Source organism: Dipodomys merriami, unplaced genomic scaffold (genome assembly GCF_024711535.1).
Source record: "Dipodomys merriami isolate MVZ:Mamm:240054 unplaced genomic scaffold, mDipMer1.0.p SCAF_84, whole genome shotgun sequence".
Classification (NCBI taxonomy): domain Eukaryota; kingdom Metazoa; phylum Chordata; class Mammalia; order Rodentia; family Heteromyidae; genus Dipodomys; species Dipodomys merriami.
Window position 1 is genome coordinate 1549782 of NW_027206446.1, and position 69091 is coordinate 1618872.

Here is a 69091-nt window from a genome sequence, read left to right on the forward strand (position 1 = left end):
ACCATGTCACCTCTATTCAAAAATGGCTCCTACGCCATGCCCGACGCCCCTCTTCTCTCCGCCCAGATCCTCCGTAGTTTAGGAGAAAACAGAAAGAACCTTCTAGAAGAACCATCCAAACAGAAGCCAGGAAGGAAGAGGCTGCCTGTTTTCCTGAGGTGCTGGGGGGTTCTTCTGGGGAGGTTTCTTCAGAAGAATAACCAGGAAGGATAACTGTGGAAGTATCTAGAAACAGAGCCAACCAAGCATGTAAGTTGAAAAGCCCTGGGGGGTGTTTGAGGAGTTTTTTGGGGGGTTTAGTTTTCTTTCCCCAAACAAGACATTTTACCTGGGGAGAAAGAGGAATCAGAGAAATGACCTGAAAACAAACTTTTATGCACAATCCTGGAATCGGCGATCCGTGTACTGTGTCCTTTCATTGAATAGGAAAGCCTGAAGGAGAAGTAGAAAAATGACTCAAATACATTTTTTAAGAAGCCATTGCTTTTGTTTGGTTTTAGTGTTAGTGCTGGTCCTAGGGCTTGAACTCAGGGCCTGGGCCCTGTTTCTGAGCCCGCCTTCCTTCCTTCCTTCCTTCCTTCCTTCCTTCCATCCTTCCTTCCTTCCTTCCTTCCTTCCTTCCTTCCTCCCTTCCTTCCTTCTTTTCTTTCTTTGCTTGAGGCTAGCTCTCTACCATTTGAGCCCTATCTCCACTTCTGGCTTTTTTAATGTTTAATTAGAGTTTTAGAGTCTCACAGACTTTCCTACTCTGGCTGTCAGGGTGAGCTTCAAACCATGATCCTCAGATCTCAGACTCCTGAGGAGCTAGGTTATAGATGTGAGCCACCGGCCATTATTAAGGCTCCAAATAAGAGAGTATGGTTGAGACAAAGGGCGGGGAACTTTCCAGAAAGAGATCTACACATATCTGAACACTTTGGGGGACGCCTTGAGGCTTTCCTTAGACCAGGGTTTCCAAAGTGGGGGAGGAAATCTAGAAAGCTTTTCAACTCCTTCAAGAGCCCCCTACCATTAGATTGTTTTTCTTTAGCATCCTGGCAATTTATACACCAAATGATTTCCTCCCGACCGAGAGTCTAACTTGCTGCCCATTCAGAATAATGTTTAACTGCACAACGAATGTATTTATTTTAGCAGCTGGGGGAAACTATCTTTTAGAACCCAGGTGATTGGGGGTTGAGTTGGTCTGTTTCCACCAGCTCCCCTCTTTCTGGAAATCAGAAGCAACACTTCTGTTTGGGTAAATATTTGTCCAAAGTCATCAGGGCCAGGGTGACCGTGAAACATGAGCCTTTCGGGAAATCACTTCCTGCTGACTCTTGCTCTGGTCCCAACAACGTGTCCCATGTCTCTTGGCTTGCAGTCCTCTGAACCCCAAAGTGAGGCCAGGCACTCATTTGCAATCTGCTGGTGGATCACATAAACCAGGGCCAACTGATGGATGTATGGAGTAAATAAGGGCCAGCCATTAATGAATGGCATAAACAAGGACAGATAGAATAAACAAGAGCCAATCATTGGATGAATGGCATTAACAAGGACCAATCACTGGATGGAATTGTAAACAAGAGCCAACCATTGGATGAAGGGCATTAACAAGGACCAATCACTGGATGGAATTGTAAACAAGAGCCAACTATTGGATGAAGGGCATTAACAAGGACCAATCACGGGATGGAACGTGTGAACAAGGGCCAGCTATTGGATGAAGGGGCACAAACAAGGACCAATCACTGGATGGAGAGCAAGCAAGGGCCTGTCATTGGATGAGGAAGGTCTAGCCCTTGGGTGGATAACATAAACAGTGGCCAGTCATTAGATGGAGAGAGTAAACAGAGGCCAGTAAACAATGATTGTCTTGTGAGTCAAATCTTAACCTGTCACTTGGTCGTGTAGTTTAAATGTTCCTGGAACATGGTGTCAACTAACCTATAATTAATTTTTCCAGTCCTGGGGCCTGAACTCAGGGCCTGGGCTACTGTCCCTGAGCTTCTTTTGCTCAAGGCTGGTGCTCTACCACTTGAGCCATAGCGCCACTTCCAGCTTTTTCTATGTCTGTGGTGCTGAGGAATCGAACCTAGGGCTTCGTGCATGCTAGGCAAGCGCTCTACCACTGAGCCACCTGCCCAGCCCTCTCACAGACTTTTCTACCTGGGCTGGCTTCGAATCACGATCCTCAGATCACAGCCTCCAGTGTTACTAGGAAACAGGTGTGAGCCACAAGCGCCTGGTTAATTTTTTTTTAATCTATAGCTACTTTTATAAATACAATGCTGAGTTGAATAGTTAGAACAGCAGCATTCTAGTTTATACGGCCTAAAGTATTTAGGTATCTATCTCTTTCACAAAGAACATTTGCTGGCCCCTGATAATAGAATAATGCTGGTATCTGAAGTGGCCAGTTTGTGGTATGGCCTAATTTATTCCCTGTATATTTTTCCATGGCCAGTAAGCTGAGTCTTCTTCATATTTTAAGTGACTGGGGAAAATAGGAATAATATTCAATAGCACAAAGAGATTCTATAGAACTCAACAGGTTCTGGCTGGAAGATAAGTAGGCATGCTTTTGTATATGTTCTGTAGGTGCTACTAACAACCTGAGGTGTTATTCCCTCAGCAGAGAAATAGAGATTCTGAAAAATAGAGGAAACATAGAGGAATCAAACAAGCTGGGGTCCTAGAAGTACCATTAGCATGGTAGCTAATTTCCTGATTTTCTTCATTTTTTCTCATCTGAGACTTTGCATTTGAGAAGCCAGTGAACCAGAAACACCAATGGGCACAAAGAATAACAAAAAGTACCTTTGTTCTCTCTAACCAAAGGAGCAAGGAAAGGGCAGTCTAGCCAGACAGGGAAGTTTTCGGCAATAAGCTCTTTCCTCCAGCCAAACCACAACCATTGCCAACAGAGGTAGAAGGAAGGGCCTACATCTTCCTTCTGGACCAGGGCCTTCCAAGATGGCTCGTGCCTGTCATCCTAGCTGCTCAGGAGGCTGAGATCTGAGGATCATGGTTCAAAGCCAGTCTGGACAGGAAAGTCTGTGAGACTCTGATCTCCAATGAACCACCAGAAAACCAGAAGTGGAGCTGTGGCTCAAAGTGGTAGAGCACTAGTAGTATCCAGGGCCCGAGTTCAAGCCCCACAACACACACACACACACACACACACACATTTGCCAGCCAGAATGAATCTCCCTTCTTGGTCTCAGCCACCATTACAAGATCTGTAGAGATGTCATGGAGAATTAACTAATCCACCCAGCCGAGCAATAATGAGGCTCAGCCAGGCGCCGGTGGCTCACGCCTGTCATCCCAGCTACTCAGGAGGCTGAGATCTGAGGATCACAGTTCAAAGCCAGCCCCAGGCAGGAAAGGTTGTGAGACCCTTATCTCCAATGAACCACCCAGAAAACCGGAAGTCGAGCTCAAGCAGTAGAGCACTAGTCTTGAGCTGAAGAGCTCAGGGACAATGCCCAAGCCCAGAGTTCAAGCCCTAGGACTGACAAATGATGATGGTGATGATGATGGTGATGATGATGATGATGATGATGGTGATGATGATGATGATGATGGTGATGATGATGGTGATGATGATGATGATGATGGTGATGATGATGATGGTGATGATGATGATGTTGATGGTGATGATGATGATGGTGATGATGGTGGTGATGATGATGATGATGATGATGATGATGATGATGGTGATGATGATGATGATGATGGTGATGATGATGGTGATGATGATGATGGTGATGATGATGATGTTGATGGTGATGATGATGATGGTGATGATGGTGGTGATGATGATGATGATGATGATGATGACGCACCCCTTCTGGCCCCTAGGGAATGTTGTCAGGGGAAATCACTTTAGTCCTCTCCCTCACCTCCTACCCCAGCTATCAATGGAAGACGCAGGCTGTAGCCTGGCCCTCTACTTAGCAGCTAGAAGAGGGTGGACTGTCTCATTCATGCTCCTCTCCCCGCCGAGTGACGTCAGAGAAAGTCACCCCAACGATGGAGACCGGCGTGAACCTAGATGAATTTCCCAAATGATCATGCCTGCAGGGAAAATGGACAAGGAGAGGTCTGGGCTCATGGGCCTGGAGGAGATGGACCTGGAAGCAACTGGAAGCATCTTTGTGGCAAGGGAGATGGTGAGGCGCCCGTGAGTGTCCGTGGGGTGTTCGGACTTTGCGTGTGACATTTTGTGTGCGGTAAGGTTCTCCGGGGGTTTCCACAGGGAGGAACCGGATGAAGGGTCTCTTTATCCAGGCTGCATAGTATTCCGTACAGCTTCCCGTGTATCTCCGTGGATGGCCATACGGATGGCTGGATTTGTAAGCGGTGTGAAGGCCTCACCAAAAATTCAACGTGGGGCATCCGTAAATAAGGTTGACATGGGAACACGGACAGGCTGGCTTGTTTCCTTATCATCTGTGGCTGTCCTGTTGCGTAGCTGCTGACAGTTGCGTAAGGACAGGAGAGATCACACGGTCTTCCATGCCAAACGTCCAAATGACCTGGACCATTCGAAGCCAAGTGGATTTGGGGGTGGATTTCTGTCAACTCTGTAACACTGAGGTGGAGGTGGAGGATTAATGGCGATCCCAGGCCAGCAGGGGCAAAAGAAAAGAAAATCTAGTTAGCAAGACCCTATCTCAAATGCAAGAAAGGTGTTGTGGGGAAGATTTGCAATCCCAACTCCTCAGGAGGTGGAGATAGGAGGTAGGGAAAAGCCCAAGACTCTAGCTGGAAAAATGAACAACACAAAATGACTGGGATGTGGTTTGGGTGCGGTGAGGCCAGGACCAGGAGGAGGAGGAGGAGAGGAGGAGGAGGAGGAGAAGGGGGAGGAGGGGGAGGAGGGAGAGGAGGAGGAGGAGGAGAGGTGGAGGAGGAGGAGGAGGAAGGAGGAGGAGGAGGAGGGGGAGGAGGGGGAGGAGCAGGAGGAGCGAGAGGAGAAGGAGAGGAGGAGGAGGAGGAAGAGGAGGAGGAGGAGGGAGAGGAGGAGGAGGAGGAGAGGTGGAGGAGGAGGAGAGGTGGAGGAGGAGGAGGAGGGAGAGGAGAGGTGGAGGAGGAGGAGGAGGAGATCATTCATCTCTCTGGTAGTTCAAAAAGATTGGACACAATACGTCCCCTCTCTCCCATCCAGCAATGTAGAAGGACTTACAAAACAAGTCCGTCTTTGTGATTGTTGGCACCAAAGCCTGAATGGAATGGATTCAAGGAAGAAAAACAAAACTTGCTCTGCGAAGGGGAAACACGATCTACCCAAAGTCACTCACGAATACCACAGCTTTCTCTCCGCCGTTTGTCTAGGACTGGTCGGTCATCTTTCCCATCTTGGCATAATACTGAAGAGGGTACATTCACCAGTTTAGAATGATCAGGTACAAGCCAGCACCAATGGCTCATCCCACAGCTGTCATCCCAGCTACACAGAAGGCTGAGATCTAGAGGATCAGGGTTCAAAACCAGCCCGGGCAGGAAAGTCCATGAGACTCTTTATCTCCAAGGAACCTCCAGAAAACCAAAAGTGGAGCTGTGGCTCAAAGTGGTAGAGTGCTAGCCTTGAACAAAAGAGCTCAGGGACAGCGCCCAAGCCCCATGACTACCAAAAAACAAGCAAACCACAACAACAAAAAAAAGGAATTCCAAGGGGGAAGGGAAAAAAAGGAATTACCAGGTACAGATTTAAATATATAAAAATATATTGGGCTGGGAAGGTGGCTCAGTGGTAGAGCGCTTGCCTTGCATGCCTGAGGCCCTGGGTTCGATTCCTCAGCACCACATAAGCAAAAAGAAAAAAGCTGGAAGTGGCACTGTGGTTCAAGTGGTAGAGCGCTAGCCTTGAGCTGAAGAGCTGAGGGACAGCACCCAGGCCCAGAGTTCAGGCCCCATGACCGGACCCAAAAAAATAAAAAATAAAAATAAATAAAAAAAAGATAGCATACATTTATATATAGTGTATTATATATTATATATCTTTATGTATATATATGAACATATACATATAAACATATATAAATATATAAATATATTATAACATAGTTATATTTATATAAACATTATAACATTATTCATATTATGTATATTATGTTATATATATTATATGTATTAATGGTTATATAATATACATATAAATATAATATATAAATATATAAGTTTACATATATTTATACATAATGTACAATAAATACAATATGTTATGTGTTTATAGTATACAGTTATAATTATGTCTATTATACAAGTACACTCATATTTATTATACATTTATTATTTATTATAGACCATGTATATGATGTATTTGTTATTTATTATATTCATATATACATATAAGAAAGAACCAATCCTTACAGGGTTGGGAGTTGGACTCAAATGGCAGAGCACCAGTGAGCCACAAGTATCAAGTACCAAGTTGGGAAACCCCAGTCTGAGACCAAATTTTTTTTTTTTAAAAAAAGAAGAACATTCTACTCTCAGCCTCTGTGAATCCTGCAGCCCCTTCCTTCCACGCGCACTCGCAATCTGACCCCCCTCTTCTCTCCTGCTAGGTTTTGGGGGCTTCACCTTTGCCCCTGCCTGGGGTGCCAGAGGCCTCCTGTGACCCCCTGGGAGCCACTGCCACAGGCCAAGGTTCTTGCATGGCATTTAGCACATTGCTTTTTTATGCCAGTCCTGGGGCTCGAACTCAGGACCTGAGCTTTTTTTTTTTTTTCCTGAGGCTGGAGCTCTACCCCTTGAGCCACAGGCACCACTTCTGACTTTGGGGGTGCTGCACTGGAGATTTAAAAAAAAAAAAAAAGGAGTCTCCGTGCATTTCCTACCCAGGCTGGCTTTGGCCTTCGCTCCTCGGGCCGCAGCTTTCCTGGGTGTGTTATTTAGGGATCGGGAGCTTTGGGTCTCCTCCCGTCCCCATTGGACTTTCGGGCCTGGCCGGGACGCTGAGACCCGGCTTCGCCTCGGATCCTAATGGCAGACGACGACCAACTCCAGAACCTGCTGGGGAAAAAAAAAAAAAGACTCAAGTGGCGCTGCGCCACCCTGACAGCTGGGGAAACTGATCCCACAGGCAGAGCCTCATCCCTTGGGGGGGGGGGGGGGAGACAGTGTGGCCACCAAGAGGCTTCCAGAAGCTTCGATCTCCTCCTGGGCTTCCAGAAGCTTCGATCTCCTCCTGGGCTTCCAGAAGCTTCGATCTCCTCCTGTGCAGCAGCAGGAGTGGAGAGCTCTGGCGGGCACGTGGCGACCACGCTGTTCCCGTCCATCTTCTCTTTCCTGTCTTCTTCTCCTTTCTTTCGGCTGCCTTGTCTTCTCTGATCGCCGCTGCTGTCGGGTTCCCGGTTCAAAGCCAGCCTGGGCGGGCAGGCCTCCGAACGCCGATGCAGAGCGCATGCGCGACTCGGGACGTGTGACCCCTGCGGGCGCCCGTCGCGCCCAGGCGAAGGCAGGGGGCGTGGCCGGAAGTGACGCGCCGCCGCCGCCGCCGCCGGGGGAGCCGCACAGCCGCCGCTTCCGCCCCGCGTTAGCGCGCGCTCTCCGGGGACCCGCAGCCGCCATGGAGGCCGCGCAGCTGCCCGCGGCGCCGGCGCCGGCGCCGGCGAGGCTGGTGGTGGTGGGCGGCGGCATCGCGGGCGTCACGTGCGCGGAGCAGGTACGGCGGGCGGTGGGCGGGGTCGACTCCGCGCGCGCGCGCGGCTGCCCTCGGGAGTCCGGGCGCAGGAAGTCTCCGCGCCGCCCCCCCCAGCACTTCCGGCGCTGGCCACGCCCCCCCGTCCCCGAGAGGGACCACGCCCCGTCCCTGAGAGGACCACGCCCCTCCCTGAAATGACCGCGCCCTCTCCCCGAGATGGCCACGCCCCCCTCCCTGCGAGGACCACGCCCCCTCCCCGAGATGGCCACGCCCCCCTCCCTGCGAGGACCACGCCTCCTCCCTGAGATGGCCACGCCCCCTCCCTGCGATGGCCATGCCTCCTCCCCGCGATGACCACGCCTCCTCCCTGAGATGGCCACGCCCCCTCCCTGAAATGAGCAGCCCTCTCCCTGAGATGACCACGCCCCTCCCTGCGATGACCACGCCTCCTCCCTGAGATGGCCACGCCCCGTCCCTGAAATAAGCGCGCCCTCTCCCTGTGATGGCCACGCCCCTCCCTGCCGTGACGGTGCCCCGTCCCTGGGATGACCACGCCCCGTTCCTGGGATGGCCACGCCCCGTCCCTGCGATGACCACGCCCCGTCCCTGCGATGGCCACGCCCCCTCCCTGAAATAAGCACGCCCTCTCCCTGAGATGGCCACGCCCCCTCCCTGCGAGGACCACGCCTCCTCCCTGAGATGGCCACGCCCCGTCCCTGAGATGGCCACGCCCCCTCCCTGCGAGGACCACGCCTCCTCCCTGAGATGGCCACGCCCCCTCCCTGCGATGGCCATGCCTCCTCCCTGAGATGACGACGCCCCGTCCCTGCGATGACCACGCCCCGTCCCTGCGATGGCCACGCCTCCTCCCTGAGATGGCCACGCCTCCTCCCTGCGATGGCCACGCCCCGTCCCTGCGATGGCCACGCCCCCTCCCTGAGCCTCTGGCCTGGCCTGGCGCAGGCCGCGCTGAGCTGGGTCCTGCCTGGGTCAGCTTGGCCTTGGCCTGGCGGGGCCTGGAAGGTTCCACGTCCCGGTGTTTGAGGATCGGGAGGAAGAGAGCAAAGCAGGCTGCGTCCAAGCTGTGATGCTAAAGTTTTGTGTGTTTGTTTGCTTTTTAATTGGGACAGAGAAACCTCAGCCCCACTTGGTAGTTTGCCTCCGTTGGCTGAACTTAACGTTCCAAATGAGCAATCAGGCCTGCTCACACCCTCACTAATTCACAAGGAGCCAGCCAGAGCTGTGAACCTGCAGTGCATCTAGTGTGTGCGAGCATGCATGTGTGTGTGTGTGTGTGTGTGTGTGCGCGCGTACCAGTCCTGGAAGCTTGAACCCAGGGCCTGGGCGCTGCCCCTGAGCTCTTGTGCTCAAGGCTGGTGCTCTACCCCTTGAACCACAGCACCACCTCTGGCTTCTTGGTGGTTCGTCGGAGATAAGAGTCTCATGGACTTTCCTGCCCAAGCTGGCCTTGAACCCCTGTCCTCAGATCTCACCCTCCTGAGTGGCGAGAGGCACCAGCGCCCTGCTGAGTGTTTTGTTTATTCCTGAAGCAGGCATGTATCGTGCCAGGGTTGTACTTGCCAGCAAGTAATCAAATGTCAGCCGCATGTTTCTGCCCTGCCGTGGATTTAGTATCACAGAAGATGTAACTTAACCGCTTTACCAGCGGGTGAACTGTTTGAAAATGCCTGCTGAGTTGGTAGGGAGCGGCTTAAAGAAGTGATGTGTTTTCCCCAAGTATCAAAGAATACGGAAAAATGAACCAGGTACAGAAGAAAAGACCTTCTGAAGCCAGCTTGTGTGAGAAATCGAAATCCACATATAGAATAGTTGAAAGAATGCTCTTTTGTACAACATTTCTTGTTCAGAAGGCCTTGGTTAAAGGTTTAAACATACTGCTCATTTATTGCGTTAATGTAGGAGTTCAGCATTGTTGAGGCAGACGCCGGTGGCTCCCGCCTGTCATCCCTGCTACTCAGGAGGCTGAGGTCTGAGAATCTCTGTTCAAAGTCAGCCTGAGCAGGAAAGTCCATGAGACTCTTACCTCCAATGAACCACCAGAAAAGCAGAAGTGGCGCTGTGGCTCAAGTGGTAGAGCACCAGCCTTGAGCAAAAGAGCTCAGGGACAGCGCCCAGGCCCTGAATAGTGTTGATCAGTGAAGAAAGTGGACTTTTCAATTTTCTACATTGATAACATTATTAAAATTGAATGGTCGCCACCACCCTGCCCCAACCTCATTCTTGGAGCAAAACCTAACGTTATTTATCACCTCTTTTCTCTCTCTTGTTCTTTTCTTTTTTTAAAGCTGGCTGTTAACTTTCCATCAGAAGAGATTCTCCTGATCACAGCTTCTCCTGTTATTAAAGCAGTTACAAATTTCAAGCAGGTATGAAATATTGTTGTCACTGCACTCCTTGAGTATTCATTTGAATACGAATATATTATTCTACAAGTATAAACTTGAAGAATATTTGGAATATTTGTGTTTCTATTGTAGCCAACAAGTAAGAATTATATATAGTTATAGAATTATATGTTATATATGCATATAACATGTTATATATTATATGGCATGTATTATACAATATACCATATACTATATGTATTACAGATAGGTGTTATATAAAAATATATTGTACATAATATATAGTAGATATGTATAGCGTATATACACATATATAATTTGGATATGTTATATATATGCATATATGTATATAAAATATATATACTCTATATAACATATTTTACATAACATTGTGTATAGTCTATAATTGTATATTTACGTAGACATATATATATGTGTATATATTTGAGAGAGAGAGAGAGTAGTTGTGTTTTAATATGTGTGTAAATGTGGACACCTAAAGTAAGTTATACTTCACACTCATACCAAGGACTCTGACTGCACATTTAAACTTATTCTTCAGCAGTTTCTTGACACACCGCGTGCTGTTATTAATGACAGTCATTGTGACGTACGGCAGGTGTCTCTTAATCCGTCCCTCCTGCCCACGCGAACGCTGGTGTCCTGACACCAGCACCTCCTCAATGTCTCTGCGCCTTAGTGTCTTGTTCCTGTGTTTGAGGGTTTTCCATCCCACACAGAAATGAGATCGTGTGCCATCTGTCCACCTGGCCTATTGTCTGTCTCCCCACCTGCTCCCTGTCATCTGTGCCCGACCCATTTCATTAGCCATTCACAGGACAGGATTGCCTCCTCTTTCAAGGCAGAGTCACAGTCTGGTTTGTATGTGCAGTCTTGTCACCCCCTAGAGGACACTGAGGTTGAGTCCAGACCTCGGCTGTTGAAAACAACGCCTCCCGGAACAGAAGAATGTCCACACGGCGCTCATTTCATTTCTCCTCGGTATCTACCCACTGGTGGGGTTGCCAAAACTGAACAGCCAGAAGGGGTTTGCTGAGATCTCATTTCCTGTTGATTTTTTCCTTTTCTTGATGGTTAGCGATTCTCAGAATCTTATCCACCTCCTGGCCACCTTCTTTGGAGATAGGTTGACTCGGGTCCTTCACCCATTGTTTTTAAGTAGACTATTTGTTTCCTTCCCATTGGGTTGACTGGGTTTCAGATGCGTTTTGGATATTAATACCTCGTCCAGTGTGGGGTGTGTCACGTCTTTGCCCCTGTGTGTGCTGTCCCTTCACCCTGGACCTTCCATCCCTCTGCAGTAGCATTTTAGTTTGCTATAATTCCATTTATGCATCTCTCCTCTCATTCCCTGTGGCTGCAAGGTCATATGGCCTCCAACGATCTTCGCGGAGACCAATGTCATGGCGCGTTTTCCCTGTGATTTCTTCTATACCAGAGTTCCGAGCATTAGCTCTACCTGTGAGGCTGTAATCCATGTGAGTGGATTTTTTTTGTCAAGTGTGAAATGAGGGTGTCACCTCATCCTTCTGTGTACAGTTGTCCAAGTGGGCACATTTGTTGAGAATCAACAGCCCATAAACGCACAGGTTCTGGGCTCTGCGCCGTTGGCTGCTCTATCGTTTTCACGTCAGACCCTTCTTTGTGGATTGCTATACTTTCCTCATTTGTGTGATACCCGGTGGTCCTATTCTTTTGACTCAAGACGACTGGCTATTTTGAGTCTTTTGTGGTTCACTATGAATTTTAGGATTTTTTTTTTCTCTTTCTGTGACAAAAGGGTCACTGGAATTGTTTTAGCACTTAAATCTACATTGGTTTAAGCAGTATGGCTAGCTTGGCAGTATTCTAATCCATGAACATAGAGCGTTTATTCATGTCTTCAGTGGTTTTACTTTTCAGTGTGTATATCATTTACTCCTTCGTCAATCTGATCACTAAGCTTTGTTGTTGTTGTTGTTTGGGAGTTAATTGTACATAGGATTGCTCTGTGTGTGTGTGTGTGTGTGTGTGTGTGTGTGTGTGTGTGTGTGTGTGTGGTGGGTGCATGTACTGGTTCTTGGACTTGAACTCAAGCCCTGGGTGCTTGCTGTCTCTTTGCTTAAGTCTAGTACTACTCTACCACGTGAGCCACAGCCCCACTTCTGGCTTTTTTGGTAATTGAGTGGAGATAGCAGTCTCACAGACTTTCTTGGCTGGGCTGGCTTCAAACTGCAATCCTCAGCTCTCAGCCTCCCGAGGAGCTGAGATGTCAGGCGTGAGCCGCCAGTGCCCGGGCAGGATTGCATTTTTAAGTTTCTCTCTTAGTTTGTTCATGTAAAGAAACACTGTGTTTGCCCGTCGCCGGGGCCTGCAGTTTCATGAGGTCTCTGTATAGTCACTTGGCAGGGACTTCAACCACAGCCACAAGGAGAAGAAACGGCTAGAATTCCTGCCAGGCAGAATACTGGCTGTCATCTTCCATTCAGTCAGACACTGAACGGCTTTGCCAAGATGCCATGCTTCAGCCATCAGAAAGGGCCCGTTGATGCCACTTGCAGGGAAATGGATGGAACTAGAACAAATCATGTTAGGTGAGGTGAGCCAAGATCAGAGACACACACCAGCAGGTTCTCGCTGATACGTGCAAGTTAGGTCTAAAACGCACGGGGTTATGGCCAATTACACAGGATTCTAGATACCCACTGAAACCGTGAGCCCAGAAGAGAATGGTCTTAGGAAAGAATCACGAAGGTAGACACCCAAGCACCTGTTCATACGTGTATAAAATAGTACGTGCACCGAAATGAACTCAGATACGGAAACGAAAGCCTTGCTGTACCTTGTTTTCTCTCTGGCTGATGGTTCTGTGTTGTTTATCTGCGGTGCGTTTGTACGGACAGCTCTGGGAGGTGAGGCTCAGAACTGGAGAAAAAGTGAAGCAGTGGAGAGACGCCGGACACTGCTGGAACTGAACTATGGAAGGCGGGCGGCGATGGGAGGGAAGGACTGGGAGAGAGCGCGGGACGGACGACACCGCGCAAGGAGATGCCCTCCCTACCCCCTACCCCACGCACGACATGGCGCCCACAGCACCCCTGTAACAACAGTACAGGAAATGTTAAGAAGCCACCGCACGCCCTGTTCTTGGCCCTAAGTCTCTCCGGGAAAACGTCCTCGTTCCTCATTCCCCTGTGTCCATTTGATCCTCATTACTTTCAAGTGAATGAATTGCTAGTTCACGTCTGCCCAGCTTTGGTTTCGAAGGTGTCATTCCCACGAGCAAGTGCAGAAGCTAAGCTTTGGGAGCTGTGTGTGTGTGGGGGGGGGGGGGGGGTCCCTAACACCAGGGGTCTGATGCTGATCTGAATACTCGGTAGGGGGCCCTCTGCTGGCCAGTGTGGGAACAGTTGGATGGTTAAGAGGGAAGAAAAGAAGGCATTGCATGGGACAGGAGATGGAACAGAAACCCCGTCCAAGGTGGAATCGCTGCTTTCAAGGACGAAGAAGGGAGCCCAGGAGCGTGCTGCTGATGGGTCCAGACCCAGAAACAGTGGCTCATACCTGGTCTTCCCAGCTGCTCAGGAGGCTCGGGCCTGAGGATGGCGGTTCGAGGCCAGCCCTGGCAGGAACGTGCATGAGACGCGCATCTCCAGTGAATCACCAAAAAGCCAGAAGTGGGGCTGTGGCTCCCGGGGGAGAGGAGGTAGAGCGCTAGCGTTGAGTGACCATCGGTGGTGAATGGCCCATCGGCATTCTCATTCATGGTGAAGCAGAGCACCCGGGCACACCGTGGGGGGGGGGGGGCGTGAGAATGGGGGGGGGGCCCGGGTCTCCTCAGTTGCATGTGCTCAGAGACCTCATTTCGCTTCCTCCACCGCGCCGCCTGGGGTAGCCTTTAGTTCCTGACCACAGCCACGCAGGTGGCTGGCTTCCTGGGGCTGTGAACCTGAAACGGAATCAGAACGAATGAGAAGCGTTTCCTGGCCATTGCTCACAGTCACAGGCGCTTCAAACCTGCGTCTACAACTCTCGGGTCTCGCCGTCCAGGTCTCCAAACTCCTGGAAGAGTTCGACGTGGAAGAGCAGCCCGGCGCCGTGCTGGAGAAGCGCTTTCCCAACATCACCGTGGTGGAATCGGCCGTGAGGCAGCTGAAGAGCCAGGAGCGGGTGAGTCATTTGTTCTCCGCATTCATTCATTCACTCCTTCATTCATTCATTCACTCTCCTCGCCACTCTCTGCACACCAGAGGGAGACGCGCTCTGATCGTGGCCGCTGAGCCTGACAGGACTCGGCCCGGGCTCAGAGATCTCTGTCTCAAGCCCCGGCGGCTCGATGGGGCGCCACCCACAAAGCCCGGGATGAAGGACTGTTTGCTTTGTCCCACTGGCGTTCTCAGTCGGCAGCCACATTGTGCCCTTGAGTCACATTTCCCTCCCCGCGGGGTGCAGTGCATCGTCACGGAAGATGGCGGCCAGCACGCGTACAGAAAACTCTGCCTGTGCACGGGAGCCAAGCCCAAGCTGATCTGCGAGGGAAACCCCTACGTGCTGGGAATCCGGGACACAGACAGCGCCCAGGTAATGCCGGGAGGCCGGGACTAAGGAAGGGGTCTGGAAGACTGGGTCTCACGGCCGCATTGGGGTCATCAGGTTCCTCCCACCACTTTGCGGATGGGGACGGGAGGGAGGGGAAAAACTGAGAGAGAACAAGATCTGACTTCCATAACTGACGCTGCAAAAAATTGATACCGTAAAATAAAAGGGGGAGGCTTCAGTCAGGGTGGGAATGAGATGCGTCTTGTGGTGGATTCGTTCCATCCAGAACTTCCAGTGTGGGGATGTTGCCACGGAAGCTTCTCGCTCAGAGCAGCGTGTCCTGCTCCAAACACCCACCTCATCGTTTCTTTCTTCCTGATGTAGGAATTCCAGAAGCTGCTCACGAAAGCTAAGAGAATCGTGGTGGTCGGGAACGGCGGGATTGCACTGGAGTTAGTGTGAGTACGCGGTTTTCCCTACGATCAGTCGCTCTGTGGGTCGTAATAAGGTAGCCCAACCAGCGCAGCACCCCAGTATCGGGCCCGTGAACAAAAGAGCGAGACTGACACAAAGCGAAAATGAAGCTTTATTTGTGCGCCGAGCATCAGGAAAGAGACGGGCCGCCCAGAGACCCCCTCGGCAGCCTCCGACCCCCGGGCTGTTGTCTGACCCCATTTTTATAACAGACCGACCACGAGGGACAAGCCGGACTCATGCAAGCGACCAGTAGCGTTGTAGCTCAGTTCTGATCAGCTGTGTGGGCTGGCCTGTACCCCCTGGCTGCGTTTGGCACTCAGTTTGGGTGGGCAAAAAGCGGGGTTAGTAAGTGTTTGATGGGAAGGGGCTGCCCAGGTGCTCGGTACTGATTGGACGCGGACACCTGCTCCTGGCCTCAGGATTCACAGCCCACGGTGTGCTGAATTTCCACGTTTCCCAGCTGATCTCACGGGGGGCGGGGTTCATTTCAGTCTAGACAACAGGGATGTGCAACAGGTCACAGACCCAGTGTGAGGATGGGAGATGCTCACAAGGAGGAGAGTTCGTCCCCTCTCAGAACTGTCGTTAGAACAGGGTCCTGGCAGTTCGCGCCATCACGAGGCAGGCCACAGTGCCTGGAGCTGCTAGCTGAGGGCCGGGGGCCTCCCGGAGCCTGCAGCGGGGACACAGAGCCTGGGGCCGCGGGAATGCAGGCAGGGCCGCAGGCTGCCATCTTGGCTCGCAGCTGGCTTTTGGAAGCGCTGTGCTTTCTTCTAAGCACAAGCAGGCTCTGCGCGCTGCTGGGTTACGGAGAAGCCGCAGCCCCGATGTTCCTGACGTCCATCGAAAGTTCTCCAGTCTAAACGAAATACGTCGTTAACTCGTGGTTTTATACAGACAAATATGGAAATGAGGAAGTGGCGCTGTGGCTCAAGTGGTAGAGCGCTCGCCTTGAGCTGAAGAGCTGAGGGACAGCGCCCAGGCCCAGAGTTCAAGCCCCAGGACCAACCAAAAAAAAAGTTAATTAAACTATAAAACATGTAATATATAGTATATTATATTACAATAGATCATCATTATTATGAGATATAAGGTTAATTATATAATGTAGCATATATTATCTTACATATAGCATAAAATATATAATAGCGCACATACAAACTACAGTATATAAAGTATTTTTATACATTTAGCTATATAGTTCATATAGTTATATATAGGTTATTACAGTTACAATTGTACATAGAGTTGCTATAACTTTATATATAGTTACTTGTGTAGAAGTATAGTCATAGCTTTCTGTAGTTATATATAATTGTATATATTGTTTATATATATAAAACTATATAGGTAGGTTAAAAGCATTTGTTTTATGCATTGTTACCCTCCATCCACCATTGTTTATGTTAGCCCAGTGTACCCCGATTCTATATTGGATAAACACGCAGTAACCCATTGACAATAAGACATTCTGCAGACAGTAGTTGTAGTTTGACCTAATCAGATTTGGCCACTATCTTCAGATCTTATTTTCATTCAGACTTGACTTTTCCTTTGTTGCTTCATTGTGTGTGTGTGTGTGTGTGTGCGTGCGTGCGTGCGTGCGTGCGTGCGTGCGTGCGTGCGTGTGTGTGTGTGTGTGTGTGCGCGCTTGCCTGACCTGCTCGCTCAGCTGGTACTGTGCCACTCGAACCTGCTTTTTGTTGGTTCTTCGGGAGATGGACTCTTGTGGATTTTTCTGCCCAGGCTGGCTTTGAACTACCTGCCCTCCTGATCCCACATTGCTAAGTAGCCAAGATTACAGGCAGAAACCACTGGCATCTGTCCAAAGCCTCTTCCCCTTTCTTGTCTGTTTATGGGAAAGGCGTATAACCCACTGCATTCAGCCTATGAAATAAAGTCGGCAATGCTCGGCACCCCTAAAAACACTATTAATAGCATTGTGCCATTAATAGTAAAACAGCACTTTAATTGTACCATTGAAACACTAGTCCATTCACATGCAGTGCTCTTATTTATTGTTGCTACAAGCTTTGAAAATTCCTATTTTAGTTGGGCTGGCCCTCTATTCTCTTGGGTAAGATTTTCCCCAATGATACCATCATTCTACCCAAAAGGTAGACGCAGGAGGCTCGCAGAGTCGCGTGATGAAATGTGCGGTCACCTTGCTGGAAGGGAGGGGGATCGGGTGCGGCGTGCAAACCTGACAGGTCAGGCGCAGGCCCAGGGCCTGTGGTGAGCACTGAGCAGGAACGCAGAGCACCTTCTGGTAATAGGATTAGTTTTTTTCCTTTAAGAATCTTGATCTCCCAGTAAACTCAATCTTTCTTTGTCTTGATGGCTTTGGAACTTCTGAAAGGAAAAAAAAAAAAAAAGGAAACTTGAATTAGTGAAGATTTTTAGCTTGTAAATATAGCTGTTACTGTCCTAGTACCTAGTGTGATGTCACTATGTGTAAATCAATGACAGCGTCACCAGCCAGGTACCCGTGGCTCAGGCCTGTCATCCTAGCCACGCAGGAGGCTGAGATCTAAGGATCGGGGCTCAAAGCCAGCCCGGGCAGAAATCTCAGGAAACTCTTTATCGCCCACACACCACCAAAAAGCTGAACGTGGAAGTGTGGCTCAAGTAGTAGAACTTCGGCGTTATGGGCAAAAGCTAAGCTAGAGCCCCCAGGCCCAGAGTTCAAGGCCTAGTACCGGCATGAAAGAAACTCACAAGGAAAGCAAGACGAAGGAGGGGAAGGAAGGAAGGATAAAGAGAGGGAGGGAGGGAAAGAGGGAGATAGAAAAAGAAAGTCTAGGAGAATCCATCTCCAAAATGGTATCAGCAAAATGCAAGTGTAGCGGTGTGATTCACATGGTAAAGCGCCAAGTGAGTAAACAAATGTCCGGCCCTGTGCTTAAGTTTTGGTATCATGGAGAGAGAGAAAGGGGTGAGGGAGAGAGGGAAAGAGGGAGATTGGGGAGGGAGATTAGTCCCTCCTCCCTGTATCTGTCATTCCTAATTTGCCTTAGGAGATGCTCCTCACTTTGGCTCAAGTGGAACGGGCGTTGTGGTTATTCGAAGATCCAGAGATTTCTCCCTGGCCCTTGGAAATGACTCATGGGAACTGGACCATTCCTTTCAGGTACGAAGTGGAAGGCTGTGAGGTCATCTGGGCCATTAAAGACAAAGCCATCGGCAATACGTTCTTCGATGCTGGGGCCGCAGAATTCTTGATTTCCAAGCTCAATTCTGGAAAGGCCGAGGCGCAACTGGTGCAGAAAAGAACTAGATACACAACGGAAGGTAAGGAGGGCGTGCTCACGCATTGCCACATGAAACGCCTGCCTCTCAGCCATACACAGAGAAGACATCTCAGGAGATGAGGAGGAGGATGCTGAGCTTTTCCCTTTCTTGTCCACGCTCACGGTTAAAATGGGAAGATGCAATAAATGCGGTAAACCAGCCTCAAATATTGTTGCACACCCACGCTTTAGTTGCTCCAGAAAGCCTGTTGAGCACAAGCTTCACCTATTTTTATTTTTATTTTTATTTTATTTATTTTTTTTTATGGATGGGAAAGTGTCTTTATTTTTTATTTTTTTTTTATTGTAAAGATACTATACAGAGGGTTACAGTTACATGAGTGAGGCAATGAGTACACTTCCTCTTGAACATTGTTACCCCCTTTATTGTTTTCCCCCTACCATCCCCTCCCTCCCTCCCTTCCCCAAGGTTCTTTTTTTTTTTTTTTTTGATTGTGATTAAGTGATTACTTAATTTCCGGAAATTCACAGTATTGTGGAATAATGATGCTCATTTAAAGTCACAAGTTCATTCTAACTTTCCTGGAGCAAATTGTCTATCACAGTCTGTAATATATAACGGTGCTCATATGTTATATACCATATATGTGATCAGCAGCATGGGGATATTTGGTAGTGGTTCAACCAGATGAGTGGGAGTTCCTTGTTTCTTAAGTCCTGTTAGTTTTGTCATATCACCTAACATTTTGGATTCATCATCCACTTATCAGGGAGACCATGTACTGTTTGTCTCTTCGTTCTTGGCTTACCTCGCTCAACATGATTCCTTCTAGCTCCATCCATTTCCCTGCAAATGCCATTATTTTGTCATTTCTAATGGCTGCATAATATTCCATTGTGTATAGATACCACAATTTTTGGATCCATTCATCTGTGGTGGGGCATCTAGGTTGTTTCCATATCCTAGCTATTGCTAACAGTGCTGCAATAAACATGGAGGTGCACGTGTCCTTGTATATTGGTTCCTGTTGTTCAGGGTAGATGCCTAGAAGTGGTATGACTGGGTCGTAAGGGAGGTCAATCTTTAGCTTTCTAAGGACCCTCCAGACTGCTTTCCAAAGTGGTTGTATGAGTGTACATTCCCACCAGCAGTGTAATAGCGTTCCTCGTTCTCCACATCCCCTCCAGCATTTGTCGTTGGCTGATTTGTGGATGTGGGACATTCTGACTGGGGTAAGGTGGTATCTCAGGGTTGTCTTTATTTGCATTTCCTTCACCACCAGGGATGATGAACATTTCCTCATGTGTTTCTTTGCCATTTTTATTTCTTCATTTGAGAAGTCCCTCTTTAGTTCCCTTGCCCATTTAGTAATTGGTTTGTTGGGTTTGGGAGGGATTAGTTTCTTGAGTTCCCTGTATATACAGGATGTTAACCCCTTGTCTGATATATTGCTGGTAAATATTTTTTCCCAATTAGTTGGTTGTCTTTCTAGCTTGGTTGCGATAGCTTTATCTGTGCAGAAGCTTTTTATTTTAAGGTAGTCCCATTTGTCGAGTCTCTCTCCAATTTGTTGTGACCCTGGGACTCTGTTCAGGAAGTTCCTTCCTGTGCCTATTAGTTCAAGTGTCTCTCCTACTCTGTCCTGCAGTAGTTTCAGAGATTCAGGTTTAATGTTAAGGTCTTTAATCCATTTTGAGTTGATGTTGGTGCATGGTGATAGGCTGGGGTCCACTTTTAGTTTTCTGCATGTGGCTGCCCAGTTTTCCCAGCACCAGCGGTTGAAGAGGCTGTGTTTCTTCCATTGTATGTCTTTGGCTCCTTTGTCGAATATCAGCTGGCTGTAGGCCTGTGGGTTTATTTCTGGATCTTCTATTCTGTTCCATTGGTCTTCGGGTCTGTTTTTGTGCCAGTACCATGCTGTCTTTGTTATTATAGCTCTGTAGTAGAGTTTGAAGTTCGGCATGGATAGCCCTCCCATATTGTCTTTATCCCCTAGAATTGTTTTGGCTATTCTAGGTCTTTTGTTGTTCCATATGAATTTTTGGACTGTTTTCTGTATTTCAGTGATGTACGTCATTGGGATTTTAATAGGAATTGCGTTGAATTTGTATATTAGTTTTGGAAGTATTACCATCTTTACTATATTAAGTCGGCCTATCCAGGAGCATGGGAGGTCTTTCCATTTCCTAGTGTCTTCTGCAATTTCTTTCTTTAACTTTTTATAGTTCTCATTAAATAGTTCTTTTACATCTTTGGTTAGGTTAATTCCTAAATATTTTATTTTTCGGGAGGTTATTGTGAATGGGGTTGCTCCCTTTATTTCCCTCTCTTCCTGTACATTATCAGTGTATAGGAAGGCAACTGATTTTTGTGGGTTTATTTTGTATCCTGCTATTTTGCCGAAGTGATTTATGATTTCTAAGAGTTTAGGGATGGAGTTTTTGGGATCGTGGAGGTATAGTATCATGTCATCTGCAAAAAGGGATAGTTTAACTTCTTCTTTCCCTATGCGGATCCCTTTAATGTCTTTTTCTTGCCTTATTGCCCTGGCTAAGGGTTCTAGGACTATATTGAAGAGGAGTGGAGACAGTGGGCATCCTTGCCTTGTTCCTGATTTTAGGAGAATTGGTTGCAGCTTTTCCCCATTAAGTATAATATTGGCTATTGGTCTGTCATAAATGGCTTTTATTGTTTTTAGAAATGTTCCTTCTATTCCTATTTTCTCCAGAGCTTTTAGCATGAATGAATGTTGAATTTTGTCAAAGGCCTTTTCTGCATCTGTAGCGATAATCATGTGATTCTTGACCTTGGCTCTGTTGATATGTTGGATTACATTTATTGACTTACGTATGTTAAACCATCCCTGTGTCTCTGGGATGAAGCCTACCTGGTCATAATGAATTATTTTTTTTATGTGTTTCTGGATTCTGTTAGCTAGAATCTTGTTAAGGATCTTTGCATCTGTGTTCATCAAGGAGATTGGCCTGTAATTCTCCTTTTTGGTTGGGTCTTTGCCTGGTTTGGGGATGAGTCTGATATTGGCTTCGTAGAATGAGTTTGGGATAGCTCCTTCCTTCTCTGTTTCTCTGAAGAGCTTGAGGAGTATGGGTATTAGTTCTTGTTTAAAGGTCTTATAGAATTCTGCTGTGAATCCATCTGGTCCTGGGCTTTTTTTTGTTGGAAGACTTTTGATAGCTTCCTGTATCTCATTATAGGATATTGGCTTATTTAATTGGTTAACTTCTTCTTTGCTCAGTTTGGGCAACTTGTATTTCTCTAAAAATGCATCCATTTCTGCCCGATTTTCTTCCTTTAGAGAGTATAGCTTTTGAAAGTAGTCTGTTAGAATTGTTTGGATATCTTGGGTACGTGTGGTGATGTTTCCCGTGGCATCCCTAATCCTATTAATATGCCTCACCTATTTTTAAAACAATGAATAGCTTTTTGCCTTAGAAAATTCCAAATGAGGGGCTGGGCAGGTGGCTCAGGGGTACAGTGCTTGCCTTGCATGCATAAGGCCCTGGGTTCGATTCCTCAGCACCCCATGAGCAGAAAAAGCTGGAAGTGGCGCTGTGGCTCAAGTGGTAGAGCGCTCGCCTTGAGCTGAAGAGCTGAGGGACAGCGTCCAGGCCCAGAGTTCAGGCCCCACGACCACCAAAAAAAAAAAAAAAAAAAAAAAAAAATTCCAAATGAGTTGTAACTTTGGGCACTAAGCATGGACAGTTAGGAGGAGGTGATGTGGCTAAAGTGGTAGGTTGTTAGCCTTGAGCAAGAAAGGCGAGCCAAGAACGCAAGGCCCTGAGATTGAGCACGTGAATCTGTGCGTGCACGCACACACACACACACACACACACGCTGACAAAATTGGAAAAGGTACTAATACTCTTACTCATCAAATGAGCCTGTGTGTATGATATCCAAGATTTGCTGCTTGTGAAACACATAACCAAAAGATGGCGTCTCGTGTGGCTGCGTCCAAAATATTGACACAGGTGACGTTGGACGTTGGTCACCTGTGGGCTCAGGAAGCGACGTGGTGAAAACCCTTCGTACAACCACTTAAAAGTTGTTTCCGTTGAAATTTTTTAAATTAAAATCAATGCCAGATGCCAGTGGCTCCACCTGTCTGTCCCCCCCCCCCCCCCGAAAGATGACAGTTTTCGAAGCCAGCCAAAGGAAAGCCTGTGAGATGCTTACCTCCAGTGAGCTCACAAAAAGCAGGAAGTGGTGCTGTGGCTCAAGTGGTAGAGCTCAGGGACAGCGCCCAGGCCCTGAGTTCAAGCCCCAGTGTCAGCATACACACACACACACACACACACACACACACGTCACGTATTTATGTCACTGAAGCTCATTTCTGCAGGCAGGCAGAAGGCAGCCCGCAGCAGAGCGAGCGCCAGTGAGCTGGGCAGTGCCCTAGGACCGGATTGGCACGAAGGTCTGTCTCTCAAAGGAACAAGGGAGGTGAGTGTTTCTCGAGAACACCATTTCCCAAACCACTCATCAGACGCGCGGAGAATGGCCCCCAGCCCAGGCCGCAGCGCATACTCGAGAGCCATAGCTCTTTACGTAATACACACAAACAACATCAAAGCCATGCGACAAAACCCGTCCTCCAGGTGACCCACGGGGCTCACCACGGACAGCCAACTCCTCAGGGACTGAGCGTCCACGCCAGCCCACGGCGAAGCCACGGCTCATTCATGGTCACCTTCGTCAAGGCCACAACACACGCTGCAGATAGCACGTTCCAGTATGACACACGCCACACCGTTACAGCACACGCAACGGCATTATGACATGCGCAGTAAGATGACACGTATAACATGATCACATACTGCTGTCACTGTGACGTGCAGTGTGATGTGTAAATACCATAACGTGCTCAGTACGACTCACATGTCATATTACGTATGTCATATCATCATGACAAGTAATAGCAGGACACGCAACGTTAGGACACGCATGGGACACATTCCATCACGAGTAACACACGTGTGTAAGATACTTATGACATCATGACCTGTAACATGACATACTTGACAAACCATAACTCATTTTGTTTAGATATTTTAATTTCCTTAACAGTTACTAAAAGACACCTACCACAGTGAAGGATTATGCTACGACGTGTTGCTTTTTTACTGTGATTTTTCTTTCTTTTTTTTTTTTTTCTTCTTTCTTTCCTTATTCGTTTGTATTTTTGTGCCAGTCCTGGGGCCGGAACTCAGGGCCTGGGCGCCGTCCCTGAGCTCTTCAGCTCAAGGCTGGTGCTCTTATCACTTGAGCCACAGCTCCACTTCTGGTTTTCTGGTGGTTCATGGGAGATCAGAGGACTTTCCTGCGTGGGCTGGCCTTGAACCGTGATCCTCAGGTCTCAGCCTCCCGAGTCGCTGGGGTGGCAGGCGGGAGAGGGGAAAAGTGTGGAGGTAGTGAGGAGCGCGGCTTTCCGCAGGCCTGGGGGGGGGGCGCGGGGCAGGCGGCTGGGGGCTCCCCGTGGGTCCCCACCATGGCGTGTTTTGGGAAAGATGGCCGTGGCTCTGGTGTGCACTGGTGTTCGCGCAGGGAGGGGGTATCTGCCCACGCCCTCCATTCCCTGGAGCTGAAGGCCCACTGGGGGTCGGTCGGGAGCGCCCCACTCTTCTCGTGCTCTGGGTGGACTCGGGTGCTCTCTCGGGGTCTTCTTTCCGGAAGCCCTGGGGTAGCCAGTGTGTGGCCGCTTCCTGTTTGCTTTCTCTCGGCCTGCTAGTGTTCCCGGCACGTTCACATTGAGCCGCTGTGCGAAGTGAAGGCAATCTACCTGCAGGAGGAGTTTCGAGGTCTGGGGAGAAAGTCCCTGAGTTTCCCCAGAGATCTTCACGGGCCGACATCCCCCACGGCAGATCAAGGTGAGGAATGACAGAGGGAAAGGAGACCAGCCATCACGCCCGTAATCCCCGCTGCTTTAGAGACCAGCCATCATGCCGCCTGTAATCCCCGCTGCCCATGGATGAGACCAGCCATCACGCCTGTAATCCCTGCTGCCCTAGAGGCCGTGAGCTGGGGATTCCAGGTTCAGAGACAGCCTGGGCAGAAACATCGGTGGGACTTTTATCTCCACTGAACAACAACAACAAAAACCCTGCAGTTAGAGCTGAGGCTTGGGTGGTAAAACAGCAGCAGCCTTGAGTGTAAAAGCTAAAGGACAAGCACCCAGCCCCGACTTCAAGCCCCAGTAGCCAGCACACACACACACACACACACACACACACACACACACACAGACACACACACACACATACACACACACACACACACATGTGCACACACATAGAATGTGGCACATGATTAGCAGTTTCATTTTTCTGTTAAAATTTGGCTGTCCAAATCGGATGAATGTTTAGAATGGCGGCATTCTACCCAAAATGAAATAATGCCCATTACATTAAACTTCTCCTACCCAAAGCATCTTCCACATTATTGATTGATTAATTGATTGATTGATCGATCCTAGGGCTTGAACTCAGGGCCGGAGTGCTGTCCCAAAGCTCTTTTGCTCAAGGCTGGCGCTCTACCATTTGAGCCACAGCACCACTTCTGATTTTCTGGTGGTTCATGGGAGATGAGAGTCTCACGGACTTTCCTGCCCAGGCTGGCTTTGAACCGGGATCCTCAGATCTCAGCTCTTCTACATGATTAAGAGGAATTCTGACGTCATCTGCCTGCCTCTCCTCTTTCTCTGTTCTGAGCTCTTCTTCCTCAGTGTCCACGTAACACTGTGGATATTCAGGACGTCCTCTGAGAACAACATGCGTGTTTCTCCTTTCCCTCCAAAGACCTGTGGCCGGTGTATGTGGAGCTGACCAATGAGAAGCTCTACGGCTGTGACCTCATCATCAGTGCGACCGGCGTCGTTCCGAACACACAGCCCTTCCTCCACGGGAACGAGGTGAGCCGTGGGCCGGCCCACGGTGGGCTTCGCGGCTTCAAATCCTCAAACAGGCTGGGCAGGTGGCTCAGGGGTAGAGCGCTCGCCTCGCACGCACAAAGCCCTGGGTTCCATTCCTCAGCACCACAGACACAGAAAAAGCCAGAAGTGGCACTGTGGCTCAAATGGTAGAGCGCCAGCCTTGGGTAATAAAGCTCAGGGACAGCGCCCAGGCCCTGAGTTCAAGCCCCAGACTGATGTGAATGAATGAATGAATGAATGAATGAATGGAATGTCCTTGTAATTACTCATGAGATCACATAGTTTTCAGCGTTTCTGCCCCTATTGGAGATTGAGCTCAGGACCTCATGCTCTGTCCCCTGAACCACACCTCCACACCCGTGTTTTGCTTATTATTTTGGAGATGGCGTCTCAAGCTGTCTGTTCAGCCTGGCTCTGAACCTTGATCGTCTCTCTCTCAGCCTTCTGAGTAGCTCATAGCTGAGCCACGAACCACCAGTGCTTGGCTGATCATTATTGAGTATTTTTCAGTGCTGTGAGTGTGTTTTAATAGGAGTTGATTCCTGGAAATTCACAGAACTTGGGTTTATAATGTTGGTGCTATTTGTCATTGTCATTAAAGATTAGCATGATAACTTTTTTTTTTGTCAGTCCTGGGACTTGAACTCAGGGCCTGGGCGCTGTCCCTGAGCTTCTTTGGCTCAAGGGTAGCCATTCTACCACTTGAACCACAGTGCCACTTCTGGCTTTTTTCTGTGTCTGTGGTCCTGAGGAATCGAACCCAAGGCGAGCACTCTACCACTAAGCCATATTCCCAGCCCCCCAGTCAGTCCTTTTTGCGTGTGTGCTGGTCCTGGGGCTCGAACTCAGGGCCTGGGTGCTGTCCCTTGGAGTTTTTTTCACTCAAAGCTGATGCTCTCCCACTTGAGCCACACCTCCACTTCCGGCTTTTTGCTGGTTCATTGGTGATAAGAGTCTCACGGACTTTCCTGCCTGGGCTGGCTTTGAACCACGATCCTCAGATCTCAGCCTCCTGAGTGGCTGGGATGACAGGCGGGCGCCACCCACTCGCCTGGCAAACTCAGGAGGAACCCTGTCCAGTTTGACGTAGGAGAAGACGGGGGCCTGCGAGTGGATGAGCACATGCGCACATCCCTCCCTGACGTCTACGCGGCCGGCGACCTCTGCTCAGCGTCCTGGAAGCCCAGCCCCGTGTGGCAGCAGGTGAGCCCACGCAGGCCCAGGGGACAGTAGTCACAGGCATTCCCCGTCCGCAGGACCCCCTTCCCAGTTTCTCGGCTTTTCTGCAGCTATCACGGGGCTGCTGTCTGACATTTTCGGGCAAGTCCTATAGAAGTAGAAATGTCTCTATATCCTACCGCCTGTCATCCCCGCTACTCAGGAGGCTGAGATCTGGAGGATCAGGGTTGGAAACCAGCCCGGGCAGGAAATGTCCCAGAGACCCTCCTCTCCAGTGAAAATCCAAAGTGGAGCTGTGGTTCAAGCGGTAGAGCCCTGGCCTTAAGCAAAAGCAGCTCAGGGACAGCGCCCAGGCCCTGAGTTCAATAATGATGATGATGGTGATGATGATACTAATCCTGTGTTTGCTCAGATGAGGCTGTGGACCCAGGCCAGGCAGATGGGCTGGTACGCGGCCAAGTGCATGGCTGCGGACCTTCTGGGAGACCCAATCGACATGGATTTCAGCTTTGAGCTCTTTGCACACGTAACAAAATTCTTCAACTATAAGGTAAGGTAGTGAACAAATCAGCAGCTTTTCTGCTCACCAGTCCACCGTGATGGATCCCATAATCCCTGCCCCCCCAATACCACATCCCTCATCACTTCATTCAAAGCGAATGCCCAGCCAGCCGCTGCTGGCTCCCGCCTGTCATCCGGGCTACGCAGGAGGCTGAGATCTGAGGATCACAATTTGAACCCAGTCCGGGCAGACCAACCAGAGGGACTCATGTCTCATGAACCAGTAAAAGGCTGCCACCCTGGGCAGCACCCAGGCCCTGAGTTCGAGCCCCAGCACTGATACAGAGAAGGGTTAATGTTCTCAGTGCTTGCAACTCAGTACCTCCTAATGCTGGTTGAAATTGCTATGTGTCATCGTCACCCTGGCACTGTGTCAGAGGGGAGAAGCATCTCAGGGGAGAAGCATTTCAGTGGCGGCTTCCTTCCTCCTTGTGTCACTACAAGGCAGAATTGCACATCTCGGGGAAATGAAATAGTTGGCCCATGAAAGATCTAAGTCCCTCATTAAACCTTGACTGTCCAGTCATGGAGGTAATTCAATCCATTCTCTACATTTCCCTGCTGCTCCCTTAGCTTTCGCATTCTCCTGGCACGTGTCACGGTGGAACTAGCCATCCTGAGCACGCACACACGCACTGATACTTCAGGATTCACGTGGGCCGCGGGGCAAGCCGTCTGCTGGCTGGTCACGTGACCACACAGGACTGTGACTTCACAATCCTCTCCTTCTTCCCCCTCCCTCCCTCCCCTTCCAGGTCGTATTGTTGGGAAAGTACAACGCGCAGGGCCTGGGCGCAGACCACGAGTTAATGCTGCGGTGCACGCAGGGGCTGGAGTACGTCAAGGCGGTGCTGCGGGACGGGCGCATGGTGGGCGCCGTGCTCATCGGGGAAACGGACCTGGAGGAGACATTCGAAAACCTCATCTTAAACCAAATGGACCTGTCCCCCTACGGAGAAGACCTCCTGGACCCCAACGTTGACATAGAAGATTATTTTGACTAGCATAGCATGGGAGTTTCTCAAAGAACCACAGGAAGGAGTCTCCGATTTAATGAGTCACTTTGGAGTCCTAAATGCAGAAGCGACCATGGTTTTGCTGGAAAACCTGAAGAGAAAGACAACTGCTTACGATAAGATCCGAGTACATAATTTATTGAAAGATGCCTCGTTCTGATCGGAAAACACGCACCACCTACGTGAAGAAATCCCCAGTCGCCCGGTGTTTGTGTTTTAAACTCACCCCATTTGCTCAGGTGAATTCAGCTTCGCCACCAAGCGCTCAGCGCGCCTCCACTCCCCGGAAAGCCGCAAAACCAAGCTGGGATTGTGAAAGCTCTTGAGTTTTATTTAAATAAAATGGTGGGAGCGCCTTGCTTGTTAAGATTGGTAATAACGCCTTCTTTGTATTTGAATTACAGCTGTTTTTTTTTTATCACCTGGCATCTACATTATTCAGCTGAATAGATGTCACTCACTGGGCATGATGAGCCTACATCAGAGTCATATTGCTGTTCAAAGTTAGCTCTGTGGTTCACGCCTGTAATCCCAGCTACCCAGGAAGCTGAGATCTAAGGATCGCAGTTCAAAGCCAGCCTGGCCAGAAAAGTCAGTAGGACTCTTCAGTAAACCAGCAAGAAGTCCAAGTTGGCACTGTGGCTCCAGTGGTAGAGCACTGGCCCTTGAGCAGAAAAGCTCAGGTTGCAGCACACTAGGCTCTGAGTTCAAATCCCACCACAAGCACCAAAAAAAAGGCACAGCCAGGTACCAGTGCTCATGCCTGTAATTCCAGCAACTCAGGAGGCTGACAGTTTGACACCACAGGGAGGACCATTCGAATCCTTGAGGCTCTCACCTCTGAAGACCAGCGAAAAGCTAGAACGGGGGCATGGCTCACCAGCCGTGGGCCAAGCGAAAACAGGGGAGGAGATCGGGAGGCTGTGGGTTCGAGAGCAGGAGCAGCAGTCACACACGGAGGAAGGTAACCGCAAGTTACAGCGGAAGTAAACACAGTCAGGTAGGTGGAGGTCTGCAGAGCCCCCCACGGTTCCAGGAAGTTCTCTATCAGCTATGTGATCGAGCCGGGATTTCTTTTCCCTTGTTTCATGCTGGAAAATGACGTCCTTTGCCGTGTTGGGCGTCCCAGGGGCTCCTAGTCCTCAAATCTGCAGCGAGGCCTTGAGAGAGGGCCATGTGCAGACGCGGGGCCGACGCCCGCCCGCCCTGCGCGCATGCTCCTGCCAGGATGCGCAGCGTCTCATCCATCATCCTCCGCTTTCCTCTTCTTGGCCCCAGAGTGCTGCGGCGTGCGTGCCGACTTCTGGAAGTTTCCCGAAGCGTCCCTTTCCCCCACTTCACCAGCTCGATCCGACCGAGAAGTGTTGGATGACTCCACCTACAAGAAAATCCCAAGATCAGCCGGGACCACTTCCAAGCCCCGCTCCTCATTAAGCTCACAACACCCTTCCTGTGTCCGCGCGCTCTTGAGGCCTGCTGGGAATGGGGGTGCGGAGTTCTGTGCCAGAACGAGACTGCCAGGAACCCCAAAACCCACTGGTGGTGCCCAGCACACACACAGACCAAAGCTCCCGGCCCCACCCACGCGTGGGAGAGTTCATTCTCCACCTGGTGTCCAGTGAGGACAACGGCTGCCTTGGTTTCCCCCTCTGTCCCCCCATTTCTGTGCCCCCCTCACCCTCCCAGAGACAGACAAACCCACATACAAGACTAAAGGAAAACAAAAAACAGCAATAAATAAAAAACCTCCTTTCCATTTCCTGGCGTCCATCTCGATAAATATGATTTTTTGTATGCTTTCGAGGTCCAAAGGACTTGCGCCTTTTGTCTTCTTCCCCTAGGAGCATCTGAGAGTGGGGTTTGCAATGGGATCTCTGCTGGGCGCCCGTGGCTCCCGCCTGTCATCCCAGCTGCTCAGGAGGCTGAGATCTGAGGATCACGGTTCAAGGCCAGCCCGGGCAGGAAAATCTGTGAGACTCTGCTCTCCATAGAACCACCAGAAAACCAGGGGTGGAGCTGTGGCTCAGAAGTGCTGGAGCGCCAGCCCTGAGCACAAGGGCCCTGAGTTCAAGCCCCACAGCTGCAACATAAATACCTTTGAAAGAAAAGGAATGCTCGCATCTACCAGGTGGGCCACGCTTGGCCTCCCTTAGTCTAGTCGAAATTCATATTTTCAAACTGAGCATCCACATAGGAAGAAAATCCCCTGGCCTGTGTCTCGGGTTCTGTGACTCTCGGGCGGGGGCACAGACACGGGCGCTGTGTGGACACACGCGCGTGCAAATGGAGCCAAGGCTCTCCGTTACCCTGAGGCTGCCGGTGGCGGCGGCGGCGGCCTTCTTCACCTGCATGGCGATGACGTGTGTCTTGCTGCTCAGAAGATTCGCTTTCGGTCCCACCTTCAAATACGAGATGGTGGCGTACGCCGTGAAGCTGTAATCTTCCCTTCACAGGCAGAAAACAGGCAGAAAACCACGGGTCACAGAAACGGAACGCAACCAACCCGTTCACAGAGGAGAACCCACGCCCGGGGCTAGCCGGGCGCCGGCGCTCACGCCTGTCATCCCAGCTACTCAGGAGGCTGAGATCGGAGGATCAGGGTTCAAGGCCAGCCCTGGCAGGAAAGTCTGTGGGACTCTGATCTCCAATGAACCACCAAAAAGGCCGAAGTGGCACTGTGGCTCAAGTGGTGGAGCACCAGCCTTGAGCACAAAAGTCAATCAAAGCAGAAGCCCTGAGTTCAAGACTCAGTAACAGTACCACAACACACACACACACATTTTCTTGGGGGTCCAGTCCTGGGGCCTGAACTCTGGCCTGGGCGCTGTCCCTCAGCTCTTCAGCTCAAGGCTAGCGCTCTACCACTTGAGCCACAGCGCCACTTCCGGCTTTTTTCTTTTTGCTTATGTGGTGCTGAGGAATCGAACCCAGGGCCTCAGGCATGCAAGGCAAGCGCTCTACCTCTGAGCCACCTTCCCAACACCAAGCAGTGTGCTTTTTTTTTTTTTTGGTCGTGGGGCTTGAACTCTGGGCTTGGGCGCTGTCCCTCAGCTCTTCAGCTCAAGGCATGCGCTCTACCACTTGAGCTACAGCGCCACTTCCAAGCAGTATGCTTTTAATAACCAAAGAGCTTGCATCCAGTGTCTCAAGGGATAGAGACTTTAGAGAAATGTCTCATTTTCCTGTTCTCTCAGAGGTTAAAAAAAAAAAAACAAAAACATTTCCATAGTAAGATCATTTCCAGAAACAAAGATTCTATCTACCTATCTCTACCTGTCCATCCATCCATCCTTTACCTATCTTTTTTTTTTTTCTTTTGTCGGTCATGGAGCCTGAACTCGGGGTCTGGGCTCTGTCCCTCAGCTCTTCAGCTCAAGGCTAGCGCTCTACCACTTGAGCCACAGCGCCACTTCCAGCTTTTTTTCTTTTTGCTTATGTGGTGCTGAGGAATGGAACCCAGGGCGTCAGGCATGCAAGGCAAGCGCTGTACCACTGAGCCACCTTCCCAGCCCCAACACACCCATTTTTAATACAAATATTTCTTTGCCTACTGAGACTTGAACCCCGGTCTCTTGCATGCTAAACAAGTAGCGAATCACTTGAACGACACCCACAACCCTTTTGATGATGCTGATTTTTGGCAGTCCTGGGTTTGAACCCAGATTGCACACTTGCTAGACAGGCGCTCTACCATTTGAATCCCGCCCCCCAGCCCTCTTTCTACTTTAATTTTCAGATAGGGTGCTGTGCATTTTTACTCACTCAGAGTCAGCCTCAAACGATAATGCTCCTCCTCCCTGTGCCTCCAGTGTAGCTGGGGTTAAAGCCGGGAAACACCCCTTCCTGCCCTGTTAGTTGAGATAGGGCTTGGCCCCAAACTGTGATCCTCCCAACCTCTGCCTCCTGACCAGCTGAGACTGGGTAAAAGCCACCATGTCCAGCTCAAACATTTTATATATATATATATACGTGTGTGTGTGTGTGTATATAATTTATATACATATATATAAAATATATGTTTATATACACACATATATTTTTTACTTTAAAGCATTTATCTCATCCTTGTCCATGTGGGTCAGTTTTCAGTTCCAACTAAGTTTGTTAATGAGTCTATTTTTTTGGGGGGTCGGTCCAGTTGTGGGGCTTGAACTCAGGGCCTGGGCGCTGTCCCTCAGCTCTTCAGCTCAAGGCTAGCGCTCTACCACTTGAGCCACAGCGCCACTTCCGGCTTTTTTCTTATGTGGTGCTGAGGAATCGAACCCAGGGCCTCAGGCATGCAAGGCAAGCGCTCTACCACTGAGCCACCTTCCCAGCCCCCTGCAAATGAGTCTATTATTACAACACATGGCAATAAAAGCATCAGTTCTAAATTAAGCAATAAACCTGCAAGGGTTTGGGCTAAGAATGTTCTATTGATAAGGTTTACTATGAAAAGATTTTACACATTGATTTTTTGGGGTATTTTATAGTGAAACAATCTAGAGGAGAGTTGTGTACTTTTGGGGATGTGTGGCGGTTAATTAAAGGTGGAGTTTCTTAAATCGTTTCGAGCAGATTCTGCTGCAATTCATTACAAAACAGGTGTGTGGTGCGTGCGTGTGCATGTGCCAGTCCCAGGGTTTGAACTCAGGGACTGGGTGCTGTCTCTGAGCTTTTTTTTTTTTTTTTGCTCAAGGCTGGCGCTCTACCACGTGAGCCACAGCTCTACGTCCAGCCTTTTGGTGGTTCCTTAGCAATCAGAGTCTCGGGGACTTTCTTGAGGCTGGCTGTGAACTGCGATCCTCAGCCCTCAGCCTCCTGAGGGGCTGGGATGGCAGGCGGGAGCCACGGCACCCGGCAGGGCATCCGGAAGCGGGAGGTGCTGTGCCCGGTACTTACCTGAGGTACTGCTGCAGGAGCAGGTGCGCGATGATTTTCTCCAGCTCCTCCCGGGGCAGCGCGGGAGCCAGCACGCCGGCCACCCTCAGCTTCGCGGGGCCTTTGCCCAGCCAGGAGTCCAAGAGCTTCAGGGGCGTGAGCTTCTCGCCCAGCCCCTCCGCCTGCCGCAAGATCTGCACCAGCTCCCTGCAGTGTCCCGCGACGTTCTTCTCCTCCACTGCTGCAGGGGACAGGCCGGGTGTGAGCACCCTGGTGTAAGACCCACCCTCAGCCCGGCGCCCCGGCTCCCGCCTGCCATCCCAGCTGCGCAGGAGGCTGAGATCGGAGGATCCTGGTGGGAAAGTCCGTGAGACTCTGATCTCCCATGAACCACTCAGAAAACTGGAAGTGGCGCCGTGGCTCAAGTGGTAGAGCACCAGCCTTGAGCTGAAGAGCTGAGGGACAGCACCCAGGCCCTGAGTTCAAGTCCCACAACCGACAAAAAAATAGAATAAAATCCACCACCAGTGTGAGGCATCCTAAACACGTGTGTGTGTGTGTGTGTGTGTGTGTGTGTGTACATGCCAGTGCCGGGGCTTGAACTCGGGACCTCACGCTCTCCCTTAGCTTTTACCCTCAAGGCTGGCGCTCTACCACTTGAGCCACACACCTGCACTTTCTGCTTTTTGATGGTTCACTGGAGATAAAGAGTCTCGTGGACTTTTCTTTCCTCTCCGGCTTTGAAACACAAAGCTGTGATCACAGCCTGTGGAGCGGCTGTGAATTCAGGCGGGAGCCACCAGCGCCCAGCTTGCGGTTCATATTTTTCGTTTTTTGGGGTTTTTTTTGCCGGTCGTGGGGCCTGAACTCTGGGCCTGGGCGCTGTCCCTCAGCTCTTCAGCTCAAGGCTGGCGCTCTACCACTTGAACCACAGCACCACTTCCAGTTTTCTGAGTGGTTTATTAGAAGTCAGGGTCCCAAGGACTTTCCTGCCCGGGCTGGCTTTGAGCCACGATCCTCCGATCTCAGCCTCCTGAGTAGCTGGGATGACAGGCGGGAGCCACCAGCGCCTGGTCTTAATAGTACATCACAGTATTTCCAATCGGAGAACTGCTGGCTTTTCCTTATTAGCTACACATTGTGCATGGGCCAGGCCGCACTGGGAATCATGCTTGTGTCCATGCGACGTGGCTGCCTTTCATCTAAAAGTCTGCACTGTTTTTGAGTCTGGGAAAGGCAAGTAGAGACCCCGTGTTTCACTGGTGTGGTCCCCTTGGTCTCCCGCCCACCCCCTGCAGTCCCGGCCGGGCAGATATGCCAGGGAGGGCCCACAAGGTGGCGCACTTACCCGCGTCTTTACAGCAGTTGTCACACATCTTGTCACAGGCATCCGAGTTCCACACCTCATCAAAGTGCTGAGCGATGCACACGCGGCGACACCTGCAACCAGGTGACAAGACACCAACGCCGGCCTGAGTCCCTGATCCAGCCTGAAGAACGGAGGCCGGGGCTCCTCCGGAGGCTGGGAGCTTGAGGATCCGGGTTCGAGGCCAGCCCGGGCAGAAACACCCATGAGGTTCTTATCTCCAAGGAACCACCAAAAAGCTAGAAGCTGTGGCTCAACGTGGTAGCGCACCAGCCTGGGGCCAAACAATAGCCCAGTCAAAGTGCCAGGTCCTGAGTTCGAATCTCAGTACTAGCACAGAAAAACAAAAACAAGGCAGAGCAGAGGAAGGCGTGCGGCTTACATGCTTATGTTGTGGCAGTAAGACACCATCTCGTACAGCTTCTGCTGCCCGACGTTCTCCATGACCACCATGGAGCTGATTCTGAAGATGTCCCCAAACCCATAGTACAGGATGCAGTCCGCTCTCTGATCATCTCGGCCTGGGGCGAGCGGGAAGAGCTTGAGTTTGCCTAATTATGTCAATAAACCCTAACAGGGAAATACAATTCGGATGCCCACAGAGATTCCCATTACATCTGGAAACTTCCAAGAGATTGTGTTAAAACCAACACCCAAACCTGGGGTATCAATGGCTCCCACCTGTCACCCCAGCTACTCAGGAGGCTGAGATCGAGAGGATCACGGTTCAAAACCAGCCTGGGCAGGAAAAGTCCGTGAGGCTTATCCCCAAGGACCCAGCAAAAAGCCAGCAGTGGAGCTCTGGCTCAAATGGTAGAGCACCAGCCTTGAGTCCAAAAGCTCAGGAGCAGCGTCAGGGCCCTGAGTTCACCACCACGCAGCCCAGCAGATGGGGGTCTCCGTGCGTACCTGCCCGTCCGCTCTCTTGGTAGTAATTCTCCATGGATTTGCTCATCGAGTGGTGGATCACGAACCTCACGTCGGGCTTGTCGATGCCCATCCCGAACGCCACCGTGGCCACCACGACCTGAGGACGTTTGCACACGTCAGCCGCCGCGGGGCGGGGTCAGAGCCTTTCCCCGGGCCAGGGGAGGCGGGGAGGGAGGGGAGGGGGAGGGCGGCTCACCTGGAGGTCATTGGTCGCCCATCTCGTATGGACCTTGGTCTTGTCCTCTCCCTCCATGTTGGCGTGGTAGGCGCCCGCGCGCACGCCCAGCCTCTGCAGGCTGCCGGTGACCTGCTCCGAGTCCTTCTGCGAGAAACAGTACACGATTCCTACAGGACACAGGACCCCGCGTGAGCTACTGCATGCCACAGTCCCTGGGAGGGGACACAATCTGCCACGCGACACGTTTGGTAAGACCAGGCCCGGGAGGGGAGGGGTAGAGAAAACATTCTAGAAAATTCTAAGACCCTATGCATATCTTGACTTGGGTGATACTTTTTATTTTTGGTCGGTCGTGGGGCTTGAACTCAGGGCCTGGGCGCTGCCCCTGAGCTCTTCAGCTCAAGGCGGGCGCTCTACCACTTGAGCCACGGCACCATTTCCGGTTTCCTGGGGGTTCGATGGAGAAAAGAGTCTCATGGACTTTCCTGCCTGGGCTGGCCTTGAACCATGATCCTCAGATCTCAGCCTCCGGAGTAGCTGGGATGACAGGCGGGAGCCACTGGCGCCCGGCTTGGGTGATAATTGTTTTCTCATTTTCACTTTTTGTGGCAGTTCTGGGGGGGCTTGAACCCAGAGCTTGGGCGCCGTCCCTGAGCTTTCTTGCTCCAGGCTGGTGCTCTACTACTTGAGCCACAGCTCCACTTGCGGCTTTTTTTTTTTTGGTGGTTTACTGAAAATCAGAGTCTCGTGGGCCAGGCACCAGTGGCTCACACCCGTCATCCTAGCTAAGGAAGAGGCTGAGATCTGAGGATCGTGGTTCAAAGCCAGCCTGGGCAGACAAATCCAAGAGACCCTTGTCTTCAATGAATTAGTAAAAGGTCAGAAACCTGAGTTCAAACCCCAGGACAAACAAAAACTAAAGGAAAGGAAAGAAGCAAAAAAAAAAAAAGGAAGGGAGGGAAGGGAGGAGAGAGGAAGACATTTAAAACAAAGCAAAAGCCATGAGACAATTCCTAAACGCCTGGTTCTGACTTGAGAAAAACGTCACTTTGGGTTTGTAAGATCCCCAGATCAACTGATGTCCCAATGGAACACGGTCACCTACCCTAACTCACCACTTCCAGGGCGTCAGTCATTCATTCCATCAGTGTAACCACCAGAGTGTTATTCTTTCTGGAAAGTTCTCTCTCAGTCCCCAAGGCTGGTTTATTTTTTAACGTTACCTGATTGTCCTTTGTATCTGCCATTAATGAGCTTTACAATGTCCTCAATGAAATCCTCTGCGTTCGAGGGTTTCTGGCGAACCTAGAAAAACAAACCACCACAGTCTGAGGGGCTTAGCCGGACACTAGTAGCTCATGCCTGTAATCTCAGCCACTCAGGAAGCTGAGAGGTGAGGATCACGGGTTCAAAGCCAGCCTGGACAGGGAAGTCCAGGAGACTCTTTATCGCCAATGAACCACCCAAAAAGCCTGGAGTGGAGCTGTGATTCAGGCGGGTGACGCCAACCCTCAAAAATCACCATCGTAAAAGAGTACGCGGCCGCGGAAGTCCCGCACCTCGTAATACAGATTGGGCCGGTTGAACGAAGCGGTGAACGTCATACAGTTTTGGACGCAGAGAATTTTCTGCACGTCCTTCAAGACGTGCTGCGTGGCGGTGGCGGTGAGCCCCATCAGCGACGTGTTGGGGAACTGGCGCTTCAAGATCCCCAGGGCCTTGTAATCTGCAAGAGGTAAACAATGCAGGCTCGGTCGGTGGACCTGGAAGGCTGTGGCTCGTCCAGGACTCGGCCAGCCGTAGCTACAAAGATCAACTTGCAATCCCTTGTTACTCTTCTAGAACACACAGGCTTCGCTACAGGAGGCTGAGACTGAAGGATCGCAGAAGCCAGCCCGGGAAACACAAAGCCAAGACACACCCGCCCGCACACCTGTTCTTGGGAGCCAGGCATGGTAGTGCACAGCTATAATCCCAGCTTCCTGGCAAGTGGAAGTTAGGAGGATTACGATCCAGGACGGACGTGGACAAAAGCACCAGCCTCTATCTGGCAAACATCCTAAAAGCTCAACAGCCCGGGGCATGAGTCAAGTAGTAGAGCATTTCATGACGAGCTCCAGGCCCTGAGTTCGATCTCTGTTACCACCAGAAACAAGACGAAAGATTGGTATGGAGACCCATCAGGAAGGCAAACACACAGTGATTCCCAGTGGTAGGATTCGAACTCAGGGCCTGGAACTCACTCAGCTTTCTGGCTCTCCACTGGTGCTCTACCGCTTGAGCCATGCCTCCAGTCAAGCATCTCGCTGGCTGGCTGGGAGATGGGAAGTCTCGTGGGTCTTTCTGCCTAGGTTGGCTTCAACCACGATCCTCCCCGATCTGCAGCCAGCGTACGGGGAGGCTGGGCATCCTCGGGGTGCGCGGCGGCGTGTACACACCGGGTCTGAAGTCGTGTCCCCACTGGCTGCAGCAGTGAACCTCGTCCACGGCGATCCGCGCGAACCTCTTGGCCTCGTAGGCCTTCTCCAGGCGGGACATGAACATCTTGCTCTTGGCGATCTTCTCCGGCGTCACGTAAATCAGCTTCAGCTCGGAGTTCTTGTTCACCATCTCGGCGTGTACCCACTTGACGTGCTCCTGGGAAAAGGGGGCAGAAGGGACGGCTGGAGCCGACGTAGGCTGGCTGAGGGCGGTTCCCAAGCCCAAAGCGGACGGCAGCAGTCCCAGGCCCGGCTAGAAACAGATGCGAGGCTCATGGAGGCTGGAATTACACCCTTGTACTCCGCTTCCGCGCGGCCTGGGTATACTGAGCTACAGCCACTTGTTTTGCTGGCTCTGTAGCTCCCATCTGTAATCCCAGCCACTCCAGAGGCTACAATCAGGAAGGCAGACGCGAGATGAACCCAGGTTAAAGACAAGACCCCCATCTCAACAGGAGAAGCTGTGTCACGCACCGACTAGCCCAGCCACGGCAGGAAGGAGAATGGGAACCGTGGTTCAGGCTGGCCCGAAGTGAGACCCAACTTCCAAACTGAGCAGAGCCGGGTGCCAGTGGCTCACGCCCATTATGCCAGCTACTCGGGAGGCTGAGATCTGAGGATCGCAGTTCAAAGCCAGCCTGGGCAAGAAAGTCCTGTGAGACTCCTATCTCCAATGAATCACCAAAAGAGCCAGAAGTGGAGCTGTGGCTCAAGTGGTAGAGCGCCAGCCTTGAGCAACAAAGCTACAGGACAAGACGTAGGCCCTAAGTTCAACCCCTAATAGAGGAAAAGAGAGGGAAGGGAGAGGAAGAGAGGAAAAAGGAAAGGAAGGCCTGGAATTCTGGCTGAGACCTAGAAGCTGTGGTTAGAAGCCAGCCTGGGCAGAGAAGTGCCTTTATCTGCACTTAACCAGCAAAATGCTGGACTGGAGCCGTGTTTCAAGTGGTCAAGTACCAGCCTCCCAAACAACAGATTAAGCCCCAGGTCGACTTCAAACTCCAGCACTGCCCAAAAGGTTACAGTGCAGATAATACTTAAGCCTTGGATTATATATGGGCTTGATGGATCCATAGGCTCTTTGATCCTTCTTGTATGTATGGTTCTTTTGTTTGTTTGTTTTTGGTACTAGCCCTGGGGCTTGAACTCACACCCTGAACGCTGTCCCAGAGCTTTTGTGCTCATGGCTGGTTGTCTGGTGGTTCGTTAGAGATCAGAGTCTCATGGACTTTCCTGCCTGGGCTGGCTTTGAACCTCGATCCTCAAATCTCGGCTTCCTGAGCAGCTGGGATGACAGGTGTGAGCCACCAAGCGCCTGGCTTCTTTGATCTCGTTTTCAATTACTTGCTGAAGAAACCAGGCCTGTTTTTCTGGAGCCTTCTATCTCTGGCTTTTCCTGCCCACGGAGCTGGAATGTCGCTGAACTTGTTCACTGAGTGAGATCTAAGCACCTGATTGTCTTCCAGCCCTCTCTTTGGTAAGCGTGAACCTGCTCACGAAGCTCCTGACCCTCCTCAGTGTTCTAGAAGCTTCAAGTTCAGTACCTTGAGGTGATGTGAGCCCAACCTGCCTGCCAGCTTCTTCTCCACTGAGTTCACTGAGTCAGCGATCATCACTGCTGACCTTACAAGCATTATTTCCCTGGACAGATAAAACAGTGGCGCTGTGGCTCGAGTGTTAACTTAGAGCAACCATGCTCAGGGATAGCGCCCAGGCCCTGAGTTCAAGCCCCAGTCCTGGAACCAAAAGAAACCAACCAAGCCCATAGAACCCACAAAACCACGCTTAGCTCATGAGACAGTCCGTAATGCACAGATAGAACAGTTTAGGATTTTAAAGGTTTCAGTAAAGAGTTTAAACTAAGAGAACAATAATCCGCTCACATATACCTTGGAACTAGAAGCATTTAACATGGCGGCCGACACGCCCAATTGTTTTAAAACCATTAACTGGTCCTCCATCAGAGAGATCAACGGGCAAATCACCAGTGTAAAACCTAAAAGAGAAAATCAAAATCGAATTTAAAGCCGGGCACCGGTGGCTCCCACCTGTCATCCCAGCTACTCAGGAGGCTGAGATCTGAGGATCGAGGTTCAAGGCCAGCCTGGGTAGGAAAGTCTGTGAGACTCTCATCTCCAATGAACCACCAGAAAACCAGAAGTGATGCTGTGGCTCAAGTGGTAGAGCACCAGCCTTGAGTGCAAAATACTCAGGGACAGCGCCCAGGTCCTGAGTTCAAATCCCAGCACAGGCACAATGTATATTTATCTGTTTAGAGAAATGATTTCAGTGGGAAGTTCTTGGCACACACCCTCTGAACACAACGCAGGTAACTGGTAGCACAAACTCTTTCCTCCTCCCGTTGGCATAAGAAGAAATATTTCCTTCCCGGCCATGGTCACGTTAATTGTTTCAAGTTGAAGGGGTCGGAACTTTGGCAGTTTAAAGACGTTTTTCAGAACCTCTTTAACTTTACTCGACCAAGGGAAATCTAGAAAGGGAGAGAAAGATGAGGGTGATAATCCAGGAGTGACTGCGAGGCCAATCGGGGCCAGATTCATAACCGTTGATCATCAGAAGGTTGAAATGACTGTCACTCAGCTATACAAGCAAAGTCAAGTGAATAGAAATGGCATTGGAGGCTGAGCTCTGGTGACCCCGCCTGTCATCCCAGCTGCTCAGGAGGCTGAGATCCGAGGATCACGATTCCAAGCCAGCCCAGGGAGAAAGGCGTATGAGACTCTTATCTCCAATGAACCACTAAAAAGCTAGAAGCAGAGTCGTGGCTCAAGTGATAAGAGCACCAGCTTTGAGAGCCCGAGTTCAAGTCCCAGTATTGGCACCAAAAATTAAAAATAAAGGAAGCTAGGTGCCAGTGACTCACACCTGTCATCCTAGCTACTCAGGAGGCTGAAATCAAAGGACTGTGGTTCAAAGCCAGCCCGGGCAGGAATGTCCATGAGACTCTGATCTCCAATGAATCACCAGAGAACCAGAAGTGGCGCTGTGGCTCAAGTGGTTGAGCGCCAGCCTTGAGCAAAAGCAGCTCAAGGACAGTGCCTGGGCCCTGAGTTCAAGTCCAGGACTGCCCCCCAGCCCCCAAAAAAAGGAAAGAAAGAGGAAACCTTCTTTATTCCAAGCGGCAGGGGAAGAGTCCCCCTCAGTACTTGTCCCGGCACCAGAGTCCTGGCAACACTGCTTTATTCTCTTGGTTAGGACGGACTTTTTCTGAAGAAGTTCTTCCTGCCTCTGGCTCAGTTCTTGGATTTGCAGCTCAATTGCATGGAGCTCGCTGGTGACAGATTCCAGTTCTTCGGTGAGCGCTGCAAGGCAGAGGAGAAGCAGTTGACTACAGGGAGTTAGTCCAGTGTGTGTGTCTCCTAGGGCTTGAACTCAAGGGCCTAGGCGCTGTCCCTGAATTTGTGTGCTCAAGCCTGGAGCTTGACCACTTGAGCCACGGCTCCACTTCCGGTTTTTCGCTGGTTCATTGGAGATAAAGGGTCTTCATGGGCTTTCCTGCCCAGGCTGGGTTAGAACTGCAATCCTCTGATCTCAGCCTCCTGAGTCAGCCAGGGTGACAGGCGTGAGCCACCAGCACCTACCCTCAGTCAAACGCTGAGTGTTGTGTACCTTTCACCATGGTGGAAAAAGCTGCCAAGGCCTGTCATTTCTAGAATCAGAATCTTTAACCCAAATCTCTTTTAAAAAAATCAAAAGCACACCACTTGAAAGGGAACAGAAAGAAACTATGAAGAGGAATTACATCCACTAACCTGAAAGGGATGCCATTCTAAAATGGAACTGGAGATCAAATTTCCTTCTAAGAAACGGAGACAAAAAAAACATAATTAAAAACAACAACAAAACCCAGCAATACGATTTTAGTCAGGAATGCAGCTGAGAGAGAGCAGGAACTAGAAGTACAGAGTCTTATAAAATGCTTCCTTGAGTCCCCAGCACCACGGGAAGAATTAACAACAAAAACGTTGGGCCGGGTGCTGTGGCTCACGCCTGTCATCCCAGCCCCTCAGGAAGCTGAGATCTGAGGATCACAGTTTGAAGCCAGCCAGGGTAGGAAAAGTCCCTGAGACTCTGATCTCTAATGAACCACCAGAAAACTGGAGGTGGACTATGGCTCAAAGTGGATGAGCGCCAGCCTTGAATGAAAGAGCTCAGGGACAGTGCCCAGGCCCTGAGTTCAAGTCCCAGGACTGACAAAATAATAATAATAATAATAATGAGAATATTCGGTTACTGATAATCCATATCTAAGCATGGATGTACACACACACAAATAATTTAATTAAAATAAAACTTTGAAGAGCTAAGCCAGACCCCAGTGGCTCACGCCTGTAACCCTCACTACTCAGGAGGCTGAGTAGTGGATCCCAGTTCAAATCCAGCTCAGACAGATAAATCCAAAAAACTCATCACCAATGAACCACCAAAAAGCTAGAAGAGGAGGCGTGGCGCAAGTGGTAGAGTGCCAGCCTGGAGTGAAAAAAAAAAAAAAAAACAGGGGAAGAGCAGGTAACCCTGAGTTCAAGCCTCCATGTGCACATGCACACACTCAGAAACCAAGAAAGGAAATGACAGATGGCGATGCCCTGTTAAAAATCACAGCAGCGTTTTTGAGAAATCCCTCTAGATTCTGGAAAAGTGCAAAATCACATCAACAACGCTAAGGATCATCCAGCTACACAGAGAGAAAGAAAAGAGCAAATGTGAAACAAATCCACTGGGCTGGGCAGGTGGCTCAGTGGTAGAGCGCTCGCCTAGCATGCATGAGGCCCTGGGTTCAATTCCTCAGCACCACACACACAGAAAAAGCCGGAATTGGTGCTGTGGCTCAAGTGGTAGAGCACCAGCCTTGAGCCAAAGAAGCTCAGGGACAGCACCCAGGCCCTGGGTTCAAGTCCCAGGACTGGCAAACATGAACAAACAAAAACCCCACAATTCCACTAGAATGTGTGACCCCAGCAAAAATGCACAGCCTGCTGTGAGCCATTTTTACCTGGCTCTTGGGCTCAAGGCAGGCCCTCTACCACCTGAGCCACAGCTCCACTTGGGGCTTTTTGGGGGTGGTTTCTTGGTGATAAGAGGTTCAGGGCCTTTCCTGCCCTAGCTGGCTTCCAGCCCTGAAGGTCAGCTCTCAGCCCCCTGCGTAGCTGGGATTACAGGGTGACAGGGGGAGCCTGCCCTTCCGTTTGTGGACACCACTGTTCTGGTTATGTGGCTCTTTCCCCAAAGCCCCCAGCTGAGCGGTGGGAGCTCGCCGGGTGTAGAGTGCACTGTGCCAGGCTGCAGACAGGCTGCCCTGCCACACTCTCCAGCAGCACAGCACAGCCATTGGGGGGCTGGGGGCGGCGGTCAGGAGAACCGGGGCCAGTGCTCCGGGCCCTGACCTCTGCCTCGAGACCACGCCCCGCACCCCAAACCCCTACTAAACCCCGAATGCATTGGCCCCACCTGAATCCCTACTAAACCCCGAATGCATTGTCCCCACCTGAACCCCTACTAAACCCCAAATGCAGTAACCTCACCTGAACCCCAAACCCCGAATGCAGTGACCCCACCTGAACCCCAAACCCCGAATGCATTGTCCCCACCTGAACCCCTACTAAACCCCGAATGCATTGTCCCCACCTGAACCCCTACTAAACCCCGAATGCAGTGCCCTCACCTGAACCCCTACTGAACCCCGAATGCAGTGACCCCACCTGAACCCCTACTGAACCCCGAATGCAGTGCCCTCACCTGAACCCCTACTAAACCCCGAATGCAGTGCCCTCACCTGAACCCCTACTAAACCCCGAATGCAGTGCCCCCACCTGAACCCCAAACCCCGAATGCAGTGACCCCACCTGAACCCCAAACCCCGAATGCATTGTCCCCACCTGAACCCCTACTAAACCCCGAATGCAGTGCCCTCACCTGAACCCCTACTAAACCCCGAATGCAGTGCCCTCACCTGAACCCCTACTGAACCCCGAATGCAGTGACCCCACCTGAACCCCTACTGAACCCCGAATGCAGTGCCCTCACCTGAACCCCTACTGAACCCCGAATGCAGTGACCCCACCTGAACCCCAAACCCCGAATGCAGTGACCCCACCTGAACCCCGACTAAACCCCGAATGCAGTGACCCCACCTGAACCCCAAACCCCGAATGCAGTGCCCCCACCTGAACCCTGAACCCCGAATGCAGTGACCCCACCTGAACCCCAAACCCCGAATGCAGTGCCCTCACCTGAACCCCTACTGAACCCCGAATGCAGTGACCCCACCTGAACCCCGAATGCAGTGACGGAACCCCGAGCCCCGATTTAGGAGCGCTGTGACCCCGCGTGGCCCCGCGCCGCGGCCCGGCCGGGAGGACCGGGAGAGACTGGGCCCCGGCTCCCCCCCGGCTCCCCCCGCGGCCCCGGCCCCGGCCCGCCCCGCGCCGCGCCGCCGACCTGAACCCCGAACCCCGAACCCCGCGACGTCCGCCGCCTCCGCGAACCTTGGCGCCACGGCGCTTCCGGGTGGGCCGGGCGGGCCAATCACCGCCGCGCGCCGCGGGGGGGGCGGGGCCTGCGGCGCGGCCTCCAGCAAGGCCGCGGCGGATTGGCGGGGCCCGGGGGCGCGCGCGGCCAATGGGGCCGGGCCTTGTAGGCGGGGTGCGGCCGGCTGCGTGTTTCCGGAAGACGTGGCGGCCGGCGCTCGCGGCGCTCCCGGCTTCCTCCGCCCCCCGCGCTCGGCGCCCCGCTTTCTCCTCGCCCTGGGCTTCGGGGCGTCGCCGCCGCAATCATGATCTCCTTGACGGACACCCAGAGTGAGCGCGGGGCCGGGGGGGCGGGGGGCGGGGGGGGACCCCGGGATCCGCCCGGACCCGCCACCCCGCCGTGGGTCCCCTGAACCCAGCCGGATGGCCGAGGGGGGACATGACAGATGTCACGTGCGCTGCGAGCCGGGGTTCACTGGGGGGCTGGGGGGAGGGGCAATGGGGTCAATGGGGGGGCTGGGGGGTCAGTGGGGGGCTGGGGGCCAGTGGGGGGCTGAGGGACGGGGCCAGTGGGGGGCTGAGGGACGGGGCCAGTGGGGGGCTGGGGGGCCAGTGGGGGGCTGGGGGGCCAGTGGGGGGCTGGGGGGGGGTCAGTGGGGAGCTGAGGGACGGGGGCAGTGGGGGGCTGGGGGCTGGGGGCTGGGGGCGGGGCAGTGGGGGGCAGTGGGGGCAGGACAATGGGGGGCAGTGGGGGGGCTGGGGGCAATGGGGGGCAGTGGGGGGCTGGGGGCAGGACAATGGGGTCAGTGTGGGGGCTGGGGGCAGCGGAGACAGTGGGGGGCTGGGGGCAGGACAATGGGGTCAGTGTGGGGGCTGGGGGCAGCGGAGACAGTGGGGGGCTGGGGGCAGGACAATGGGGGTCAGTGTGGGGGCTGGGGGCAGTGAGGGGCTGGGGGCAGGACAATGGGGGTCAGTGGGGGGGCTGGGGGCAGGACAATGGGGGGCAGTGGGGGAGCTGGGGGCGGGGCAGTGGGGGGCAGTGGGGGGGCTGGGGGCAGTGGGGGCTGCGGGTTAGGGCAGTGGGGGGCTGGGGGCAGGACAATGGGGGGCAGTGGGGGGCTGGGGGGCGGGGCAGTGGGGGGCTGGAGGCAGGACAATGGGGGGCAGTGGAGGGGCTGGGGGCAGTGGGGGGCAGGGGGGCTGGGGGCAGGACAATGGGGGTCAATGGGGGGGCTGGGGGCAGTGGGGGGCTGGGGGCAGGACAATGGGGGTCAGTGGGGGGGCTGGGGGCAGGACAATGGGGGTCAGTGGGGGGCTGGGGGCAGGACAATGGGGGGCAGTGGGGGGCTGGAGGGTAGGGCAGTGAGGGGGTTGGTGGGGTCAGTGGGAGACAGTGGAGGGGCAGGGCAATGGGGGACAGTGAGGGGGCTGGGGGGTCAGTGAGGGGCTGGGGGCAGGGCAATGGGGAGCAGTGGGGGGCTGGGGGTTAGGGCAGTGGGGGTCTGGGGGGGTCAGTGGAGGGGCAGGGCAATGGCGGGGCAGTAGGGGGGTGCTCCAATGTGGTGAGTGAATAAATGATCCGTGTGTCCCCCTTAGGGTTGGGGCGCAGTGGCTTTTTCCTTTTGAAAATCAAGCACACCCACCCCCCAGCTCCCCTGGATTTTTGTGGGGTTTTGGGGGATGGTTGGTGGTGGTTGACTTCCTTGCAAGGATTTGACTTTGTTTGGCTTTTTAATCCACGTTTTCAACAGGGGTTGGGATGTTGAGGAGGAAATGGATGGATGAAGGGAGGGGGGCGGGGTCTCTCTTCCTCCCCCCCCCACTTTTCTTTGTTCCCCCCCCAGCCAAGAACCAAGAGGATATGTATGGCCTCGTGGCCTCGTGGCCGCGTCCTGCAGAATTGTGGATGCGGCTGGGCTGATGGCCAGGGCCATCCAACAGCAGCACACGTGGCCAGCCATGTCCTGGGCCAAACGGTTCTTCCTGCCCTGCAAGGCTGAGGCCCCTTCCCATCCATCCCAGATAGCTAGCTGTCTGTCTGTCCATCCATCCATTCATCCATTCATCCATTCATCCATCCATCCATCCATCTCTTACCTATCTGTCTCTTCATCCATCTCTGTATTTATCTACCTCTTCATCTTTCTCCCTTCTTCTTCTTCTTCGGTCAATTTAGCTATCTATCTCTATTCCCTTCCCTTTCCTTTTCTCCCTTCCTGTCTTGTTCTTCTGTCTTGCTCTTTTCTTCCTCAAAGGGTTTCAGTTCCACCAGTCAGATGAGGCGGACAGTGCGTCTCGGTCAGTGTCACCCCTGACTTCTACTAGAAGTGAATTTTGGGCTTGGCTATAGCTATGATTGCATCAGCATCCCTCCATCCAGGATTCTCTGCACCTTGTTTCATTTCTTTCCTTCTTTCTTTTGGTTGGTTGTGGAGCTTGAACTCAGGGTCTGGGATGCTGGCCCTGAACCTCTTTGTGCTCAGGGCTGGCGCTCTACCACTTGAGCCACAGCACCACTTTGGGTTTCGGAGTGGTTCGTTAAAGGTAAGAGTCTCATGGGGACTTTTCTGCCCTGGCTGGCTTCAAACCACGATCCTCCCATCTCAGCCTCCTGAGTAGTTAGTATGGGCCTCTGGCACCCGGCTGGGCCTTTCATTTCTAAGTTAGCATTACAGTGTTTCCTTTTCTTTCAATAGGACATTGCCATTTTTCTACTCCTTTGTGGTGATCTTAAGGATTACTTGTATTTTCTTGTTTTGTGAGTCTGTCTGTGTCTATGTGGGTCCTGTGGCCTGAACTCAGGGCCTGGGCACTGTCCCTGAGGTATTTTTTGTTGTTGTTGTTCAAGGCTGGTGCACTACCACTTGAGCCAGAGCTCCACTTTGGGCTTTTTGCCAGTTCATTGGAGATAAAAGTCTCACTGGGATGGCATCAAACCATGATGCTCAGATCTCAGCCTCCTGAGTCGCTGGGATGGCAGGCGTGAGTGGCATGCACGCATTTATTTATTTACTTATTTTCTGATCTATCATTTCTGGCAATTGAATGGAAGCATTCTCATGCCTTTTGCCATGTGCTTCTATATAAATCAGTCTGCTTAATTATGTTATGAGCCTTGCAAACCCGATAAATTGAGATGCAAAAGAAACTCAATATATCATCATAAGAAAAGTGACAGAAATCAGGCTTGCTCCTACTTCTGCTGTTAAAAACGTCTGTGCTGCTAGGCGCCAGTGGCTCACGCCTGTCATCCTATCTACTCAGGAGGCTGAGATCTGAGGATCACGGTTCAAACCCAGCCAGGGCAAAAAAGTCTGTAAGACTCTTATCTCCAATGAGCCACCAGAAAACCGGAAGTGGCGCTGTGGCTCAAGTGATAGAGTGCTCCCCTTGAGCTGAAGAGCTGAGGGACAGCGCCCAGGCCCAGAGTTCAAGCCACAGGACTGATTTAAAAAAAAAAAAAAAAAAACGGTCTGTGCTTTTCACTGTACTAGCATCCAAGAAGACACGTGATTAAGCCTGAGATCTTGGGGGGATCTGAGGGCAGTATGAGGTTGAAAAATAGGATTTATCCTATGCACAAAGATTCTCTGGAATTGAAGACTTACAAGGATGAGTGTGTTGATTCACATCCTTCCAAAGTCCAAGAGAACAGATTTAGCCAAGCACGATGGCTCCCGCCTGTCATCCCAGCTACACAGGAGGCTGAGATCTGGAGGATCGTGATTCTAAGCCAGCCCGGGCAGGGAAAATCCATGAGACTCTGATCTCCCAACGAACCACCGAAGAGCCTGCAGTGGGGGTGTGGCTCAAGCGGTAGAGCATCAGCTTTGGAAAGCACCCAGGCCCTGAGTTCCAGCCCCAGGACCAGAACTGAAGAAAGTGAGACACTTTGACTAGAGTAGCATAAGCAAAGAAGGTCCGGTGTCACTCAGCTATAGATGGAACTGGGAAGCAATTCGTGAGAAACCAGCCTTCATTCTGCTGACTTGCCAGAGGTGGGGGGCGTGGCTAGGTGCTGCTGGGGGGCGTGGCCAGGCCCTGCCCAAGGCCAGAGCATTGTGCAAGGGAATTCTGTAATGGCACCATCCCCCTGTATAAAAGAAACAAGAAGAAAAGCCAAGATTCATTCCCGAGGGTGAGCCGGGTGGAGGTGTTTTCCACGTGTCTTAAGTTGCTACTGCATTTTGTCGTGGTGAAAAACATTCTACCTTGATACTTATTGCATTGGTGTCTAGTTGATTTCTATTTATTTATTTCATTTGTTGTGACTACCATTATTCCCAGGGCTTGAACTCGGCCGCCTGTTAGCTTTTTGACTTGAAAAACAGCTCCACTTTCTGTCTTTGTGGTGGTTCATTGGAGATAAGAGTCTCAAAGGCTTTCCTGCCCAGGCCTGGCCTCGAACCTCGGTCCTCAGATCTCAGCCTCCTGAGTAGCTGGGGTGACAGGCGGGAGCCACCAGCGCCTGGCTGTCACAGATCTTAATCAGTGTCCTGTTGAAGTTCACCTGCAATTTGGGAGATCTGGTTCCTTGTGTCTGCCAGAGTAAAACTTTTCTGAGCTTACAGGGATGAGCACGAAGCTCATCTTTTTCTGCTTCCCTAACCACAGAATTTAACATTGCAGAAATTGGCATGGGCCTCACCGGGTTTGGAGTTTTCTTCCTGTTCTTTGGGATGATTCTCTTCTTTGACAAAGCCCTATTGGCCATCGGAAATGTGAGTCTCTCGATGTATTTATTTCACCTCAATTTATAAGGAAGTTTTGGGGGTGAGGGTGTGTGTGTTTAGTTGATTTTTGGTGCTTGGGGCTTGGACACCATCCCTAAACTTTTCTCCACAAGGCTGGCACTCTTCCACTTGATCCACAGCTCCCTTTTTGGCTTTTTGGTGCTTTATTGAAGATAAGAGTCTCAAGGACTTTTCCTGCCCAGGCTGGTTTCAAACCCTGGTCCTCAGATCTCAGCCTCCTGAATAGCTACGATGACAGGAGTAAGCCACTGGTCCCTGGCTCATAAGATTAAGTTTTACCTCCACATTTTACCCGCTGTCCAATTTGGGAGAAATGACTCACTGTGACTCACGCATAATTACTTTGACATCGTTTCTCTCTCTCTCTCGCTCGCTCTCTGTGAGGAGCCAAACCTGTCAGCAGCTTAGATAGAAGATAAACACTTAAGCTTTAATTCCTTAACTATGTCAGGTACTTCTAATGTGTTCAAGGGAAGCAGACTCTAAGTAGGACTTCCCAAATAAATGACCTGATTGATAGCGCTTGCCCGATCAAAAAAAGCAGCAGTCATTCCTGCAGCTAGAACAGGAAGAGAAAGGAGAAGTAAAATGGCTGTAATTAAAACAAGTTTTATTAAAAATGACGTATTCTGGTAAGTTCCAGAATTCTCTGACTGTAAACTTCTGAGATGTCAAATTAGATTGAACTGAATAAAATAAACAGGGTGTGTTTGTGCACATATATGTGTGTGTGTGTGTGTGTGTGTGTGCATGCACGCGTGCTCATGTCAGTACTGGGATTCTAACTCAGGGCCACCCAGCCTCTGTGGCTTTCCCACAAACTTTTCTGCCCGGGCTGGCTTCCAACTGCAATCCTCGGATCTCAGCCTCCTGAGTAGCTGGGATGACAGGCATGCGCTGTGGGTGCCCAACAGACACACAGATTTTCATTAGTCGCCAGGTCTTGTGCACAGACAGGAGGTCATGTAGAAAATAGGAGTGCTTGGAAATCGCTGGGTGTGTTGTTATTTCTCCAGCCACCAGGCTCGTGGGATTCATGAAACCATCATCTTCCAGGCTTTGCTTTCTTCCTTCCACTGTCCTCCTAGCTGGAGTGCCTCTCCCCTGTCCACAGACACTCCCAAGGCTCATGGCGAACACATGGGAGCCAGCCAGGCACTGGCGGCTCACACCTGTAATCCCAGTTACTCAGCAGGCTGAGATTTGCAGATCCCAGTTGGAAGCCCGCCCAGACAGGAAAGTCCAGGGGACTCTGAGCTCCAGTCAGACACCAAAAAGCCAGAAGTGGAGTTGTGGCTCAAGTGGCAGAGCACTAACCTTGAGCAAAAATGCCAAGCAAGAGTGTGTGAGACTCTTTAGTGCAAGCCCCAGCACTGGCACAAAAATGGATGGATGGGTGGATGGATGTTGGGTGAATGAATAGCTGGGTAGATGGAGGGATTGGTGCATGGATGGATAGATGGATGCATGTATTGATGGATGGATGGATGGATGAGTTGGTGGGTGGGTGGATGGATGGATGGATGGATGGATGAATGGATGGATGGACGGACGGATGGATGGATGGATGGATAAAATTCCAACAGATTCACTCCCTTTACTTACATTCATGGCTGTGACCTCTCATATTTATGCAGTATGTATAGACTACTGTTTTCCTGTGTTGTTGTTTTCTCTCTTTCCTAGGTTTTATTTGTGGCTGGTTTGGCTTTTGTCATTGGTTTAGAAAGAACGTTCAGATTCTTCTTCCAGAGACATAAAATGAAAGCCACGGGCTTTTTCCTGGGCGGTGTGTTTGTGGTCCTGGTCGGCTGGCCTTTGATAGGAATGATCTTCGAAATCTATGGATTCTTTCTTTTATTCAGGTGAGGTCACCATTTTCTTTCCCGGTAGGAAGCGAGCCTGTCAGGTAACTCACGCACAGGTGCCCGTGTTCACGTCCGTGTTTGGGAGAGGATCATGTATTCCGGTGCTCTTCTGTTTGGGTTGAGTCTTCTTTTTTGATTGTTCTTGTTATTGTAAAGGTGATGTACAGAGGGGTTACCGTTTCCTAAGTCAGGTAATGAGGACATTTCTTTTGGGACAGTGTAATATTTTCTCTCTCTCTCCCTTCTCTTCTTATAATTGGAGATCCGTCAACTATAAAAATGTTTGCAGAATATAGATACATTATAGACTATATAATACAGACTGCCTTAGGAAAGATATAAACTGCCCTTGTATTTCCAGTGCAGTAAAGTGCATTTTGTTGGCATTTTTAATACACTGATTTTTGTATTTCTAATAACTGGAGGGAGAGAGAGAAAGAGAGATTCTAACACGTAGAGATACATACATACATACATGATAGAATAAGTAGACAGATCATTAGATAGATGATAGATGGAGTAGATAGACTAGATAACTGGATGAATAAGATAGGTAGACAGGTAATAAATGACTAAATTCATTAATTGATAGAAAAAGGTAGATTTCAGTGTAAATATCTGGCACTTTATAATTACAGTCTCTCGATCACAGTGTCATTAGCCTACACAGAGTGGAAAAGTCAGTATTGCACACACTAGCCAATTTTGTGGAGTTCATGTTTGGAAAGAGCTAGTTAGTAAGTAAATAGCATGGAAAAGAGAAAATACTTGCAAGTATAGTCGATCTGCATTGTTTATGAAGTGCATATCCCTTCTCCTCTATCTATGACTCTGAATTTTCCCTAAGATACAGAAGAGAAAGAATTAAATGCTAAATCGGCTCTCAAGAATCCCAAATCTCAAGCCAGGCCCCAGTGCGTCACGCCTGCAATCCCAGCTGCTCAGGAGGCCGAGATCTAAGGATCCAGATGGAAAACCAGCCTGGGCAGGAAAACCCATGAGGTTCTTATCACCAATTAATTAGCCACCAAAAAGCCAGAAGTAGAGCTGTGGCTCAAGTGGTAGAATGCCAGCCTTGAGAAGAAGGGGGAAAAAAATCCTTTTGAACTTAATACTACTAGAAAATCATAAGAGACCTGTTTCTTTAAAAAAAAAAAAAAATGCTGCTTTCTTTATTTGACTTTATTTTGATCCATTGATTTGCCTTTCCACAGATTCATATTCCTAATTGTAGCATTCAAATATCTTCACTCTGTGTACCTAGTTTTAAGACCCAGGAAAAGTTCGTCTCCTATGCATTGGCTTTATTTTTATCTTACTTACTTATTTTTGATACTCACAAGTACCAGGGCTTGAACTCAGGGCCTGGGCACTGTACCTTAGCTTTTTCCCTGAAGGCTGGTGCTCTACCACTTGAGCCACGGCTCCATGCCAACTTTTTTGGTGGTTCATTGCAGATAAGCGTGTCAAGGACTTTCCTGCCCAGGCTGGCTCTGAACTGTGATCCTCGGATCTCAGCCTCCTGAGTAGCTAGGATTATAGGCAGGAGCCACCGACATTCAACAGATCTTTCTCTTCAATTTGCTTTGAAGCCTTGCTGAGTGTTAATAACTTTTCCGTGTTTTCTTTCCTGTCTCCCAGGGGTTTCTTTCCAGTGGTGATTGGCTTTATTAGAAGAGTACCAGTTCTTGGGTCTCTCTTAAATCTGCCTGGAATTAGATCAGTAAGTAACCACATCTTTAGCCGTCGATTTTAAACCACCCAAAAAGAAAAATAGCGCCACGCTTTTTCACTTGTAGAAATTGGAGCCATCAACAGATGATAGATTCCAGAACGTTTCCATCCTGATATAAAAGATTGCATCTCTGGGATCAAAGTGACGGTGAATAGCAGACAAGAATCATTGCTTCTGCTTATCAAACCTGAAATAGCACCTCATTGTATCCCTTTTTTACTATTCTTGTCTATTTTTTAATGTTGACTCAAATCGCCAGCAGTAGCTGGCTCTAAGGGTAGAGGCTACAGTATTAAAAATAAGAGGTACCTGTCAGTCCAGCTACTCAGGAGGCTGAGATCTGAGGATCACGGTTCAAAGCCAGCCCGGGCAGGAGAGCCCATGAGACTCTGATCTCCAATAAACCACCAGAAAACCAGAAGTGGTGCTGTGGTTCAAGTGGTAGAGCGCCAGCCTTGAGTGAAAGAGCTCAGGGACAGCACTCAGGCCCTGAGTTCAAGTCCCACAGCCTACCAAAAGAATAATAACCAGAGCAAAAGAAGGACTGGAAGCGTATCTCTAGTAGTAGAGCTCCTGCCTAGCAAGCATGAGTCCCTGAGTTTGAACTCTAGTACCACCAAAAAAGAAAGAAAGAAAATGAACCAAACTAGGCTAGGCTTATAGGGTTACATCCTGAATTTATTTGCATTCATCTCCAGACGCGCATAGTAGTTGATCAACGTTTGTTGATGTTCACAAAGACTTTCGGGTTTGTTGAAATCTGTAGTCATCGATATTAGAAGAATCTTGCTTAAAACAGTGTATCTTGATATCATTACTTCGTTATAATCAATGCCTGAGTAAAAAAGACTGAAAGGGAAAAAAGAAAAGAAAAGAAATTTTTGAACAGAGCGCTGGTGGCTCATTCCTGTCATCCCAGCTACTCGGGAGGCTGAGATCTGAGGATTAAGATTCAGAGCCAGCCCAGGCAGGAGAGTCCATGAGACTCCGATCTCCAGTGAACCACCAAAAAGCTGGAAGTGGAGCTGTGGCTCAAGTGATCAAAAGACAGCCTTGAACCAAAAAACAAAAAACAAATTCAGGTTTGGGTGCTGGTGGCTCCCGCCTGTCATCCCAGCTTCTCAGGAGGCTGAGATCTGAGGATCGCAGTTTGAAGCCAGCCTGGGAACGAAAGTCCATGAGACTCTCATTTCCAATGAACCACCAGAAAAGTGGAAGTGGCGCTGTGGCTCAAGGGGTAGAGCACCAGCCTTGAGTGAAAGAGCTCAGGGACAGCGCCCAGGCCCTGAGTTCAAGCCCCACGACTGGCACACGCACACACACAAGATTGTAACTGTGGGTTTTGTAACCCAGTGTGTTTAATATCTCTACTATAATTCTATCATGGCACTCAGGATGCTAAGAAAAATGAAATTTCTCTTTTTGTGGTGGGGAAGGGGCAGGAAAAATAACAAGTCAATCTCCTGAATGTGTGTGGAAGTGAATATCTAATATAGTTCAAATGTATGTTTGCAACATGTAAATGTATTTTAATGCCCTGCCATTTTAGTGTAAAGTCCGAATATACATTTAAAAATTATCTTCCTTAGTCAGTAGCTGCTGTTAACTGTTGAACTTTAACGGAGTGAAATCTGTTTGTTCAAAGACAGCATAGGCCAAGAAGATACAGCACTTGATGGTCAGTTGAAATATCTTACTGGACTCATTAATGCATGAGTGGCTGACATTTCAATTTTGTTTTAATTTTTAATTTATTTTTTGTTAAGCTAACGATGTTGACTTCATTATAGTCAGTGTCCATTTTATTCATTGTGTTGCATTGGTTTTTGGGTTTTTGGTTTTGTTTTTTTTTTTTTTTTTGTCATGTTGCACTCTTAAATTCATCCGTATATCGTGTCATGCAAAGACAACTTTTTTAGAACAAAACGTTTTGTAGACATGTACGTTGGGAAGGTGGCGGTAAGTAGTACCTAATTTAACCGTTGTCAGTCATCCAAACTTCCCACGAACCTTCTTGTAAAGCTGGATTTTTTTCTTAAAGCAACATTTTTTTATGGAGTTGAATCGTGTGATCCTGCAATTAGGGGGATCTCTAATGCTGCTTTTCTTCTTGCAGTTTGTAGATAAAATGGGAGAAAGCAACAATATGGTGTAAACACACCCAAGAAGACTCGTTTAAAATATTGTGTTATTTATAAAAACAAACAACAAAAACACAACAGCCCTTTGAAGAATCTTCAGCACAAAGTTGATGACAGGAAATAGCTTGTCACGTGCTTTCTGGAAGTTTCGAAACTACCCAGCACCAAGGAGGCGCCTCCTTCTAATCACGTGACCCTAAGAACTTCAGCTGGGGCAGGGCGGAGTGAAGTCTGTTACGACTTTCTAGAACTTTCCACAAGCTGCGAAACACAACCATCCATCAACAATTGATGGCTCCTGTTACTTTTGATGTTCTTTTCCTATTATTATTTGGGTTTTGCTGTTGTTGTTTTTAAGATTCAAGAGCATCATAGGAAGGTTCTTCTTGTTGTTTTGGTCTTTTTTCTTTTAATGTCCGATGTGTTGGGGGGAAAAAAAAATGTTTCCCTGTGCGCTGAGTCTCTTAACCAAGGGACGGCGTTGGGTGACATCATTTTCAAGGAAAACCCACTTTTGCTATCAAAATCCTTTTTTTTTTTCCTCTCAGAAACCAGGTTAAAATAAAAACTGTGGTTCTGTATATTAATGTTCTCAAACCAGCAAAAAAAAAAAACAAATCCAATCTTTGCTGGAACACCTTAGAGTCATTGTTTAGTAGGTTTTTTGGGGGCATTTTGTTCCTAAATTAGAGCTATCTCAGTTATAACCATATAATTTGTATGTATCATCATCCCACCGAAGCCAGAAGCATTCTAGAACATGCTATCATCTGTTACACCCTTGTTCGACTGAATCATTTCTTTGTCGAGATGCTAAGTGATGTGGAAAGCAAATGGTTTTTCCATGTCTGGCTGTCATTTCTTGTCTTTTGTTTCTCTTCTTTAACCTGTTGCTTCCAAAATCCGACAATAGCCCAGCAATCGTAATTCAATCAATTGCCCAAATTAATTGCTGCCCTTATCAAATTAAATGCCTAAATTAAAACAACGTGGATGGTTAAGATTGGTACCATGTTCTAGAACTTAACAACTGTTTTCAGAGGTCTGTCCGTGTCATCTTCAGTTTTCCCTCATGTCCAGCATTTTCCTGTACAAATAGTTCACTCTCCACCTACGAGTTAGTGAAGAAAATACCAGAATTCTCACGTTGAAGTTAAAAGTGGCTATGGTTTCTTCAAAACATCATACTCAGAAAAAAAAAAAACCAACTTAGTGTTTCGTTTAATTTCTTCTTCCATCGTTGATGGACGATAATAAGGATTTGCTTAATTGGACAGTGATAGATTTAGTGGCAGATTTCAGAGTACATTTTAACAGCCGCCTTTTGACTAATTGCTTTACCGCTAACGATGGCACTATTTATTTTTTTATTTAACCCTCGCAAGGTTTTGACTGCAGGAGAAAAATAACATCCCGATGGAAGGCTGTGATATTTATTTGCCAACAGGTCTGCACAACGTTAGCGTAGCATTTGTTACTGGTAGTTGCATTGGCTGCACAGCATTTCTGCATCTTACCCGTGAAGCATTGTAAAGGTTCATTCTCGTGGATTTTCCTGGTGTGGTTCTTGCGATTTGATTTTATGATGGAATTGGTGAGGGAAAAAAAAGATGGAATAAATGGAGACTCCTACCTCAATTGAAATGGAAGGCTGTGTCTGATGGTCTTCAAAAGGTCATGGCGTTACTTGGAGAGTGTCAACTCAATCGCGTTTGAGCACTGATTTCGACAGATGTGCATGGGCCGTGTTTCCAGAACAACATCTGTTTGCGATGGAAAAGCCATAGCACCGGGCTCCACTACACTGTACAAGCTCCTCTCCCACCGTCTTAACCGCAGAAAAACATGGCTGGACTTAAAAAGATCTGACCGTTTCTAGTCCTTATGAAGACCCACAAAGGGGCAGGTGCGTGGCGAATTCCATGTGCGTTGGGCCACGCAGCTGTCCCCGTGTACTTTTGCTGTTGTTGTTGAGAGACCAGGATTCGAACTCAGTACCTGACGTTTTTTTTTTGCTCCACTGGCTGGCGCTCTACCAAGTGAGCCACGCCCTCCCTCCCCGTGTGTTTCTTAACTCAGAATCTTGGTGAGACTCTTTTTATTTTTTAAAAACCCATTTCCCCTTCCTGTCAGGATCGTCCCCTCCCAAATCGACCCCGTTTGAGTTTGTGGCAAAAAACAAACAAACATATATTTGGATTCTTTCAAGACGGAAGAAAAGGTCTAACGCTACTTTAGCCTTAAGACTTTGTTTCTTTTTTTTTTTTTTTTTTTTGCCCTTATCAATTGTTATTCCTGAAATACTGCTGCTTTACAAAAAAAAAAAAAAAAAAAAAAACAAGTCTTACAGTCAGATGATAAATAATAACAATTGAATATTGTAAATACATTTTGTCTTACCTCTCAATAAAAGGGTACTTTTCTATGAACCATGAGTCCAAGGGTATCTTCATTGTATCAGCCTAAACATTTAGCGCGTTTTTTTGCTTTCAAAATTAGCCATATGAACCCAGTGCCAATCTTCCCAGCTACTCAGGAGGCTGAGATCTAAGGACTGTGGTTTGAAGCCAGCCCAGGCAGGAAAATCCACGAGACTCTGATCTCCAGTGAACCACCAGAAAAACCAGACGTGGCGCTGTGGCTCAAGTGGTAGAGCACCAGCCTGGAGTGAAAGGGGCCTTGAATTCAGGCCCCTGGGATTATAGACCTACACTACCATGCTCAACCCATTCCCAGATTGAATGCAGTCATCTAGACAAAAAAGGTTTCTGAGAAGCTGAAGCGTTCATAAATTTGAAAATACACATGTATATACTTTTTGTTTTGCTTTGTTTGGTGCTGATCCTTGAACTCAAGGCCCGGGCGCTGTCTCTGAGCCATAGTGCTCTACCACTTGATCTACAGCTCTTCTTTCAGCTGTTTCTGTGATTAATTGGAGATAAGAGTCTCACGGACTTTCCTAGTTGGCTTCGAACCACAATCCTCAGATCTCCAGCCTCCTCCGTAGCTAGGATTGTCATCAGTATGAGCCATTGACACCCAGCTTAAAAGTATTTTTCAAAGGTTACTTTTTCTAGCCAATTCTATTATTGGGGGAAAAAAAACCCGACTATGATCTCAGTATTTGGTTGAACATTTTCTGACTGTTTCCTGAGAGATTTTGCTTCATGCCGAAGACACGTGGGAATAAAGGGGGTGTGGGGGGGTCCATTCGTGAAGCTGTTAAGAATGCCTTCCTTGTAAATTCTCAGCCTGATTTCTAATCGCTCCTCGGGAATTGGGCCACAAATAGTGGTAGAATCATTTGCAGCCTGCACATTCGCATTTTCTTTTGTTCCCCATCAACGGCTATTTCATAGAGTTGGGGATGGTGGCGCAGGCCTTTAATTCCACCTGCAGATGGTGAGATTAGCGAGGACTGTGATTCCAGGCAGAATGTGGATGAGATCCCACACACGCATACATCTCCACAAGTTAGCCAGACATAGAGTTAGATAGTTCCAGATACATGAAGAGTAAAGGGTCACAGGATTCCCAGTTGGTCCAGACTAACTCCTGGGGAAAAAAATATATGTATATATATATTATATATATTATACATAAATATATATTATAAATTATAATATGTATAAATATATACATATATTATATAAATATAAATATTACATATAAATGTATGTATATAAATATATGTGTATATATTTATATAGAATATTTACATTTATATATATACATATATATATTACAAGACCTCATCCAAAAACTGAGCTTGTAAAAGTCTTGAAGTCATGGCCCAAGACATTGCTCTTCACCTTGAACTCCATTACTGCCAAAAATTAAATGAATTTTAAAAAAACAAAACAAAACAAAACGTTAAGACTTCGACCGTGTGATTGATTTGTGTTTTCAGGAGATATTTTTGGACAGAAAAAAAAAGAGATCAACTTTGGAAATCTCGAGATTGGGTTACTTTCACAATTCTGTTTGTATGTGTTCAACAGATAGTTTGGGGGATATGTTTTTGGGGGTTGTTTTTTTTTGTATACTTACTATTGCCTATGGGTTTTCTTTCTTTCTCTCTCTCTCTCTTTCTTTCTTTCTTTTCTTTCTTTCTTCTTTCTTTCTTTTTTTTTTTTGGTTGGTCATGGGTCTTGAACTCTGGGCCTGGGCGCTGTCCCTCAGCTCTTCAGCTCAAGGCTGGTGCTCTACCACTTGAGCCACAGCGCCACTTCCGGTTTTCCAGTGGTTCATTGGAGATCAGAGTCTCACAGACTTTCCTGCCCAGGGTGGCTTTGAACCGTGATCCTCAGATCTCAGCCTCCTGAGTAGCTGGGATGACAGGCGGGAGCCACGGCACCCGGCCCACAGCCATTTTTGTATGGAGAAGCCAGTGACTGGCTTTCTAAGCTTCAGGTAGCAAAAGCTGTGATCACGAGCACTGGTTACAAAATTGAAAAGTCAGAGGTCAATGTAGAAAGTTCCGGACAAGCTGGTGGCTCACACCTGTAAATCCTGGCCACTCACCAGGAAGCTGAGATCTGCAGGCTCACAATTTGGGCATCAAATTGTCCATGAGAGTCTAAACCTCCAATGAACCAGCCAAAAGCCAGAAGTGGCGGTGTGGCTCAAGTGGTAGAGCACCAGCCTTGAGCAGAAGAGCTCAGGGACAGTGCCCAGGCCCTGAGTTCAAGTCCTGCAACCGATACTCCCCAACCCCACCCCCCAAAAAAACACCTTTGGAGGCCAATGGCCTTGGGAATGAAAGGAATCGTTTTAGAATGAACATTCTGAAGGTTATTTTTGGTCAGAGTACAATATTGATGACATGTCACCAGCCGTTGGCCCCATCTGTGTGAATGAGAGCAGGGAAATAAATGGCAGCTTTGACCTAAAGCATCTTCTTGTGAATTCAGCGGCGAGATGGCGATGAGCCACGCTCGTTAGCTTTGCTCTGTGGCTGGCAGTGCAAACCGTGTAATATGGCTGACTCATTTTCCTGTGCCTTTCGCTGAAATCAATACGAGGTTTTGGAAAAGAGACTAAAGTACTTCACTTAGATGATCTACACCTTGAGTCTCCCACCTTACTGCCTTTTCAACATGAGTCCTTTTATTTTAGATTTTTTATGTGCTGGTCCTGGGGCTTGAACTCAGGGCCTGGGCGCTGTCCCTGAGCTCTTCTGCTCAAAGCTAGCACTTGAGCCACAGCGCCACGTCCAGCTTTTTCTCAGTGGTTTCTTGGAGATAAAGAGTCTCAGGGCCTTGCCTGCCCAGGCTGGCCTTGAACTGCGATCCTCAGATCTCAGCCTCCTGAGTCGCTGGGATGTAAGCGTGACCCTGGTGCTATAAACTATGTTCCATATTCCATTTTTATTTACTGCCAGTGCCCCAACTGTCACATTCGACTCTGGAGAACCCACATTCTAACCGTTAGCCCTTCCTAGCCACACATCGAATCCAATCACCGAAGAGAGATTCTTGAGATTATTTTTCTCATACAAATATCCCCCATTCATCCACAAGTACTGGTAACATATATATATATATGTGTATATGTATATATATATATGTATATATACATATATGTATATGTATATACATATATGTGTTACCAGTATATATTTATATGTATCAGTGTGTGTATATATATATATATATATATACACATATACATACAGATATACATATACATACAGACATACATATGCATACATATATACGCCAGTAATTGTGGATGATGGGCTGTATTTGTGTGTGCATGTGTATATATACACACCTTTATATATAAATATACATAATATATAATAAATATATGTATATATAAGTATGTGTATATAGACCAGTATATATATATATATATTATCTGTGTGTGTGTTGAATAAGCTTTATTATCTTTACTTGTGCAAAGGAGGTGTGTCAATACAATGCATCTAGACCAGTGTCCCCCCTTCTCAGCCCCCCTTCCTTTCCTTCATTTGGGGGTCGATCCCATGAGTGACGGGTGCTCATTTCTAGTTCACACCCACTTCTAGCCCTTCGTTTCTCACTAGCTGGCTGTAAGTCATCATTTTGGGGGCTTATAATATGTTATAGATACTAACCCCTTTCTTGTCCATTCTTATTCAGAACTCTCTTTCCTGTGGGTTCCCAGAGCCTGGCTCCTCATCTTCAAAGAGCTTCTAGCTCTTTCTACGTTTGGCCTTTTTGGGTTTTTTTCCCAGCCAAGAAGAAACCGAAAAGACTAAACTCCTACGTGAGACCCGTTCTTGAAGATTCCCTCTGACTTTGACTCTCCCTGAACGTGGTCCACGCCAGGTTTATTTAATTGAAACGATTTAACCTAAATTAGTTTCGTTTAAATAAGCTACTACTAAGTTTAAATACTTTCATTCGTTAATTTAAGTAAACACTGGCTGGCTGGGAGCTGGTGCTCAGGCCTGTCATCCCAGCTACTCAGGAGGCTGAGATCTGAGGATCGTGGTTCAAAGCCAGCCTGAGCAGGGAAGTCTGGGAGACTCTGATCTCCAAGGAACCACCAGGAAACCGGAAGTGGCGCTGTGGCTCTAAGTGGTAGAGCACTCAACTTGAGTCAAAGATGCTCAGGGACAGCTCCCAGGCCCTGAGTTCAAGCCCCACGACCAACAAAAAGAAAAAAAAATGAATTAGTATTGAATGAAATAGTAATAAAACTACTCAGATGCTGGATGTGGACACAAAGTTAGTTATTCCCAGGCTTCGGATTGTAAGGATCAGGAACTGCATAACACACAATCGCGATTAGTGTTTAACAGCATCGTAAAGAAAACGTGTGCTGTGTCTTTTGGACCTCTTCTTTTTCCCGTTGAGCATTTCTAAGCACAGCCCTGGTCGTTTGAATCCCTCGCTGTGTTTCTTGAACAGAGCATGCAATAAAAGACCTGTGCGATCAGCGCATAGATGTTTTCGAAATGAGGGAACAACGGATAATACATCCCCTAACCTTTTCAGCCAGTCCCCCCTCCTTGTGATGGATCCTCCAGCCTCCACCAGGCTGGGACGGAGAATTATTCATGCACTTTGGACCGTCTTGGACTATTGATCGTTGTCCTTGAATAATGATGGTGGTGATGTTCCAGGCAGGAAGTGGGAAAGGCCGGGCAGGCCGTCAGCAAGCGATACTCATCCATCCATCACAGCCCAGGGCTTCCGGATCACTGAGTCTGGGGGGGGGGGGGGGAGGTGGGAGTCATCAGAGCCTGTCACTCTGGAAGATTGACAGGTCCTCCCTGGGGACGGCTGGAGCCCCACCCCCTGACACTGAGGCTTCATAAGGCCCAAGTTCAGCAGCCCACCGAGGCTGGGGGTGACGGCCAGGATTGCAAGGAGGCGGCGGCCATGGCGGTGAGCACAGCCTTTTATTCCTTTAAAAAAAAGAATTGCTTGGGATCCTTTAGCTGCTTCCGGGGGTGTTGAATGGAGGGGTTCAAGGCCAAAGGACCCTGGCACGGTTTCCCTAACAATAACAACAACAATAATAATAATAGAATAGTTTGCTTGGATGGAGGGAAAAGAAAGTATGCAATGAAGTGCTTGGTCAGAAAGAGAATCTAGATCTGTTCAGTGGATGGCTGCGGAGCTGATTGGAGAATAGCTCAGATCCTCAGGCGTGGCGCCATGCAGCTGTGGGCAGCTGTGGGCAGATGTGGGCGGTGGGTGGGCGCAGAGCAGCCAAGAGGCCGGAGATGGGCCTGACGCTCGCCCCGGTGACTTTGCACAGGGGCCCCGGAGCCTGGCGGCAGCCATGGTGGCCCTGATGCTGCTCAGCTCCGCCCTGGGGGACGCCAGCCCGGCTGCGAAGGTGAACACGACGCCCCGACACGCCAAGCAGCCAGCGCCGGTCCCCCCGGTCATCCAGCCGACGCCTGTCGGCATCGCCATCCAACGTCTGTCCTGTTCTTCTTCATCTGACATCTGTCTGTCCTGTTCTTCTTCATCTGACATCTGTCTGTCCTGTTCTTCTTCTGACATCTGTCTGTCCTCCTGTTCTTCATCTGACATCTGTCCTGTTCTTCTTCATCCGACGTCTGTCCTGTTCTTCTTCATCTGACATCTGTCTGTCCTCCTCTTCTTCATCTGACATCTGTCTGTCCTCCTCTTCTTCATCTGACATCTGTCCTGTTCTTCTTCATCCGACGTCTGTCTGTCCTCCTCTTCATCCGACGTCTGTCTGTCCTCCTCTTCATCCGATGTCTGTCTGTCCTCCTCTTCATCCGACGTCTGTCTGTCCTCCTCCTCCTTTGCTTGTGATGAGGCTCAGGCCGCCCTGTGCCGCTGACTCCTCTCCTCTCCTCTTGCTCTGGCTGACAGAGACTCCGGGAGGCCAGGAACTGGACGGCCCAGGCCATGCTCTACCTAAAGGGCGCCCGTAAGTGCCACATCCGCTCTTCTTGTTTCTAGAACAATCACTCCCACTCCCCCCCCCACACACACTGTCCCCTCCTGCTCCGAGATGGGTGAATCCACGAGCAGATAAGAGGAAGAGGAAGAGGAGAAGGAGGAGGAGGAGGAGGAGGAAGAGGAGAAGGAGGAGGAGGAAGAGGAGAAGGAGGAGGAGGAGGAGAGGAGGAGGAGGAGGAGGAGGAGGAGGAAGAGGAGGAAGAGGAGGAGGAGGAGGAGGAGGAAGAGGAAGGGGAGGAGGAGGAGGAAGAGGAGGAGGAGGAGGAGGGGGAGGAGGGGACAGGGAGGGGACAGGGACGGGGACGGGGATGGGGAGGAGGGGGAGGAGGAGGGGGAGGAGGAGGGGAGGAGGAGGAGGAGGAGGGGATGGGGAGGAGGGGATGGGGAGGAGGGGATGGGGAGGAGGGGATGGGGAGGAGGGGGAGGCGGAGCAGCCCTGCGGTCCCTTCCGGAAGCTGCTCCATCCGGGCTCTCTGGCCCCTGGCGGAGCGCCTGCTGCTGCAGATCTTCACCTGGCCCCTGACCTGGGCCCCTGTCAAGACGTTGCACCCCCCCCCCGTGGGTGCCAGGACCCTTGCAGCCCAGCGTGACCCTGCCTGCGACCTTGACCTTTGTTGGTGCCCTTGACTGTGACCTTTGACCCTGACCTGGGCCCCTGTTGGACGTTGCACCTGGCAACGTTAGGACCCTTGCAGCCCCGCGAGACCTGGACCGTGACCGTGACCTTTGCACCCGGCCTTCCCGGGTGGGGGCTAGGACCCTTGCAGCCCAGTATGACCTTGGCTGTGACCTTTGGCCTTGGCGCATATTAGACTTTGCACCCTTGCAGCCGCGTGTGACCTTGACAGTGACCTTGACCTTTGATCGTGACCTTGCCCGTGACCTTTGGCCTTGGCTCCCCCGTGGTGGCAGCCCCGCGTGACCTTGACCCTGACCTTCGATCGTGACCTTGACCCTGACCTTCGATCGTGACCTTGACCCTGACCTTCGATCGTGACCTTGACCCTGACCTTCGATCGTGACCTTGACCCTGACCTTCGATCGTGACCTTGACCCTGACCTTCGATCGTGACCTTGACCTTGACCGTGACGTTCAATCGTGACCTTGACCGTGACCTTCCCCCCCCCCCCGTGGGCGCCGGGCCCCTGGCAGCCCCGCGTGACCCCGGCCTGGCCTTGACCTTCGGTGCTGACCTTTGCCCTTGGCGCTGCGCCCGCGTCTCGCTTGGCAGAGGGCCGCCGCTTCATCTCGGACCACAGCCGGAGGAAGGGGGTCCCCGAGCAGCCGCCTCCAGGTGAGCGGCCCGGCCGGCGCCCAGCCGCACCGGGAACTGCGCGTGCGCAGCCACGGCCGGGCCCGGAGCCCGGAACTGCGCGTGCGCAGCCACGGCCGGGCCTGGAGCCCGGAACTGCGCGTGCGCGGCCACGGCCCGGCCTGCAGCCCTGAAATGCGCGTGCGCAGCCACGGCCGGGCCCGGAGCCCTGAACTGCGCGTGCGCGGCCACGGCCGGGCCTGGAGCCCGGAACTGCGCGTGCGCAGCCACGGCCGGGCCTGGAGCCCTGAACTGCGCGTGCGCGGCCACGGCCGGGCCTGGAGCCCGGAACTGCGCGTGCGCAGCCACGGCCGGGCCTGGAGCCCGGAACTACGCGTGCGCGGCCACGGCCGGGCCTGGAACCCTGAACTGCGCGTGCGCAGCCACGGCCGGGCCTGGAGCCCCGCGCTGAGGGGCCGAGAACCAAGCGAACTGCGCGTGCGCAGCCACGGCCGGGCCTGGAGCCCCGCGCTGAGGGGCCGAGAACCAGGCAGACTGTGCATGCGCGCAACCACGGCAGGGCCTGGAGCCCACCCTCGAGGGACCTAGAACCGACACTGCGCCTGCGCAGCGTCTCCATCGCGGGTCGCCCTGCCGTCCTCCTCCCCGTCCCCACCCACCATTGCCTGGGTCATCTTCCGTCGTGTCTTGAGATGCACGCTTGAGGTGCATGCTTCTGTTGCAGCTTGAGGTGCATGCTTCTGTTGCATCCTGAGGTGCATGCTTCTGTTGCATCCTGAGATGCATGCTTCTGTTGCATCCTGAGATGCATGCTTCTGTTGCAGCTTGAGATGCACGCTTCTGTTGCATCCTGAGATGCATGCTTCTGTTGCATCCTGAGATGCATGCTTCTGTTGCAGCTTGAGATGCGTGCTTGCATTGCAGCTTGGGATGCATCCTTCTGTTGCATCCTGAGATGCATGCTTCTGTTGCAGCTTGAGATGCACGCTTCTGTTGCATCCTGAGATGCATGCTTCTGTTGCAGCTTGAGATGCACGCTTCTGTTGCATCCTGAGATGCATGCTTCTGTTGCAGCTTGAGGTGCACGCTTCTATTGCATCCTGAGATGCATGCTTCTGTTGCAGCTTGAGGTGCATGCTTGTATTGCAGCTTGGGATGCACGCTTCTGTTGCATCCTGAGATGCATGCTTCTGTTGCAGCTTGAGATGCGTGCTTGTATTGCAGCTTGGGATGCATCCTTCTGTTGCAGCTTGAGATGCATGCTTCTATTGCATCCTGAGATGCATGCTTCTGATGCAGCTTGAGATGCATGCTTCTATTGCATGACCAGAAAGAGCTCAGCAAGGAGGTCAGAGGGGTCATGTGGCCCTGTGTGTGTGTGTGTGTGTGTGTGTGTGTGTGTGTAAGAGAGAGAAAGAGGGAGGGAGAGAGTGCACGCTCTCTGTGGCATTGGATTGAAAAGTAACAATGCACACCAGGCACTGGTGGCTCCCGCCTGTCATCCTAGCTGCTCAGGAGGCTGAGATCTGAGGATCACGGTTCAAAGCCAGCCTGGGCAGCAAAGTCCGTGAGACTCTGATCTCCAAAGAACCACCCAAAAACCAGAAGTGGCGCTGTGGCTCAAGTGGTAGAGCACCAGCCTTGAGCTGAAGAGCTCAGGGACAGCGCCCAGGCCCCGAGTTCAAGGCCCAGGACTGACACTCTCCCCACCTGCCCCCAGAAAGTAACAGCTCAGTTCATTTTGATAAAGCGTTAATGATGGGAACACTACGAATCGAGAGCACACTTGCTTTTCTCTTTTATTTTTTTTGCATGAAAATGCCTCTACATTAAACAAAAAAAAATCACCAGAACAAAAGACAGACCTTCGGAGAGAACACCTCCACCAGGAACTCAGTCAACAGTGACCAGGATGGACAAGGAGCTCAAAAAGGTTAAACAGCAAATAAACAGATAATCCACTTCAGGAGTAGACACGGGAGAGTCTCATGGACTTTCCTGCCCAGGCTGGCCTTGAACCGCGATCCTCTGATCTCAGCCTCCCGAGTCGCTGGGATGGCAGGCGGGAGCCACTGGCCCCTGGCTAAGAATAGGATTTCTTCCCATGAATAATTCAGTGCAGGTAGAATCTGGATCCGTTTTTGTTTTCTGCAGAAAGGAGAAGCTTCGGACCTCAGCCGCTTGGTCCGGAGGCCAAAGCCCTGCTCCTGGCTTTGTTGAAGAAGCTTCAAGAAGCTACCGGTAAGGAGCCTCACCCCTGATCAGAACAGAGGTGATGGGGGGGTGCTGAACTCAGCCTCTCTTTCCCCAAATTCACCGAGATGTGTATTGTGTGAGGCCTGAGGTTTTTCTCATTCAAGTGAGTTCTCAAGAGATTAAAACACAGCCTGGCGCTGGTGGCTCACGCCTGTCATCCCAGCTACTCGGGAGGCTGAGATTTGGAGGATCGTGGTTCAAGGCCAGCCCGGGCAGGAAAGCCCGTGAGACTCTGATCTCCAAATGACCTAGTGGAGCTGTGGCTCCAGCGGTACAGCGTTCGTCTCGAGCAAAAGAAGCTAAGCAAAAGATTAAAGTTCTGAGTTCAAGCCCCATGTACACACACACACACACACACACACACACACACACACACACACACACACACACACACACACACACACACACACACACACACACAGCTCTCATGGTGATGGGCTGACATCGTAGTTTTCGATTTTATTATTGCAAAAGGATGTTGAGCCAGCCAGAACGGAGGAAGAAAAGCTGAATTCGGGTGGTTTTTGTGTTGTGTTGTTTTGTTTTGCGTGACAAGGTCCCATTCTATACCCCAGGCTGGCCTCAGCTCAAACTCAGGATTCTCTTTCCCTAGGCCTCCAGAGGTTTGGGATTACAGGCGTGCACTACCGTGCGTGGTAGAAGTTAGTTTGGATGAGGATTATTATTAAAAAATATAATTTATATCATTCAGTGATTTTAAATTAATTAGATAATACAATTATGCAAATATTACTTTTAATCATATTCTAATTGTGGAGGCGTTCTAAGTAGCACGTCTCAGAAAAAGGAAATACAGGCTTCCGCCTGTCATCCCAGCGACTCGGGAGGCTGAGATCGGAGGATTGCAGTTCAAAGTCAGCCTGGGCAGGAAAGTCTGTGAGACTTGTATCTCTAACTTCTCAGAAAAAGCTGGAAGTGGCGCTGTGACACAAGTGGTAGAGCACCAGCCTCAAGTGCAGAGACCCAGGGAGAGTCCCAAGACCCTGAGTTCAAGTCCCACAACTGGAAATCAATCAATCGATCGATTGATCGATCAATCAATGGAAGTTTTTTGAGTTCCAATAGGATGTGAGGATCACTGACCTTCTGTACAATTTTGACTCCCAAACACCTCAGTATTTTCTAGAAGGTTCTTATCATAGTGTAAATTGTCACTTGAGGACATTTTACACTGAGATGCTTTCCTGATTGCGTTTGCCGGTCCTGGAGCTTGAACTCAGGGCCTGGGCGCTGTCCCTGAGCTCTTCAGCTCAAGGCTGGTGCTCTACCACTTGAACCACAGCGCCACTTCCGGTTTTCTGGTGGTTCCTCGGAGATCAGAGTCTCAAGGACTTTCCTGCCCAGGTTGGCCTCAAACCAAGATCCTCAGACCTTAGCCTCCTGAGTAGCTGGGGTTTTGCTGTGTGTTTTCAATGTAGGGGGAAAAAAACCCCAACATTTTCTCTTTTTTTTTTTTTTTTGCAGATGGGGAAGAACGTGTGACTCAAAGGAGGTTTCTGGAAGACAGCTTGTTAACCTGGTGAAATTATACCCGCCTATGTTTAAATCGTAGTTCTATTGCTGATAAGAACAGAAAACACACCCGTCACTTCCTGCGCTTTGTACGCCATTTATAGTCACCTTGGAGAGCACTCAACTACTTCTATTCTTGTAGAACCAAGAGAAACACAGGGGTCTTGGCCCTGGCCTGGCCTTCTAGGACTGTTTGGGGGTCTGTTTCCATCACTTGGGGTGGCGGCTCCTGCCTGTTAATTAATTCCAGCTACTCAGGAGGCTGAGATCCGGAGGATCACAGTTCAAGGCCAGCCTGGGCAGGAGGACCTGTGAGACTCTTGTCTCCAGTGAGCCACCAAAAAGCTGGAGATGGAGGCGCGATTCAAGTGGAAGAGCACCAGCCTGGAGCAAAGCAAGCCCTGACTCCGAGCCTCGGGTCTGCACACGCGGAAAAATAATCCATCATACATGAATAAATACATAGCTCAACCAACTTTTGGTGTCTCTTGGATACTTGAGGGGGTTTCTAAGAATGGGGGAAGGTCGGGGGGGATAAAAATCTCCTGGATGACAGTAATGTCTGTCCTGCTGTTTGTTAAGGACTTGTTCATTCCAGAACTTTCTCCACCGTGGGTCTCTGCCTTCAAAGCAGGTCATAGGAGGGCAGACAGGAAGACTGAGGCTGTAGACCTAGAAAGGTTTACTGGGGTTGCAACCGGGGCTCCCCAGGTAATTCCGAGGGCCCTTTAGAGTTCAGGTTAGAATCTTGGGTCTAGCTAGCCAGGAGGCTGAGTTCTGAGGATCCCAGTTCAAAGCCAGCCCAGGCAGCGAAGTCG

General features: G+C 50.1%; 3 protein-coding genes across 7 annotated transcripts; 2 read left to right on the top strand and 1 right to left on the bottom strand.

Moving 5' to 3' along the window:
* The first annotated feature begins 7514 nt into the window (after positions 1-7514).
* On the top strand, positions 7515-29734 carry Pyroxd1 (pyridine nucleotide-disulphide oxidoreductase domain 1). Of its 2 annotated transcripts, none has more exons than XM_070011641.1 (12): positions 7515-7660; positions 9946-10026; positions 14056-14175; positions 14458-14586; positions 14929-15002; positions 18152-18312; positions 22637-22737; positions 24023-24161; positions 25089-25201; positions 26303-26425; positions 26814-26951; positions 27718-29734. In XM_070011641.1, the coding sequence occupies exons 1-12, from the start codon at positions 7565-7567 to the stop codon at positions 27964-27966; spliced, it is 1524 nt and encodes a 507-aa protein (XP_069867742.1). In that variant the 5' UTR covers positions 7515-7564; the 3' UTR covers positions 27967-29734. The 2 variants fall into 2 exon arrangements, with proteins under 2 accessions (XP_069867742.1, XP_069867743.1); XM_070011642.1 differs by lacking the exon at positions 7515-7660 and adding an exon at positions 9382-9405.
* Positions 28289-44305, bottom strand: Recql (RecQ like helicase). 3 transcript variants are annotated; one of them, XM_070011638.1, is made up of 16 exons: positions 44249-44305; positions 41563-41609; positions 40915-41112; positions 40101-40280; positions 39679-39785; positions 37751-37949; positions 36872-37038; positions 36536-36617; positions 35331-35479; positions 35114-35231; positions 34587-34725; positions 34187-34278; positions 32860-33079; positions 30285-30423; positions 29725-29825; positions 28289-29356 (listed from the first exon to the last, which is right to left on the bottom strand). In XM_070011638.1, exons 2-16 carry the CDS (start codon positions 41576-41578, stop codon positions 29065-29067), a joined length of 2199 nt encoding a protein of 732 aa, XP_069867739.1. In that variant the 5' UTR covers positions 41579-41609; positions 44249-44305; the 3' UTR covers positions 28289-29064. The 3 variants fall into 3 exon arrangements, with proteins under 3 accessions (XP_069867739.1, XP_069867741.1, XP_069867740.1); XM_070011640.1 differs by lacking the exon at positions 29725-29825 and having other exon boundaries at positions 29135-29356; positions 30324-30423; XM_070011639.1 differs by lacking the exon at positions 29725-29825 and having other exon boundaries at positions 29135-29356.
* A 169-nt stretch (positions 44306-44474) lies between these two features.
* On the top strand, positions 44475-57210 carry Golt1b (golgi transport 1B). Of its 2 annotated transcripts, XM_070011820.1 has the most exons (6): positions 44475-44607; positions 48907-48998; positions 50718-50896; positions 52541-52622; positions 54280-54312; positions 54751-57210. In XM_070011820.1, the coding sequence occupies exons 1-5, from the start codon at positions 44583-44585 to the stop codon at positions 54286-54288; spliced, it is 387 nt and encodes a 128-aa protein (XP_069867921.1). In that variant the 5' UTR covers positions 44475-44582; the 3' UTR covers positions 54289-54312; positions 54751-57210. The 2 variants fall into 2 exon arrangements, with proteins under 2 accessions (XP_069867921.1, XP_069867920.1); XM_070011819.1 differs by lacking the exon at positions 54280-54312.
* The last annotated feature ends 11881 nt before the right edge of the window (positions 57211-69091 follow it).

What these genes read in the sequence shown, in the direction of transcription:
- Pyroxd1 (XM_070011641.1), top strand. Translation starts at nt 7,565, where the DNA reads ATGGAGGCCGCGCAGCTGCCCGCGGCGCCGGCGCCGGCGCCGGCGAGG. An exon ending in GGGACACAGACAGCGCCCAG is followed by an intron (nt 14,587 to 14,928) that starts GTAATGCCGGGA and finishes TTCCTGATGTAG; the next exon opens with GAATTCCAGAAGCTGCTCAC. An exon ending in CCTTCCTCCACGGGAACGAG is followed by an intron (nt 25,202 to 26,302) that starts GTGAGCCGTGGG and finishes AACCCTGTCCAG; the next exon opens with TTTGACGTAGGAGAAGACGG.
- Recql (XM_070011638.1), bottom strand. An exon ending in TGCCGCTTGGAATAAAGAAG is followed by an intron (nt 40,281 to 40,914) that starts GTTTCCTCTTTC and finishes CTCCCTTTCTAG; the next exon opens with ATTTCCCTTGGTCGAGTAAA. An exon ending in CCAAGAGAGCGGACGGGCAG is followed by an intron (nt 34,726 to 35,113) that starts GTACGCACGGAG and finishes CGCTCGCCCCAG; the next exon opens with GCCGAGATGATCAGAGAGCG.
- Golt1b (XM_070011819.1), top strand. Translation starts at nt 44,583, where the DNA reads ATGATCTCCTTGACGGACACCCAGA. An exon ending in CCCTATTGGCCATCGGAAAT is followed by an intron (nt 48,999 to 50,717) that starts GTGAGTCTCTCG and finishes TCTCTTTCCTAG; the next exon opens with GTTTTATTTGTGGCTGGTTT. An exon ending in ATCTGCCTGGAATTAGATCA is followed by an intron (nt 52,623 to 54,750) that starts GTAAGTAACCAC and finishes TTCTTCTTGCAG; the next exon opens with TTTGTAGATAAAATGGGAGA.